Source organism: Primulina eburnea, chromosome 14, assembly GCF_022965805.1.
Source record: "Primulina eburnea isolate SZY01 chromosome 14, ASM2296580v1, whole genome shotgun sequence".
Lineage (NCBI taxonomy): Eukaryota > Viridiplantae > Streptophyta > Magnoliopsida > Lamiales > Gesneriaceae > Primulina > Primulina eburnea.
This window is the reverse complement of record NC_133114.1, coordinates 14,763,891-14,835,979: the sequence shown is the minus strand read 5'-3', so window position 1 is coordinate 14,835,979 and position 72,089 is coordinate 14,763,891. Positions and strand designations below refer to the sequence as shown.

General features: G+C 39.0%; 1 protein-coding gene across 1 annotated transcript; it reads left to right on the top strand.

Annotated features, from left to right (window-relative positions):
* The first annotated feature begins 45,001 nt into the window (after nt 1-45,001).
* On the top strand, nt 45,002-48,187 carry LOC140811194 (uncharacterized). The gene is made up of 5 exons (XM_073169064.1): nt 45,002-46,271; nt 46,378-46,761; nt 46,915-47,201; nt 47,298-47,753; nt 48,035-48,187. Exons 1-5 carry the CDS (start codon nt 45,002-45,004, stop codon nt 48,185-48,187), a joined length of 2,550 nt encoding a protein of 849 aa, XP_073025165.1.
* Nucleotides 48,188-72,089: the final 23,902 nt, after the last annotated feature.

Below are 72,089 nucleotides of genomic sequence, written 5' to 3'. Positions count from 1 at the left end.
CCACCGGTCTCTATTCCTCGATCTCACCTTGAATGATCGCCTGAAACATGACACTTGAAAAACATTTTAACGTGCATCACATAAACATAAATGATAAGTGCATTTTATGCACTTAAATTATCTTTATAAATCATACAGACTGTTAGTCTTTTTGAGCGGAATTACGCGCTTTTGTTGTTTTTTGGTGTGATTGCAGGAATCTAGGTGCGGATATAACACGTGCGTGAAAACGAGCTAAAATGGGGCCCAGGAGAAGAAGTGGGAGCAATGCGTCGAAGGGTGGAATGCAGTAAGTCCCGCGCACATGCGCGACTTATTCCCGCGCACATGCGCGATAGTGTCAGAAAGATTGGCGCATATGCGCCCCCAAAGACGCGCACATGCGTGACCCATACAGAGAGTTCAGCGCATATGCGCAACTCAAGCCGCGCATATTCGCGAGAGACAACAGGCGACAACCCGAGAGTAGCGCACATATCCGTGCAAGACGAAGAGCACCACCAGAAGCACCCACGCATATGCGCGAGTTTGTGCCGCGCATATGCGCGCTGCGCGATGTTCATAAATAAAAGGGTTTCAGCGTTGATTTTAAGTGGGGGTCCGGAAATATTTTTAGCACAGCCGTCACACCACTCGAGAGAAAGGAGAAAAAGTGAGAGCGCACAAGGCACGGGACGCGAAGAACGGAGATAGAAGACGTTGAATCCGGACACGGAGGAGCACTTTCATCTCTCGCCAACACGTTCTTAATTCGGTTTCTTACTTTTGCGTTTTTAATGATTACAAACAGGTTTTGTGGTGATTTAAATTCGAGCATGAACTAAATTTTATTTTCTAGAGATTGATGTAGTCGTGGTTGAACCTATGTGAATGACGATTTGAATTTTCATTGAATTATTTCATTGTGTTTATTTGTGATTTCTTGTTTTTAATGTTTTTGAATTACTGGACATAATTCGATTGATTACATAATTGAAATCTAACACTCGAAAGAGGGGACTGAAATTAGGACAGAAGAAATCACATCGTTAGATATTTATAACGTGCAAAAGATGTATAACTCTGACGAATTCATAAAAGAACCTTGCTTACATTTATTACGTGTTACGTGAGGATGGGAGAATATGTTAACTTGGGAAGAATAATATATGGATCGATCATGAGAGCCGGCATAGGGTTAGCCCCGGTCGCCCTTCCATGCCCTCACATTGTCACCGAACTATGCAGACAGGCCGGCGTCTCCTGGTCGTCTGATGAGCAAGTGCTTAAGCCGAAGGCTCCCATCGTTGTGCCCTATATGCCTCCGTTGATTCATATGACGAGGACCTGCCACAGGCACAGCCTCCACCACCACCACCACCACCTGAGGGAGCCCGACAGCGCAGGGGAGACAGATTGAGACGACTAGAGATTGAGATACAGGATCAGAGGCAGTTACTCGTCGAGCAGCGCCAGGTGCTAGATTCACTTCAGTACCGCACGGACCACTTTATGGGATTCATGATGGATTTCACTTCCATGCTCGCTCAGCGGTTCCCGCCTTTAGGTCCAGAAGATCCCATGTTTCCCCAGCCGCCTGCTTGGCCACCACAGTATCCACCACCACCTCCACAGTATTCAGAACCTCCTCCACAGTACCCATCCCAGCACATGGATGATGACGACGGTAACGGCGAGCACTGACGCTCGTCGTGGAAGGTATGCTTGTCCCATTTCTTTCTTGTTTACACATTGAGGACAATGCATATTTTAAGTTTGGGGGGGTGTTTTGATTTGTTTTGATGATTTAATTTTGAATTTTGATTGAATCTTGATGCTTTAGTGTTTTTTATTAAAAAAAATAGTTAATTCAGTCTTTATGTTTTTTTTTTCTTAGTCGTTAATTATTTTTTTAGAGTTGTGGAATTAAGGTGATAACTAAACAATGATGAGAGTTGACCCGAAATTCTTGTTGTTCCTTGATTACGAATCCGAACGAATGCAATCTTTACTTAACTGTTTACACATTGACTCACGATTGCTATGATTGTTGATACACCCGATGTCGAGAGAGTGTTCATATGGTTGTGATTTGAAATGAATGAATGGACTCCAAAACCTGTATGTTGATTACTTGTTGTTGAGTTACATGTTCACTAACACAAAAATGATTCAGGCAGTCGTTGATTTATGTTGGGCTTGTTTTTCCTTGAATAAATTGTCAATTGTTGCCCTTTGAGCCTAAATGAAAATGAGATGTGGAATTCTTTCTGTTTGAATACCCGAAAACATGATCTATCTGTGTTTGTTGATTGGCAAATTGAAAGTAGTCTAGTACTTGGTTTGGCACTCTTCGAGGCGAGATACGTGTATTGTGTGACTTAGGGATGATTTAGGTAATTTTTGGAACGTTTGAGCCTTTCAAGCCTACCCATAACATCATATACACCCTAGTGTCCCATGTTTGAGCTTAATGAAAATCGAATGGAGTGTGCCAAGGCACACAAAAGCCCCCATTCATATCAATTCTAAACTCCTACGTCAACTACCAACTTTTGAGCATATACACTAGTGCCTACCGAAAACTGAGAGAAAACGGACATGTGTATCACTACAAAAGTTCCTCTCCCTTGTGTGCATATAAGAATATCATGAAAAGGTGAAAAGAAAGAAAGAAATGTCTATATAAAAAAAAAGTTGAATAAAGAGGAAAAGAGTATGACATGTGATGTAAAAAGGAGGACAAAATGATGAAAATGTTGTGGCAAGGCAAGTGGAAGTGAAACAAAAAGAAGGACACGCGTGTTGAAAAATAAATTTGTTTGTTTTCTCTCACTTTTGACTCCCTACCTTCATTTGAAGCCATTAGCCATAGCCTAACGTTATAAGCTTAAAAAACCTAAACCGAGTCACACGTACCCAATATACTAGTGGAGAAGAGTTGTCAAGGTTAAGCCTATGGACACTTGAAAAATACCGTCGATAGACACAGGATTTAATTGTGTACATGTGCGCATCTCATGATATTGGATTTTATTTGGTTAATTGTTGTCTTCATAATACCACTTTGTTTAGCCAAATGTTACCCTATAAGTCCTGTTGATTTGTGAAAGTAAATGTGTGCTTCAATGATTTTGCTAATTACATGTGTGTCGAGGAGTCCAGAATTTTATGAGATGAACAGCTATGAACTTATCTTGGCATTTGGAGTGGGTAAACGAGAATAGCAGAACACACACGTACGTGAACTTGAGTAATTTGGCATGTGTTCGATTCAACATCATGGAAACTGTAATCTCTTAGGCTAGAGGTTATCCTTTTATTCCACAATTCTTGCTCGTTTAGTTATTTATTTTCTTTAGGATGTGTTTAGTTTAGTTTAGTCTAGTTAATGTTTTATTTATTTTTAGTTTTATTTTGCTCGGAACTAGCAAAAGTTTAAGTTTGGGGGGATTTGATAAGTGCAATTTATGCACTTAAATTATCTTTATAAATCATACAGACTGTTAGTCTTTTTGAGCGGAATTACGCGCTTTTGTTGTTTTTTGGTGTGATTGCAGAAATCTAGGTGCGGATACAACACGTGCGTGAAAACGAGCTAAAATGGCGCCCAGGAGAAGAAGTGGGAGCAATGCGTCGAAGGGTGGAATGCAGTAAGTCCCGCGCACATGCGCGACTTATTCCCGCGCACATGCGCGATAGTGGCAGAAAGATTGGCGCATATGCGCCCCCAAAGACGCGCACATGCGCGACCCATACAGAGTTCAGCGCATATGCGCCACTCAAGCCGCGCATATGCGCGAGAGACAACAGGCGACAACCCGAGAGCAGCGCGCATATGCGCCGCTCATGGCGCGCATATGCGCGCAAGACGAAGAGCAGCACCAGAAGCACCCGCGCATATGCGCGAGTTTGTGCCGCGCATATGCGCGCGGCGCGATGTTCAGAAATAAAAAGGTTTCGGCGTTGATTTTAAGTGGGGGTCTGAAATATTTTTAGCACAGCCGTCACACCACTCGAGATAAAGGAGAAAAAGTGAGAGCGCACGGAGCACGGGACGCGAAGAACGGAGATAGAAGACGTTGAACCCGGACACGGAGGAGCACTTTCATCTCTCGCCAACACGTTCTTAATTCGGTTTCTTACTTTTGCGTTTTTAATGATTACAAACAGGTTTTGTGGTGATTTAAATTCGAGCATGAACTAAATTTTATTTTCTAGAGATTGATGTAGTCGTGGTTGAACCTATGTGAATGACGATTTTAATTTTCATTGAATTATTTCATTGTGTTTATTTGTGATTTCTTGTTTTTAATGCTTTTAAATTACTGGTCATAATTCGATTGATTACATAATTGAAATCTAACACTCGAAAGAGGGGACTGAAATTAGGACAGAAGAAATCACATCGTTAGATATTTCTAACGTACAAAAGACGTATAACTCTGACGAATCCATAAAAGAACCTTGCTTACATTTATTACGTGTTACGTGATCTTGAATAGACATATTAAAATCAGTAATAGGTAGTACATTTCTATTTAACACTCGACAGAGGGAATAGAAAATATTGTGAGTTCTTGGTTAATAAACATGGTGCAAATTTAATTAAATGTTAGTAAATGTTAATTTAGCATAAGGGAGACTCGACGAAATCATATCTCTAGATTTATTTTCTCAGTGAATTTTCTGCTGCGTGCTAGAATTACGGGAATTGTTATTTTATTTGGATTGATTTTAAACCAACTATTTGATTTGTTTAAATAAAGTTGAGCTATGTCAATTATGGTAATTAATATACAGTTTTAAATATTTACTCTTCGTGGGATCGATATCTGTACTCTAACCAGTACTAAAACTTGACACCGTATACTTGCGGTAGTCAAAGCACGCAACAATAAACAATTTAAAATAATTCATTCAAATAAATTATGCCCCACTAAGACTCATTTTAAATTAAATAAATGATTTATTAACTAAATAAATGCGTAGGTTATACGTGTACTGAATTTGGGCTTTACAGTTCCTCTCCCACTTATATAAATTTCGTCCTCAAAATTAAACCTTACCAAACAACTCCGGGTAGCGAGTCCTCATGTCCGCCTCTGACTCCCAAGTGGCTTCCTCCACTGATTGGTTCAGCCACCGCCCTTTGACCAGCTTGGTCACCTTGTTCTGAAGTCTACGCTCCTGTCTCTCTAGAATTTGGACAGGTCTCTCCTCATAAGACAGGTCTGGAGCCAATTGCAGCGGTTCGTAGCTCAAAACATGTGATGGGTTAGCTAGGTACTTCCTCAACATTGAGACGTGGTACACGTTGTGTACCCTGGCCAGATTCGACGGAAGGGCAACACGATAAGCTAGTGTTCCAACTCTGTCAAGAATCTGGAACGGCCCAATAACTCGGACTCAGCTTGCCTCTTTTCCCAAATCTCATAACACCTTTCATAGGTGATATCTTCACGAAAACTTGATCACCTACGGCAAACTTTAGATCCCTTCTTCTCTTGTCAGCATAACTCTTTTGACGACTCTGTGCGGTCTTCATCGTGTCTCGGATCTTGACCACCACATCTGTAGTCTGCTGAACTATTTCGGGACCAAGTTCTGCTCTTTCACCGAATTCATCCCAATGAATTGGCGATCTGCACTTCCTTCCATACAATGCCTCGTAGGGAGCCATACCTATGGATGATTGAAAACTGTTGTTGTAGGTATCTCCACTAGAGGTAGCTTAGATTCCCAAGTCCCATGGAAATCGATCATACACGCTCACAATAAATCCTCCAGAATTTGAATCACTCGCTCAGACTGGCCATCTGTCTGAGGGTGAAAAACCGTACTGAATAGCAACTTCATCCCCATGGTTGCATGCAAGCTCTTCCAAAAGGACGATGTAAACCTCGGGTCCCTGTCGGACACAACAGAAACTGGGATTCCGTGCAATCGGACTATCTCCCTGATTTAGAGTTCCGCATACTACGTCATGGAGAAAATCGTCTTCACGGGTAAGAAATGTGCCGACTTAGTAAGCCGATCCACTATGACCCAAATAGCATTGGATCCCCTGACTGACCTTTGCGATCAAACAACGAAGTCCATGGTGATATTATCCCATTTCTACTCGGAGATATGGATTGGCTTAAGCATCCCTGCTGGCCTCTGAAGCTCTGCCTTCACCTGCTAACAAGTGAGACATTCAGACACAAACCGACAGATGTATCTCTTCATACCTGGCCACCAATACAACTCTGCAAGTATTTGTACATCTTGGTGCCTCCTAGGTGAATGGAATGCGGAGATGCATGTGCCTCTGTCAGAATATCCTATCTGATCGAATCAACACTAGGCACCCACATTCTACCTCTGTATCTCACAATACCATCGGACACTGTATAGAGTACACTGCCCTTGGCCTCATCCTTCAGTCTCCATTTCTGCAACTGCTCATCTGAAGATTGACCTTTACGGATTCGGTCAAACAATGAAGATTTGACTGTCAGATTAGACAGTCTAGGAGCTCTGCCCTTAGGATAAAATTCTAAACCAAACCTTTGAATTTCTGACTGAAGAGATCTTTGCACTGACAACTGTGCTATGACTGCACCTTTCTGCTCAAGGCATCTGCCACAACATTAGCTTTCCCGGATGGTAGCTAATTTCACAATCGTAGTCTTTCACTAACTTTAACCACCGTTTTTGTCTTATATTCAATTCTTTCTGCGTGAAGAAATACTTGAGGCTCTTGTGATCAGTGAATATCTGACATTTCTCGCCTTACAAGTAATGTCTCCATATCTTCAAAGAAAAGACAACGGCGGCTAACTCAAGATCATGAATCGGGTAGTTCTTCTCAAGCACCTTCAACTGCCTGGAAGCATAAGCTATAACCCGACTATGCTGCATTAACACTGTGCCTAACCCGAGCTTAGATGCATCGGTGTATAGTACAAAATTTCCTTGACCTTCTGGCATGGCTAACACTGGTGTTGTAATAAGATCTTGCTTCAAAGTATCAAAGCTCTTTTGACATTCATCACTCCACACGAATTTCGCATTCTTCTTTGTCAGTGAAGTGAGTGGCACTACTATCGAAGAAAATCCCTGAATAAATTTCCTATAGTAGCCTGTTAGGCCTAGGAAACTGCGGATCTCTGACGCTATCTTCGGCTCAAACCATTCATTAACCGCTGCTACCTTAGCTGGATCCACCTCAATGCCACTGCTAGAAATTACATGACCCAAAAATGCTACCTTCCCCAACCAAAATTCACACGTACTGAATTTTGCAAACAACTTGCGACTCTGCAAGACCATGGAAAACTGTAACCAAGTGTTGACGGTGCTCGTCATGGCTCTTCGAGTATATGAGAATGTCGTCAATGAACATTATGACGAAATGATCTAGGTAGGGCTGAAATACTCGGTTCATGAGGTCCATAAAATCGTTGGAGCATTTGTCAGTCCGAACAGCATCACTAAGTCGTAATGCCCATATCTAGTTCTGAAGGCTGTCTTAGTTATACTTTACTATGACCTCGAATTCTGACTTTTCTCACCAATCACAATATTAGAAATGGAGGTTCAAACTTATCGTATCTTACTTTACTTATACTATACCCGTAATGTTCATCGATCAATTACATTAGCATCTATGCAGTTCAACCTAAGAAATCTTAGCACCAAAATTTACTGATCAACTTCTATCCTTGGTACTAAATTCAAAAGTTAAACCTTATCTTAACCCGTAATAATATGGACCTACGATCCTTGAATCGAATCTTTACCTTATGATACCAAACTTACGTAACTTAGCTATTTATAATTATATCCTAAATATAAAATCGTTGCTAACCTTAAATTTCGAGTAACATTAATCCAAAAACCCCAAGTATACGATATCGATCTTCTGCTTAAATAATAAAACCTTCCTAGCATCAAACACATACTTAAACTATTTCCTTCCCAATTACATTATAGTTGAGGCCTAAGATACTTGGACCTTTCTCATTAGAACGAGTGTCACATTTTGACGTATCCTCAATACTTAATTCATTCTAACGAATAAAACTTAATAAGTTTCCCCTTGCTAATGATCGACTAATTCTAATAAATCAACTTCACTTATAACCCATAGAATTCTAGAATCCTCATATAAAGATTTTAGATTTCTTACTCGATAAAAATTTTAATATTCGACTATTGGTAACCTATGTTGAATAAAACTAATTCCCTTTTGTTTTTATTTCATCCAATATCCCCGTATAAACACTTATTTCATAAACTTGAAATTAAAACTTACACAACCCAAGTAGTCTTAGACAACCTAATTCCAGTATTCATATCCACTTAATCCTAAGTTTCTTAATGACTTACAAAGATTCCTCAAGACAAGGTTCCTGATAGGGCCTCTTGCCCTACTTATCACTTTCGATATCCCTTTGGTCCTGCTCTGTTGCCAAGGCTCTAGATACGGCAACGACATAGGTAGTAGGACCAGCAACCATGACATCACGACGCAAGATCGGTCGCAACCCAACCATAAAATGTCTCAGATTCTCCCGTGCATCATTCGCAATCAGAGGTACAAAGTCACAACCCCTCTCGAACTTCCTGACGAAGTCTGTCACGTGTTGTCTCCCTGTCCCAGCGTCATGAACTCTCTAGTCAATCTGGAGCGTACTACATCAGTGAAGTACTTGGAGTAGAAGACTTCCTTGATCCATCCCAAGAGAGGGTCTACAATTTCACCAATACAGAAGCGCTCTCCCACCACAATCTAGCGTCTCCTGTCAGAAGAAAGATGGCGCATCTAACCCTGTCTGCATCCTGCATTTCCATGAAAGCAAAAATCGCCTCGATTGACTTAATCCATCTTTCAGCTATCATCGGGTCAGTATTCCCCGAGAACTCCTTCGGATCCATCCTCCTAAACCTCTCGTAAACTGCCTACGGTCTGGGCCTCGCCCCTGTATCCACTGCAGCCTGGTTCCTCGCAAACTGCGCGAAGAACTGTGTCATCCCTGCAAGCATCTAAGCCTGCATATCTGGGGGTGGACGAGGAGGAGTGACCCTCTTCCCATCCTGAGCTTTCCTATTCACACGCCCGCCTCATGCACAATCCTATGTCTGGAAGGCATATTGTCCCAAAATTTACCCAACACGTAAACCCAACATGCATGAACATAATACCAATATCATAAGATACATGTAATTGGACTCAAACATGCACATGCTGAAATCATGACTGGGTATATATTACATGAAAGAATTTAAAACTTTAAAACTTACAGACTAGAGATGTGACTTTCTGAGCTTCTCGCAACTGGTAGTAGGCATAACCCTTTACAAGAACACCGCTCTGATACCAACTGTAACTTACCGTACTTTTTACTACTTAAAATTTGCGAAAAATAAAATTTTATTAATTATAAAATAACTTTCAATTTCGATTTAAAATAAACTGTAAGTCTCAAGGTGGTTGCAACCAAAGAGCTAAAAATAAAGTTTGCCAAAATTATCTAATTAAAATCTCGTAACCAATAACATGATTCAGAGTATTTTGATCATAACTTAAAACTTAAAACACGGCAGTCCTCGGGTTTAGCCTCCCTCTCAGTCCAAGCCAGCTCCTTGTTCCTCACCCCTAGTCTCCTCAAAATCATCCTCACCTGCATCGATCAAGTCTAGTGAGTCTAAAGACTCAACACGTATAAACTAGAAGTAACGAGTAATACGTAATAAAATCACATGCAGCTTTAAAATAGAACATACATACGGGGACTTGAACTTGCATAAATAAACTTTAACATACATATATACATAGACGTGCCATAACATGATGCTTTTCTCAAACGTGCTTGCATACTTGTATATACTTGAACATACATAAACTTCATCATTTTTTTGCGTAGATGCATGTTTCAAAGCAAGTGACCCATAACATATATCGCCTGATCAGTCTAAACCACAGTACTGGGCTGACAGGGAAGAATTCCACTACCACATACATGAGATCACCGTTTATGCTTTAACGGGTGGATTGGTCCCCGTTCATGCTTTAACACTTTCCAATCCTGATCTAAACCCGTTCATGATTTAACGGGGTGGATTGGTCCACGTTCATGCTTTAACGCTTTCCGATCCCATACATAAATTTGGTCACAAGACATTTAGCATGTAGTGCCCAAATTCAGTACACATATAACCCATGCATTATTTAATTATTAAAGCATTTATTTAATTTTAAAATGAGTCTTAGTGGCGCATGATTTATTTAAACCCATTATTTTAAGTTAATTATGTTTATGTGATGCACGTTAAAATGTTTTCTCGAGTTTCATGTTCAGGCGATTATTTGAGGAGAGATCGAGGAAAGGACCGGTGACGGTTCTTGGCAATTTAAAAATGTGATATTTTATTTTAAGTTGAGAATGGGGCGTTCTAAATAATTTATCTGGTTTTAGAATTTTAAAGGGCCTAATTTATTGTTTAGGTGATTTTTATGATGATAACTTTTAAATATTTAGCACTTGTGCAAATTATTTTAAATTAAGGGATCTTTATTAAAGTTTGAGCAGTGTTAGTATTTTAATTAGTTGTTAATTATGTAATTAAGAAATTTATTTTCCTAATTAACATCCCTAATCCCCTCCCCACTACCCAACTCACGCTACACACACACACACACTGCACACTTTTACACCCACCAAGAGCCGTAGAACACACACACACATTCAGATTTCTATTTATTTTATTTTGTTAAAGAGCAAAACTTAGGGCTCATATCTAGAGAGCAGCCGCCCCTCCCCTTCAGTTTCCAGCAAGGTTTTGTTGTGTTTTCTTCAAAGAAAATCGAGCCACCATCGTCTCGGATCAAGCCTCACTCCGTCTCCGCTTCGATATCGCCGTATCGTGAGTTTTTCACATCAAGGCACATATATTCTATTATTTCTGCATCGATCTCGTCATATTATGCGTTGTGTTGTTATTTATGCGTAAAAATACATGTCTGATGTGTAGAAGTTTGAGCAGTTATGTCTATATCACTTTTGAAACCATTTTTAGATCTAAAATTACATTTTACTGTCTTTTTAAATACTACGATTTTTCAGTCGTGATTCTGAGAAAACTTTCCACACTAAAATTGTATAACTTTTCGATACCTTCGATTTGACAGTAAATTCAAAATCTTTGGATAAAATTGAGTGAGTTATGAGGTTTCTCATGGGACTGCTCAAACTGCATTTTTCAGAAACTATGATATTGATGCGTTCTTGAAGTTTATTTGTAGCAAGCTTCGTTGGGGATCGACGGGAGATCGTTGCTGCATCTAGGTATGCTTAGTATGATGTTGGGTTGACATTTGAATTGTCGGTTGGTGTCGATAGGCAATTGAATACATTAGAAGTCGTAGGAAACAATTTGGTGTCAATTGCCACGTTTTTTAATTGTATGTGTCATAGGGTGGACGTCGTTGCTTTGGGTGTTTGTACAAATTTGAATCGATGTTATGGCATACTAGGATAGGTCTCGGGGTGTCGGCTCATGGTCCGTACAATCGAGTCAAGAATGATAAGCATTGCATGTATTGAATTTTCGTGGGTTTGCAAGTCGCGCAGGTACCCGGACGCGGACGCGGACCTTGGCACGGGGTCCGTGCCTTCGTTTTCTTCTTGGTGTCATTCTTGCGAGCCGACACGGACCCCCACAGTGTGGGGACCCGAACCTAATTCGTTTTCTTAATCATTATTAAGGATCAATATAACAATTAAGAAAATGTGGGACATAAATTTTTTTTTTTAAATAACAACTGCGGAAACGTAATGCACCCGACACGATATACATATCCATACAAAGGTACAAATCTTGTACAACATATGTTCATCTCAACTAGAATTCAGTCACTACATAAAGTACTGAAATCAATCTACTCTAAGTCCGGATCTCCACGCTAACTGTATTCTCTCATCCTCGTCCTGATCCTGATCCTGCCCCACCTGTTATCATTCACACATTCAAACAAGACAACAGCCGGATAACTCCGGTGAGAATATAATCCCAGTATAAACAATGTAAACATGCAGTCATATAAAAGCATATATAAGAGCATGATACACATATCAATAACATGTATCAGAATCGGAAAACATGAAATGATATAAAACTGTAAATCACTCGTGACTCGTCATCTCAAACTCGACTCATCTCTAATCTAGGGATCCCGGTTTCTTGACATTGTCACATATATCGAATCTCAGCGATAGGAATGAATCAACTCCTAAGCGACATCGATATAAACCAAACATGCAGTGTCTTGGCGAATCAGCCGAAGACTTGGCACATCAGCCAATGACTAGGCGCATCAGCCCACGACTCAGTACCTGCTTTGCTATAAATCAATAGACTAAGCATATAAATCTCAGACACAACAACATATCGAGGCAATGGCAATTCAGTGTGTGATTTTGGGAAACTCAAGTTAAATCAAACTCGAGTTGTGCAATCCCGAATCAACATTAATTTATACATTTCTCTATATAAATCTAACTCTGTCGAAGTCTCGGATTCAATGCCTGTCAATACTCAATCTGGCAATGACAATATCGAGGATAACGTATCAATATACAACTCAGATCAATACTGGACTCAATCAAATTCTGTTTCAACGACATAACGGCACAATCTCAATATACCCAACAATACCATATCAATCAGATATCAATCCCAACATCTCATAATCAATAGTAGTACAAATCTGATATCAAACTCTATCAAATCAACTCTGAAATTCATAACAATTTCATACGATAACCGTTCTTCAATCCGGTTTCAATTATACGATGTTTAACATGTGAAGAACATCATATATAAATCCTATCCGATTCTGGCAATACCATAATTTCAAAACATAACAAAACATAATACAACTTACGTCCAGTTGAAGCTCTCGTCAATAGAAACACAGTACTGAAGTCGGATTAAAAATCGGACGGGTGGATTTCTCGTAAATCACAATTCTATATTAAGAACTTGAAGTTTTATCCTTGGCCTCGATTTCTTTCTTCTTCAAATCTGAGGAATGAACTTATTATAAGTATATATATCATGCATGTTACGGACCAAATGGCTTCATCTTTGAGTAACACGTCTCGCGCATATGCGCGACCCTCCTCGGCGCATATGCGCGAGACCTACTGGTCTCGACACCTTTCTCCTCGGTAGCTCGCGCATATGCGCGCCCCATCTCCGTGTATATGCGGGAGGTTCTTTGGACTTGACATTGTCAAGTGCACATGCTCGCGCATATGCGCGAGGTTCTCTGCCCAACCCGGACGCTAATCAGATTCTTAATCATCATTGGGACTAATTAATCAATTATAAAACAGGGTCTAATTTTTTTTTTAAAATGCGAAACGTATTGAAATCAAGCTAATATACAACTCAGTATAAAATAAAGTACAAGTCCTGTACCGTCTACAAATCAGTAAATCTTGAGACATCGTGCAATGTGCCCGTAACGATCCTGCCACTGTCAGGCACTTCCGTCCCAAGATTTCTACAATATCCAGTGACATCGTGCAATGTGCCCGTGGCGATACCACCACTATCAGGCACTTCTGTCACAAGAATTACTCGTTTAATACCTGCTATCTATAATTCAAGAGAACAAGTATATCAGTCAAATCAATGCAAATATCAATGCAATAAAGTAAAGTATGTGATTTAGGGAAACTCAAGTCTAAACCGACTCAAGTCGATCTCCCAATACCACATTGACTTATACCTTTCTTTCGTCGGTTTCTGGCTCAATCAAAGTCCTGAGTTCACAGTCTGTCTGGCAATGACAAGGTCAATAATCTCATGTCAATATACCGTTCGAATCAATAATATTCTGATCAATTTAGATTTAATTCAAATCAACGGTATAACGGTACAATTTCAATATCCCCGTCAATACAACATTGCCAGATCACAGTTACAATCCATAACCCATATCCAATATGATATATAATCCAGTCACAATTCAAATCTATCCGGTATAACTCAATATACCCTAAAAATTCATAACAATTCCATAATCAGTCCGTTTTTCAATCTGACTTCGATTCTATGATGTCTAACATGTCAAGAACATCATATGTGAATCCTATTCAATTCTGACAATAGCATAATTTCAAAGTATGTCAAAACGTAGCAAAACTTACGTCAAGTTGTAGCCTACGTCGATAGGAACACAGTACTGCAGTCGGATTTAAAATCTGACGGACGAATTGAAATATAAAGGCGTAAGGATTTCAGAAGCTTCTCTGGAACCTTTTCTCGATTTCCCTTCTTTATTTTGAAGGATTGCAACGTGATATACATATATATATATCTGACTTGCATGTATAAGAAACGTGGCGTCTTAACATAAATTTCGGTCGGCGCTCGGGCGGTAAGAAAATACCGCTCGAGCGCGGCACTCTCTGTCCAAGCATTTTCCTAATGCACCTTGGCGCTCGGGCGGTCACAAACTACCGCCCGGGCACCACATCTTCTGCCCAAGACATGTTTCTATTGAACTTTGGCGCTCGGGCGGTCATTTCTTACCGCTCGGGCGCCACTAGTTCTGTCCAAAGATTGCACCATTCATATGTAATCTTATTTCGTGTCCCGATTAATCTTTTCATATTCATATCAATTATAAATCAACAATTACCGATTACTAGGATTAAATTTCTGGGCATTACAGCGGGGGTACTGTCCTCGCACATTCAAAACTCACAAGAAACTCAAATCCAGTCCGGTTGATCCTTTTATAATCATATCAAATCATAATCCATAATTACATATTATCAGGATAAAAATATCGAGCATTACACACACGGACTAGGGCACGGGGTCTGTGCCTTTGTTTTCTTACACGGTGTCAAGTTTGCGACCTTACACGGACCCCTACACGGACCCTAGCACGAGGTCCGTGCCCTTCCTTCTTTTCGGTATTTCTTTTGCGCACCTACATGGACCCGTACACGGACCCAAGCACGGGGTCCGTGTACTTCGTGACTTCGGGAAAAAATGATTGTTTGCTTGGGAGTTTCATGTCTGGGTTTAGTACGATGGTTTAAATGAGGTCAATTCACGAGTGTTCTAGAATTTCTTTAAGTTATTTATGGAATTCGGTGGTGAGCTTGTGTACCTACGTCTAAGTTATGCAAATTAAGTATTAAATTCATGTTAGTATGTGCAGCAACGACCCCAAACGAAATCCAACGAATCCCAAAACGTCAAGTAAGTATGTTGACGTGCAAGAAAATATTTTCAAGTTTTTGAGGTATGATAAATGTCTTGTGACCAATTTATGTATGGGGTTGGAAAGCGTTAAATAACGAACGAGGACCAACCCACCCCGTTAAATTATGAACGGTTTTAGATCGAGATTGGAAAGCGTTAAATCATGAACGAGGACCAATCAGCCCGTTAAATTATGAACGGGGATCTCATGTATGTGGCAGTGGATCTTCCCTGTTAGTGCAGTACTGTGGTTTAGTCTGATTAGGCGATTATTTTATGGTTCTCTTGCTTTCAAACATGCTTCTACGCAAAATGATTAAGTTATGTATGTTCCGGTATATTCAAGTATGCAAGCATGTTTAAGAAAAGTTTATCTTGATGGCACGTCTAAGTATGTATGTACGTATGTTCAGGTTTTGATATGCAAGTTCAGGTTTTAAGTATGTATGATCTATTTTAAAGTTGCATGTGGTTTTATTACGTATTACTTGTTACTTCTAGTTTATACGTGTTGAGTCTTTAGACTCACTAGACTTGATTGATGCAGGCGAGGATGTTTATGAGGAGGCTGGATGTGGGGACCAAGCAGCAAGCTTGGACTGAGTGGAAGGCTAAACCCGAGGACCGCCATGTTTTAAGTTTTATGAAAACATTCAATACTTTTGTCAAACTTTAAATTTCAGATCTTTTGTTGCAACAACTTGCGAGATGTACAGTTTATTTCTTTTATCTAATTTTGAATGTTCACATTTTAATTAAGAAATTTTTTAATTTTTCCGCAAATTTTGAGTAGTAAGAGTACGGTACGTTTCAGTTGGTATCAGAGCCGTGTTCTTGTAAAGGGTTATGCCTACTGCCAGTCGCAAGAAACTCACGAAGTCACACCTCAAGTCTGTAAGTTTTAAGGTTTCAAATTTATGTTATGTAGTAAGCATTAAGTTCTGATATCAGCATGTGCATACTTAAAGTTAAATACGTGCATCTTATGTTGTCTATGTCATGTTCATGCATGTGGTGTTTACATGTTGGGTAAATTATTGGAACAGTATGCCTCCTAGACGGGTGATCGAGTGTGAAGCAAGGGACGAGGAGAGAGAGCCTCGAGAGGAGAGAAGAGACGCTCCTCCACCTCCACCTCCAGACATGCAGGCACAGATGCTTGCATGTATGACTCAGTTCTTCGCACAATTTGCGGGGAACCATGCTGCAGTTGATGCAGGAGCGAGGCCCCGACCTGAGGCGGTGTATGAAATATTTAGGAGGATGAATCCGAATGAGTTTTCGGGTACCACTGACCCGATGATAGCTGAGGGATGGATTAAGTCCATCGAGGTAATCTTTGATTTTTTGGAACTGACCGATGCAGATAGAGTCAGGTGTGCCACTTTCCTTCTGACAGGGGACGCCAGACTATGGTGGGAGAGTGCGTCAGTGGCAGTCAACTTGCAAGTATTACCTAGGAATGGTTTCATGTAGGTTTTCTACTTTAAGTACTTCTCTGAAGAAGTACGTTCCCGTCTGACCAGGGAGTTAATCTCGCTGCGGCAGGGAGACAGCAGCGTGGCAGAATTTTTCAAGAAGTTAGAGAGGGGGCGTCACTTTGCACCCATGATAGCTAATGATGCCCAGAGTAAGCTGAGGCATTTCATGGATGGATTGCAGCCGATCTTGCGCCGTGATTTCCGCGTTGCTGGTCCTACTACTTATGTAGTCACCGTATCTAGAGCATTGGCGGCAGAGCAAGATTAGAGGGATATCGAGTTGGACAGGCAGGGCAAGAGGCCCTATCAGGCACCAACGCAACACCAGCAGCAGCATCATCAGAGACCTCAGTTTAAGAAACCGTATCTGGGGCCGCCGGGGAAGAAGCCTTATCAGGGACCGCCAAGAGGCAAGGGTCCGATTCACCAGCAGGGGGCACCTCAGAAGCCCAGAAATTTTCCAGTATGCCCTAAGTGCAACGGCCAGCATTCGGGGCAGTGCTTATATGGGTCAGGCAAGTGTTTTAAATGTGAAGCTACTGACCACATTCTGAAAGAGTGCCCACAGTGGAGGCAGCCAACTCAGGGCAGAGTGTTCGCCATGCATGCACAGGAGGCGAACCCAGACACGACATTACTGACCGGGAAACTTTTCTTTCTAAGCTAAGTATTATTTTGCCTTGCATGTTGGAATTTTATTTGAGATTTTTGGTGTGCTAGTTTTTTTTTCTCGGTGATTTAGGATATTAATTTCTGCTATGCTTGAGGTTAATGATAGTAATTTGGGATATAAGTTGTGTTGTGATAACGTCTTTCAGGAAATATTTTCATTAAGAGAATAGCCACCCAGGCCTTGATAGATTCAGGAGCCACCCATTAATTTATCTCGGAAACGTTCGCTAGTCACTTGGATATCAAGACCATTGGACTCGACGTGAATTATTCAGTGAAAGTCCCTTCAGAGGAAGAATTATCAGCTACTAGTGTGGTCAGAGACATTGATCTGGAATTACACGGCCACCTATTGTATGATGATTTGATCGTCTTACCAATGCCAGAGTTTGATATCATTCTGGGAATAGACTGGCTGACGAGGAACAGAGTCTTGATTGATTTTCAGAAGAGATCCGTTTTGGTTAGGCCGGTGGGCATGGAGCTGTTCTGTTTGAACCAGCCAGATGGAGAAGTTTCCCTCGCATGATATCTTGCATGCAGGCTCGGAGACTTATTTCTAAGGGGTGTCAGGCCTTCTTGGCCAGCGTTATTTCTGCACCTGACGTTCCCACTCATACGGTATCAGATGTGCCAGTAGTCAGAGACTTCCCAGACGTCTTTTCTGAAGACGTCACAGGTCTTCCACCAGAGAGAGAGGTGGAGTTTGTAATTGAGCTCATGCCAGACACAATGCCAATCTCTAAGGCAACGTACCGATTAGCTCCAGCTGAGATGTTAGAACTCAAGCAACAGATTCAGGAGCTTTTCGACAAGGAATTCATCCGCCCCAGTTTCTCACCGTGGGGCGCACCAGTACTTTTTGTAAAGAAGAAGGATGAGAGTATGAGGCTGTGCATCGATTACCGAGAGTTGAACAAGGTAACGATAAAGAACAAGTATCCACTTCCTAGGATCGAAGACTTGTTTGATCAGTTGCAGGGAGTCACGGTGTTCTCTATGGTAGATCTTCAATCAGGGTATCACCAGCTGAAGGTGAAAGATGCAGATATGCACCAGACAGTCTTCAGGACCAGGTATGGGCATTACGAGTTCTTAGTGATGCCATTCGGACTGACGAACGCTCCAGCAATTTTCATGGACTTGATGAACCGAGTATTTCAGCCCTAATTTGACCAATTTGTCAAAGTGTTCATTGACGATATTCTTATTTACTCGAAGAGTCATGAGGAGCACAGTCAGCAATTGAAGACAGTTTTGCAGACCTTGCAGAGTCGCAAGTTAAGCATTCACCCTTTCAATCAAACCTAAGGACCATGAACCAACACATCGAGACTCATCCTAGGATGCTATTACATTGATTCAAACCCGTACAAACATCCCAAACGTCCCCAAGAATCGACAAGTAACTTCAATACAACAATAACCCGTAATTCGGCATCGTTTCGCTTCCTACGACTTCTATTACATCCCAAGCCAATCCCGACCCAAACGAACCACCAAATAACACACATCCCATAACATATCTAAATGCAGTAACACAAGCTCGGCGATGCCCAGCGAAGCCTGCAACAAATAACTTCAAGAACACATCAATACATAATTTTCTGAAAAAAAAATAGTTTGAGCAGTCCCACGAAAAACACCATAACTCACTCAATTTTTATCCAATTATTTCGAATTTACTGTCAAATAGAAGGTATTGAAAAGTTCTACAATTTTCATGTTGAAAGTTTTCTCAGAATCGCGACCAAAAAATCGCTGTTTTAAAAATGACAGCCAAAACGAGTTTTCAGATCAAAAAACCGTTTCAAAAGTGATCCAACCATATTTGCTCAAACCCTTACATAACATACACATGATTTCCATACGATAAACATCAAGATATTTACTATGACAAGATCGATTCAGAAACGAAAGGATATACATGCCTTTTGATGGTTAGAAATACCAATATGAAGATACCGACGCGAGGAAAGATGCGAGGTTGATCCGGGACAAACGTGGCACCGTTTTCTCGCAATAAAAATCACCGAGAGCTTGCTGGAAATTCAAAAGGAGGGCGGCTGCTCAAGAGTGGAGGAACCCTAGGTTTTCTCTTTTAAAAATCTGAAAATAAAATATGTAGGTGTGTGTTGTGTGTTTTGGTGTGCGTAAAAACGTGTAAGTGTGTGTGAGTGTGTGTAACGTGTCTGTGTGTTTTAATTAGGAGTAATTGGTGCTAATTTTTAACTAATTAAAAACACTAACAAAAGCTAACTCACACTAATTTAATCAAACCCCTCAATTAAAAACAAGTACACACTAATTTGAACTTTTAAAATCTTAAAATCACCTAATAATTAAATTAGGCTATAAAATGCTAAACTTAATAAATTATTTAAAATTCCCCAACCTCAACTCAAAATAAAAATACCGCATTTAAAAATTGCCAAACTCGTCACCGGTCTCTATTCTTCGATCCTACCTCGAATGATCGCCTGAAACATGACACTTGAAAAACATTTTAACGTGCATCACATAAACATAAACAATTTAAAATAATGCATTTAAATAAATCATGCCCCACTAAGACTCATTTTAAAATTAAATAAATGCTTTAATAACTAAATAAATGCATGGGTTATACGTGTACTGAATTTGGTCTCTACATCCCCACATGCACTTTCCATAGTGTAAGCGATTGCATTCTTTGTATAATGGTCTCTCCTCAGATTTTGGTGCTCCGGGCTGTGGTGGCTTTGCTGTCTCGACTTCTTCCATTGTCCTGGAGGGTTTGTTGCCCTTGAGCTTTCGGAGGTCTCGTAAATTGCTTCTTGACTAGCTGAGAGCTCTGCTGGTGCTGCTGCCTCTTTAGATTGATGAACATGCTTGTTTCTTTTACTTTCGTTATGAACTAAATATATGTTGTAGAGGAACAACGTAGCTTAGTTTGAAACTATGTTTTGAATTTTACATTTATTTGTATTTTCTTGAATTTAACAATCTCAATTTACTGACAATAAATTGATTGATAAAATAAATGTGATCCATCACTCGGAGAGGATATATAGATTAAGTGTAACGTCTACCGTTTTAAAAGTGCGGAATTATTTTTTTTTAAAGCTCACATTTTCAAAATAACATTTAAATGTTTCTCATGCATGCGCTGTACAGAAAAATATAACATTTAACAATGATCTTGAATATTTGGCAGTAAAAATAGTGCATTTTAAAATCATCAAACTCATTCTAAAATCACACGTAAACATGAACCAGTCAAAATCTTAAAAATCATCAACGTAGGAAAATATTCATCTTCACTCAATCTAATAAATTATAATGCGGAAAATATGTGGTCCTCGGGTCGTGTCGCCGCACCAGATCTGCCTACTCAGAGTTCGGCACCTCCAGTCCCCCACCTGCATCACACACGTCTAGTGAGTCTAAAGACTCCACACCTGCACTGTTAATAGCAAATACATATACATAGCACACAACAGTGAAAAATATCATACTCAACATACATTTCATGAACTTTAAAAAACGTAACATAAACATGTCGTGTCAAAACAGCTCATCAATAATCATCATTCATCATTTATCATTTATCGTTTATCATTCATCATTTGTGAATTCAGTTCATTAGATGTGACTATCGTACAACATCATTTACGTGGATCCATCATACATAAAACCGTGGTACCCGACAGCTGTCGGACATCAGTTACAGGATCACCCATCCACTGTGCCTGGCCTCATCATCAGCATTTACATATACGTCTTAAACATTTACATATACTTCGATAGGCACAACTAATTCCCGTCATTCAAAACATTATCATTTTCATCACTTATAAAAATCATGCATCAATGCAATTTTTCTTAAATCCAAGCATGTGACGTATATCTTCATAAAATCTTAAAATCGTGATCACGATGCATAAACATTTAAAATATCATAAATTTTGTTCTCAGGGCGCTGCCAGGACAAAAATCTCAACCCGGGTGCAAAATGACCATTTTGTCCCTGAAACCCCAAAAATTACATTTTTATCCCCGACCCTCTAAAATTGACTTGAAGCTTACTAAACTCCTTAAAACATCCCAAAACATAATTAAAAGCATTTCTAGACGTAAAATCGAGCCAAAATCAGAACTTAACCGATTCGTTTTAAAACTTGGACCGGGATCCTAGTTTTAACCAGAAATCGAACCGAAACTCAATCAAATTATTCCCAACTTTTCATCATATCTTAAAGACACTATAAAGGTCCTAAAATCTTAATCTCAGCCCTTTAAACCTACGGCTGAGTCCAGAAAAATTCTGAATTCTCGGCCCTTCCAAAAATAACCACCAACCTAATACTCACCCTTCCAAATTTGCGTCCTAGCCTTCCCTCAACGTAATCAGCACTTAACCACTCACACCTAGCCTACCCTAGACTCCCCTGGACCCCAAGAACTCACGCTTACACTCCCATGCTAGGAGCACAGGTCACTCGATCGGTAATCACCCAAACCGCACCCCACCGACACATCTTCTACCCTATGCTCAAACGGCTTCGTGGCTTGCCCCAGATGTGACCGAGCTTTCCTGTGCCGTGGCTCAGACCCACCAGGGTCTGGTCCAGGTCTCATTTCGGCCCCTTCACCGCTGGACCAAGTCACACAACCGATTCTCCCAACTACGAACCAAAAACCCAAGAAAACCTACTCGGCCCTTTCTTTACTCACCAAAGCTTCATCTCCAGCCTACATGTTCTTTCTTTCCTGGTGAAAACGCACACATAAAACACACAACAACATGTATATGACGTAAATGATGCAGAAATAAGGGTACGGGGCGTGTCTGAAGAGCTTATGATGCACAAATGCTCGAAGGAACCGAGGTGTAGGAGATGCTTGAGTTTGAAGAAATGAAGGCACCGAATGTAAGAGTAGATGCCCTGCAAGCCAACGGTTGGCTAGGAATTTTATTGACTCAAGTGAAATAAACAATCTTTATTTTAATATAATTTAACTTTTAATGGTCTTGTAATACTTTATCTGTATACCAATGCAAACAGCATAGATAAAGTCCTTGATTATGCTTTAATACATATGAATCGTAATTCGATGTTGAAACTCATTTGTAAACACTGCATATTCTAAATTCGTTCCTAGTCGATTCAGCTGCCTAAAACATGGATAAAGGTCGCTTGAGCTCGAGATTAGCATCTGTGATGTTGTGTACTGTGTTTCTTGGTAAGGGCATGGAGATGTCGAAACATGCAGATGGGTAGTCATATGATGATTATACCGAACAACCCTCCCTCGGACTTTCCAAGTGGTTATCATTCATCGAGAGGATAAGTCTGTGGTTATGATTGTACACCATTAGTCCTTACGACCCGGGACAACACTGAGGCTCTATATGCTATGGCTGTGCTTTGACTCGTTTACCGGCTCCAAGAGAGTCATCAGGTGGCGAGGTTGGGTACAGTTGCGACACATATAGGAGCCAGTGCATTGTAGTCGGGGATTCACCGCTCACCTACGGGTGTGGATATCCTATGTGATCTAATGTAATAATAGTGCATGGAATCTCTGGCCAGAGTACGAGTTGTACGTTGGAGAAGGAGTTCTCCAAATAGTACACGCGATACCACTATTATAGTTATCACATAGTTATCGAATTAATATGCAACCCTCGATGAACCAATGGTTGCAGATTCGATCGGGATATATGAGATGAAGGGACCGTACTGTACGTTAATCATAATCGACTGGTTCTTGCAGGCACTATCAGTGATACCTAGGGGATCATGGGGCGATGCTACTAGACGCTCTTACCATGATCCGATGGGTGCTATCAGAAATGAGTTCTGACATTCTTGATCAAGGTGTTGATGAAAAGAATGGGGCTAACTAGGGTAAGCCCGAATAAAGGATTACGTCCTGAATCACAAAGAATTGTGAACCCACGGCTAGCTGTATCCCTGAACCATTGAGGGTCACACAAGTACTGGATTGTTTGTTCCCGTTGAGAGAATAAATTCAAGGAGTTGAATTTATATTATGATATAGTAAATTCAAGGAGTTGAATTTATGATAATCACATTTTGAGAAAAATGAATTCAAAGAGTTGAATTTATGATATAGTAAATTCAAGAAGTTGAATTTATGAAATTTGTAGAAAATAAATTCAAGCAGTTGAATTTATAAAATTTGATAATTTAACTTATTAAACTCAAAAGTTGGGTTTATTAAATATTAAATTTTTGAGGTGATGAAAATTCAAGTAGTTGAATTTATAATTTAAATAATAAATTCAAATGTTGAATTTATAATGTATTTAATTTATTAAGCTCAAAATTGAGTTTTTAATTAATAAATTAAATATGGTGGGTAGTATGTTTTATGGGCTTGTAGGAGTACAATTCCAACATAATAAATAATTAAAGTTTTAATGGGCTTTGATTAAATCGATTAAACTAGTTGGACTAGCTTAATTAATTAAATCAAATCCATTAATGTTAATTATGTAATTAAGTTATTATTTAATTATAAATAATACATGCAAATAAAACCCTAGCCCACCACATATATAACTTACGTGAGACCCATCTCCAATTGTAGGAAAAATTCGGCCACCTTGAATTATTTTAGGGTTTGAGCCGTCTCTCAAAATAATTCTCTCATGCGTTAAATATCTTCCAATATTTCGAGTGCAATTTGGAAGAGGATCAATCTATTCAGTCGTGGACCTGATTAGAAGGAAAGAAAGGAATCTCTTGAAGAAAGTTCGTAGGGATTCATCAAGAGTCAGATCTGTTATACCGGATCGGTTGGTGTCCAGTGATTAAATTCACAAAGGTATATAATTCTAACGCCCTATGAATGTTTTTGATAAAATCATACGAGCTTCCAAACATATTTTGATTGTCAAAATAAATAAAAAAATTTAAAACTTCCGCTGCGTTTGGGCGTGTAGAAAACCGGGATCCAACAGTGGTATGAGAGCCAAGGTTTTTCTAAATCGTATGATTTTAAATTATATTGAATAATTTATTTCTAACCACACAAGAAAATTTTTCAGAAAATTTAGCACCACGAAAATTTATTTTTCCGGATTTTCGAAAAAAAAATAAAAAAAATTAAATCTGACCGGAACTGTTCCCGGCAGTCCGTGCGCGTAGGGCCGCGCATGTCAGCGCGCAGCGTGCGCGGCGCCTGCGCGCAGGCACCGGACGCCTGCGCGCCCCGCGCTAGCGCAGGAGTCTGACGCCTGCGCGCGGCGTCGGCGCGCCTGTGCGCGTTCTGCGCGCACAGGGCCGCTGCCCGAAACGTTCGGGGAGCGGGCGGGCAGTGGGCGTGCGGCTGTCCGGGAGCGTCTTGGGAAGCGCGCTGAATAATGGCTTGAATTGTTTGGGCCTAGGTTGCGATTTTCTGATTTTTCAAATTTTTGGGTAAAATTGATATTTTTGAAATTAGTTCAATTTTTATTTTGGAAATTAATTTTTGAAAAATTAATAATTTTCTTGTGAAATAAATAATTAGAATATGATTTTAATTATTCATGGTAAAAATGAGTTTTTACAAGAAACCAATTATTATTGATTTAATTGGAAATTAAATAAATGAGTTTATTTAATTTATTAAATCTTTTAATAATTGTGGTGGTTAGTGATAAAATTATTAGATATATGATTTATCAATTAATTAAATTGATGTTAATATTTGATATTAAATGCATGAAGGATGATCGAGAGCCTTGACCAATGTGTTAGGTGTATGTTAGGATATTTTACTGTTTTATTCGTTTTTAAAATTCGATATTATTAAAGTGGGCCTGGTTAATGGCCCGTTACCACCCCATGAGATGTATCCCTTATGTGCCATGGCTATTTCAATGTAATTAGTAGAAATAGTGGGAGATCAAGACTGGAAGATGGTGGGCCCGATGAACGAGATGAAGACATGTAAAATATTGGAAGCTCTTGTAATAGTTACATTTGCATCTCTGCATTCACCTAGGTTTTGGACCTGGATCCATGTTTGGCTCACATGGATCTAATAGTGTTGGCGATCGATCATCCTTATTTATTGTTGAATGTCATATTATGATATATGTGATATATAGTATTATGCATGTATGTATATTATTATATAATATAGTTGCATGAATCCAGGAAAACATACAAACTCGTGGCACGCGATTTTAAATTAAAATGATGAGACAATTTTAAAATTAAAATCCCTCATTTTGAATATGATTTAAAATTTATATCAAACCGAAAAAGTAAAAATTAAAAGAGTTTAATTTTTCCTTGCCTTCCATCAACCGTGGTTACATGTTGATCGCTACCCGCGGACAGTGTCTGGCTCATATTATTGGGGAGGCCTGTACGCCGGAAAGCTGTGACTTCCTACCGGACATATGATGTGAATTGAGTGGAACTCCCATGACTTCGGCTCATATTATTGGGGGAACTGATGGCGACCATCCACTACAATTCAATATTGATGGGTTGGTTTGACACGCGAAAATAAACGGCGTCATATTATTGGGTCCTTATTAAACGTGAGGCAAAACACGCGGAGGTTGCATAGGGATGGAATTGGATTCTACCTTTTAGAAATTATAATTGGCTGATATTATTCGGGATTATAATTGGCTAATTAGGACTCTACGTGCCTACTAAGGAAATACGATTTCCCTTTTTCATCAGAGGGTGGTGGAAATGTCAAAATAGTAGGAGGGTAATTTATAAAATGAAATCCATATTTGATATCTTAAAATTATTTTAAAATAATCAGCAACAATTATTCTGTTTTCGTATCATTATATTTTCGATTTCGTCACATAATAAGTTTTTATTATTAACAAGCTAACCGAATCTAATTTTCAAGACTGGTTGGGAAAATTGTTCTGAATTCAGAGAAAATGGCATACACACTAATGTCAGTCCTGTTGAACTGACAAAGCATGCAAGATGGTAGGACCATTGTATGCAAGCTAAAATGTAACATGCTCGCTTTTACGTCAAATGAACTGTAGGGACAGTTTGAGGAAATTTTGAATGCTGCTGACATTCGAATGCACGTGCAAGAGTTGCATGGTGCATGAAACTATGCACACCACTTTCAAGGAACTCGTGACTACAGACATGCAAGACAGGGCTTTGGCCCATGAGCGTGGTGTACGTATGACTGGGCTTGCTAAGAATGTGGTGTGCCTGGAATATGTGATTTCTAACGAGTTACTAGATAACATCAATTTGTTGTCTTTCTCTTCCTCATTTGATGGGGTTATGGTGAATTGAATAAGATAGATGATAGCCTTGAAGAGCTAGTCATTACGCTTATAATTTATGAGAAAGTAAGGGAAATAAATGTTCTGCCCCTCACAAGAAAACCAATCCCAATAAGAAGCAAACTCTGAAAGACACTTAAAAGGCCTACAAAGCCCGATAAGTTAGAACATATTTATTTCGCTGCAAGAAGTCCGGACATAAGAAATTATATGTGCCAGAAATGTTCTGGAAATGATAAGTGAATGTCCAAGTAAACATTATTTCAACAACAAACAAAAGAAAGTTAGATGATCCAAATCCCACACAAATATGGCACGCTAGACTATGTCACATTTCCCAAAGAAGGATGCACAAACTAGTGGGAGAAGGCATGTTTGACTTGTCAGACATAAATTCTCTATCTACTTGTAAATCTTGTCTAAAAGGAAATATGACAAAGCCTCCATTCGATGGAAACGTGGAACGTGCGCATGGTCTATTGGATTTGATCCACACAGACATTTGTGTCCTGCTAAGTGTTGGCACAGAATATGGGCAATCCTACTTCATTACCTTTACTGATGACCATTCGAGGTATGGGTATGTTTATGCAACACAAATCTGAAGCGTTTGAAAAGTTCAAAAAATTCAGATCTGAAGTAGAAAATCAGCATGGAAAGAAGTATTAAGACACTTCGATCTGATCAATGTAGAGAATATTTAAGTGCTGAATTTTGGGTTATATAAAAGAGAATGAGATTCTCTCACAGTGTACTCCACCAGCAACACCACAATTGAACGGTGTTTCTTAACATTGTAAGCGAACCTTGTTGGACATGGTTCGATCAATGATGAGATTCACTGAATTGCCTACATTGTTTTGGGGCTTTGCGCTTTAAACTGCGGCAATGTTGTTGAATAATGCCCATACTAAAGCAGTGAATAAAACACCATATGAGATATGGATGAGAAAAACTCCCAAATATTCTTACGAGAGAATATGGAGATATCTTGCTTACGTGAAGCAGACAGTGAGAGACAAATTGGATAGTAGATCCACTTTGTGCTACTTTGTAGGATATCCAAAGAATTATGTTGGATATTATTTCTATTGTCCCAATGAAGCAAAAGTGTTTGTTTCAAGAAATGCCACCTTTTTAGAAAAGGAATTTCTATTAGATAGAAAAAGGCAAGATGATAGAACTTGAAGAAATTCAAGATACTCCCTCAACTATAGTAGTTGAACCTAATCTCCAACAATCAGTAGTTGAAGTACAAGCTCCTAGAAGGTCTGATAGGGTTATTAGACCTCCTGCAAGATATACGCTTCTTCATGAACAAGGCCATGATGAGCGTTGTGTTGGATGTGATCCAATGAATTTCAAAGAAGTAATATCTGATGCTGATTCAACCAAATGTCTTGAAGCCATGCAGTCAGAAATGAACTCTATGTATTCAAACCAAGTCTGGACATTGGTGGATCAACCTGAGGGAATCGTTCTCATAGGGTGCAAATGGATCTACAAAAGAAAGCTTGGGGCGAATGGGAAGGTAATGACCTTCAAAGCAAAATCGGTTACAAAAGTTATACTCAAAGGCAAGGAGTTGTCTATGAGAAAGCTTTTTCACCAGTTGCTATGTTTAAGTCCATTAGATTACTACTAGCCATAGCATCATGGTATGACTATGAGATATGGCAAATGGATGTAAAGACTGCATTCCTCAATGGAGACATCAAAGAGGAAATTTATATGTCTCAACCTGAGGGACACACATCAGTAGGAAGTGAGCATAAGGTATGAAAACTTCAGAGATCAATATATGGTCTCAAGCAGGAGTCAAGGAGTTGGAACCTCAGATTTTATAGCACTATCAAAGATTTTGGTTTTGCTAAGAATCCTGATGAACCATGTGTGTACAAGAAAGTTAGTGGGAGTGCAGTGACATTCCTAGTACTTTATGTTGATGATATTCTGCTCATTGGGAATGATGTAGGATTATTGTAATCAACTAAAGTATGGTTAGCAAGTAAATTCTCCATGAAAGACATGGGTGAAGCATCCTACGTATTGGGAATACAAATCTATAGAGATAGATCAAAGAGGATGCTCGGACTCACCCAAGCCAACTATATCGATACCATTATAAAACGATTCTCTATGGAAGAGGCCAAGAGAAGATACTTACCAATGTGTCATGGTATTACTCTATCAATAGTTATGTGTCCCAAAACTGATGAAGAGATAGAGATGATGACACGTATTCCATATGCGTCAGCTATTGGTAGTTTCATGTATGGTATGATATCGACACGTCCTGATGTTGCTTATGCTTTGAACCCTGGTCCAATGTATTGGAAGGCCGCGAAAGATATTCTCAAGTACTTGAGAAGGACTAAGAACTTGTTCATAGGTCTATGGGGGTAGAGAATTGAAATTGGAAGGCTACACTGATTCTAGCTTCCAATGTGACATAGATGATTCGAAATCGACCTCTGGTTTTGTATTCATGCTATATGGTGTGGTTGTCTCTTGGAAAGGTTCCAAGCAAGACACTGTTGCGGATTCCACCACTGAAGCTGAATACATTGTTGCATCTGATGCAGCCAAAGAGGCAGTTTGGATGAGGAATTTTGTCCAAGAGTTGGGCGTTATTCGTAATGGAGTTGATCCAGTCCCGTTGTACTGGGACAACACTGGTGTCATTGCGCAAGCAAAGGAACCAAGGTCTCATCAGCGATCCAAACATGTACTGAGGAAGTTCCACTTCATACGGGAGATAGTGGGAAGAGGAGACATATCAGTTGAAAGACTCCCCTCTGCAGATAATGTTGCTGATCCACTTACAAAGCCCTTGCCAGGACCATTGTTTGAAAAGCATCGCGAAGCAATGGGATTAAGGGTAGTTGGCTCTAGGGCAAGTGGGAGATTGTAAGAGTAGATGCCCTGCAAGCCAACGGTTGGCTAGGGATTTTATTGACTCAAGTTAAATAAACAATCTTTATTTTAATATAATTTAACTTTTAATGGTCTTGTTATACTTTATTTGTATACCCATGCAAACAGCATAGATAAAGTCCTTGATTATGCTTTAATACAAATGAATCGTAATTCGATGTTGAAACTCATTTGTAAACACTGCATATTCTAAATTCGTTCCTAGTTGATTCAGCCGCCTAAAACATGGATAAAGGTCGCTTGAGCTCGAGACTAGCATATGTGATGTTGTGTACTGTGTTTCTTGGTAAGGGCATGGAGATGTCCAAACATGCAGATGGGTAGTCATATGATGAATATACCGAACAACCCTCCCTCGGACTTTCCAAGTGGTTACCATTCATCGAGAGGATAAGTCTGTGGTTATGATTATACACCATTAGTCCTTACGACCCGGGACAACACTGAGGCTCTATATGCTAGGGCTGTGCTTTGACTCGTTTACCGGCTCCAGGAGAGTTATCAGGTGGCGAGGTTGGGTACAGTTGCGACACATATAGGAGCCAGTGAATTGTAGTCGTGGATTCACCGCTCACCTACGGGTGTGGATATCCTATGTGATCTAATGTAATAATAGTGCATGGAATCTCTGGCCAGAGTATGAGATGTACGTTGGAGAAGGAGTTCTCCAAATAGTACACGCGATACCACTATTATAGTTATCACATAGTTATCGAATTAATATGCAACCCTCGATGAACCAATGGTTGCAGATTCGATCGGGATATATGAGATGAAGGGACCGTACAGTACGTTAATCATAATCGACTGGTTCTTGCAGGCACTATCAGTGATACCTAGGGGATCATGGGGCGATGCTACTAGACGCTCTTACCATGATCCGATGGGTGCTATCAGAAATGAGTTCTGACATTCTTGATCAAAGTGTTGATGAAAAGAATGGGGCTAACTAGGGTAAGCCCGAATAAAGGATTACGTCCTGAATCACAAAGAATTGTGAACCCACGGCTAGCTGTATCCCTGAACCATTGATGGTCACACAAGTACTGGATTGTTTGTTCCCGTTGAGAGAATAAATTCAAGGAGTTGAATTTATATTATGATATAGTAAATTCAAGGAGTTGAATTTATGATAATTAAATTTTGAGAAAAATGAATTCAAAGAGTTGAATTTATGATATAGTAAATTCAAGAAGTTGAATTTATGAAATTTGGAGAAAATAAATTCAAGCAGTTGAATTTATAAAATTTGATAATTTAACTTATTAAACTCAAAAGTTGGGTTTATTAAATATTAAATTTTGGAGATGATGAAAATTCAAGTAGTTGAATTTATAAATTAAATAATAAATTCAAATGTTGAATTTATAATGTATTTAATTTATTAAGCTCAAAAGTTGAGTTTTTAATTAATAAATTAAATATGGTGGGTAGTATGTTTTATGGGCTTGTAGGAGTACACGTCCAACATAATAAATAATTAAAGTTTTAATGGGCTTTGATTAAATCGATTAAACTAGTTGGACTAGTTCAATTAATTAAATCAAACCCATTAATGTTAATTATGTAATTAAGTTATTATTTAGTTATAAATAATACATGCAAATAAAACCCTAGCCCACCACACATATAACTTACGTGAGATCCATCTCTAATTGTAGGAAAAATTCGGCCACCTTGAATTATTTTGGGGTTTGAGCCGTCTCTCAAAATAATTCTCTCATGCGTTAAATATCTTCCAATATTTCGAGTGCAATTAGGAAGAGGATCAATCTATTCAGTCGTGGACCTGATTAGAAGGAAAGAAAGGAATCTCTTGAAGAAAGTTCGTAGGGATTCATCAAGAGCCAGATCTGTTATACCGGATCGGTTGGTGTCCAGTGATTTAATTCACAAAGGTATATAATTCTAACGCCCTATGAATGTTTTTGATAAAATCATACGAGCGTCCAAACATATTTTGATTGTCAAAATAAATAAAAAATTTTAAAACTTCAGCTGCGTTCGGGTGTGTAGAAAACCGGGATCCAACACCGAATTCCTTGGCTGCTGCACTTCACGAAGAGGGTTGCTGATTGGAGGGGTGGGCGGCTGATACACTATTAGGTTTAGGATAAAATGGTGTTTAAGTGCTAATTATATAGATAATACTAAGTTAATGGGACACAATTGTATTTTAATGGTTTTTAAAAGAGTTTAAGTCCAATAAGCATAAAAGTAGACCCATTAAATCCAAACGCACTCTCGAAAAATATTTCTGTGTTGGAAAGATTTTGAAAATATGAGCCGAACTCTTAAAAAGTCCTCCGATTCGATAAAATTTGCAAATCGCCGAAAAATAAAATCTTGCAGGTAAAAATACCCAATAAATCTCATTTTTGAAAAATACACTTAAAATACCTTATATTAATTAATAAAAATTAATCTTGTAATAAAATAATTTTTACTGAAAATTCTCCAGTCTTCGTTCCTCGTTCGAGCGTGAAATGCAAATTAAAAATCCTAATGCTGAACTTTTAAAATTTCATGAACTAAATCTATCATGCATTATTAAAATGCATAAAAATAATTAAGCATTACTTAATGAAATAAACATATATTTAATGCTTTAAAACAATTAAATAAAATAACAAAGAAATTTAATAACTTGCATGGATGTGATTTCTCTGAAAATTTCAAATTTTCGGAACGTTACATTAAGATCATAGGAAAATATATCATGGGTGTTTATAAAGTTCAGAAAACATATAACTTCACTAAAGCCATTGAAAGAACAACTGTATGTATCTATTGTTTGAAATTACAATTTTTTCATAGCAATATCGAAATTAATATGAGACGGTAAATTCTATTTGTCACCTAAATGAAGTAGAAATAATTATTTATTATTGGATAATAAACAAGATGAATTTAGGAATATTAACGTCAATAGGAATTTAATACAGTGGATAACCAAGTGAAATAAAAAATCTACAATCGTTTTCTCATTGAATTCTCAATTCCAAAGCTTGCCTTATTTTAGCTTGATTTTAATTAGTTGATTCAAACACATCTTTGAATTTCAAGATAAATTTAATACTATTTAAATTTGATACTGGGTATACTTTGGATATTTCATTCTTTGTAAGAATAATACTTCACTCATCATATATTAAAATTTGATAAATCACACTTGCGAGTGAAAATCACGCAACACATTTGCTCTATGATATTAATTCATCTTTAAAAACTGATGGGAGAGATCCCTGGTTGGACAAAAAAATGGTTTGGTAATGTTAAGAGAAGTACTTAATATTGAGACCCTTGCTTGCTCGTTTTTGTCACCTTTCGACAATATATTGATGTCATGCAACGACTAGAGTTCATAATCAATTTAACCTTTTAGTATATGGTAAAAAAGAGGGACGGAAAAGATTTTAGGCCCAAGTAATAGGGACTAAAACTAGTTATCAATTGTTTCCAATTCGAGTATGATTCTGAGGAACCTTTAATGAGTTGCCCAAAGCCGTCTCAGCAGTTGCACTTCATATTCTGTTGACACTGTAATTATCTTCTAACATGCATTTATCAACAAGTGGTTGGAGAAGTGCTCCAAAACAGTTTTAATGAATGGTTCACTATTGATAAAAAATTTTCTTCTTGTATCTTTCTTTTTGCGCTCATTTTATAAGTGTTAAATTCCTAGGATTTGGCAGAGGCGAAAGAAAATGAACAGGAACGCACCCGCACACTACACTAGTTCTAATATTGAGGCTAAAAGTAGGATTCGCGATGGGGTCAGGCAGATCTGAACTCGACCTGTGTGACCGATATAAATAATGGATAAACTACAAATATGTTTCTATATGTTTTTTTATTTAGTTTGGTTATTTATATTGTTAAATTTCAATTTTAGTCCACTATTTCACTCTTTTTTTATATAAATAATTTTGGTCTTCTTTCATGTATCGCCAATATAATGTTGGTGTCGCGACGTGTCAAGTACTACTATGTAAGTATAAATATGACAAAATGATTAAAATTAAAAAAAATCACCAAAAAAAATTAAAAATTCAGGGTTAAAACATAATTTTAACTAGCAACCGAAGCACACGCGTTGTGTGTGTCATGAATATATGAGCTTAATATATTAAACATTTATGATATTATAACATCATGCACTGTAATTTGTTGTAGAGATTAATATATATTTAAAATTAAAATTTGAATATTTAAAATATGTATTAGCAAAATAAAAATTACGGTGCATGATGCGCTAAACTTACTAAAAACATGTCAGATCCAATGTAACGTCCCAAAAATTTGAAGGTCAACGTGAACCACGTGCATGCAAGTTATTAAAGTTCTTTGGTATTTTATTAAATTGTTTTAAAGCCTAAAATGCATGTTTCTTTCATTAATTTATGTTTAATTATTTTTATGCATTGTATGCGTAATTCATGCATGATAGAATTTAATTCATGAAATTTTATAAGTTCATGTATTAGGGTTTCTAGGTGTATTTCACGTTCGAATGAGAATCAGGAGACCAGAGAATTTTCAGGAAAATTATTTTATTACACGATTTATTTTTATAAATTAATATAAGGTGTTTTTAAGTGGATTTTTTTTAAATGGGAAGTTTTGGGTATTTTTAACCGCATGATTTTAATTTTTAACGGTACGCTAATTTTATCAAATTGGGAGACTTTTTAAGGTTTCGGCTAATATTTTCAAGGATTTACTAACACGAAATATTTTTCGGGAGCGTATTTGAATTTAACGAGGCAACTTTTGAGCCCATCGGGCTTAAATATTCTTTTAAACCTTTAATTGTCAATATGAGAATCCATTAATCTTTTTAATTATTATATCATTAAACCTAATCACCCTTTGACCTCCCCCCCCCCCCCCCAGCCGACACTCCCCACTTTTCCATTCAAAATCCTCTCGGTTTAATCATATTCTAGCTGAAAGCTTCGGTCATCTCCTTTCTTGCAAGAAGATCATTCGGCGTTGTATTGTTGCTTCATTCTTCAACCGTCTTGCGTTTGCACATCATAAGGCACGCATTGTATCCTTATTTCTGCATCATTCATGCGTATATGTATTCTGATATGTGTGATGTATATGTATTTTCATTCGGTGTGTGTGCAGATCCAAGTTTTTATGGCTTGTGTGTTTCGATGCATTCATGTATCTCCTTCTTGCATATCACGTTTGATTTCCTCGTGTAAGGGGTTGCTGATGAGGGCCCTGAGGGGCCATAAGCGTCGAGGAGGAAGGGTTAGTAGGCTGGAACAGAAGCTTGCTCGTGGTAAGAGGGCCGATCGGAGAGCTGTGAAGAGGGGCCACGTTTTTTAGTGTAGATCGAGCGAAATAGAAGTCGCAGTGGTACATGGTTCGTCCTTGGCGTTGGAGCTGACCCACATGGGTCCGTGACAGGTCCTGGGGTGAGCCGTGAGTTGCTGGTGCTGTGGTGGATCGATGGTAGTGAGGGGCCGTGAGTTTTGGTGTGCAGCGTGGGTTTCAGTGTGCAGCGTGGGAGTTGGGGTTGTGCAGCGGCTTTTGCTTGGCTATGGGCTTAGTTTAGAAGGGTATTTAGGTTCCTAATGGTGTGTTTAATGGTTGGACAGGTGGTTGTAAGAGGGAGGACCGAAAGAGTTATTGTTTGGGGGCCATGTGTCGTGAAGGGATTTTAGGAAACGGGTTGGCCGAGAGTTAGGTGGATTTCTGGAAATATTCAGCCGTGTTTTAGGGGGCTAATGACATGGTTTTAGGAACATTTTTGTGTTTTTAAGATATGGTAAAAGTTGTAGAAGATTTGACTAAAATTTTGGGTCGATTCGGATTAAAACCGGAACTTTGGTCCGAGTTTAAAACGAATTAGATAAGCTACGATTTTGGCTCGAGTTTACGTCTAAGAATGCTTTTAAAAAAAAATTTGGGAAATTTTAAGGAGGTTGGTAAGCTCCGGGTCAATTTTAGAGGTCTAGGGGTGAAATGATAATTTTTGGGTTCCAGGAGCAAAATGGTCATTTTTCACTCGGGTTGAGATTTTGGTCTTGGCAGCGCCCTGAGCACAAATATATGATATTTTAAATGTTTATGCATCATTTTTATGATTTTACGCAATTATGATAAATACGTTGTATGCTTGGTTTAAAGGAAAAGTTATGCATATGCATGTATTTATTAAATGATGATAATGATGATATTTTTGAAGGAAATGATTTGGTTGTGACTGACGATTTATATGTATACGATGACATGAGATATGATGAGCTGAGGCCCGTGCTCAGTGGGCGGGTAATGCTGTCGCTGATGTCCCTCGCCGCCGGGTACCACGGTTTTTATAGATGGATCCATCGATAGAGTTGATACGAAAGTCACAACTAATGAACTGAATTCAATTAAAAGAAATGTTTAAGTTTATGATGACACGATGAGCTGTTTTGACACGTATATGATGATATGAGATGACATGACATGAGAGGACATGATTTGACACGAGATAATTTTACACGACATGTTTATGTTACGTTTTTAAAGTTCATGAAAGATATGTTGAGTATGGTATTTTTCACTGCTGTGTGCTATGTATATGTATTTGCTATTAACGGTACAGGTGTGTTGAGTCTTTAGACTCACTAGGCTTGTGTGATGCAGGTGAGCTTGAAGCTGAGGATACTGGAGGTGCTGAACTCTGAATAGGCAGACCTGGTGAGATGACACGACCCGAGGACCGCATGTTTTCCACACATCATGATTTTATGAGCTTAGAGTAGACACGAGCAGTTTACACGTTTTTATGATACGCTGTTGATTTTAAGGATTTTACTTGTTTATTTTATTTATGCATGATTGTGGGCCGAGTTGGCAATATTTTAAACTGCTATATTTTTATTGTAAAATATTTACGATTATTTTTAAATGACATATTTTTCAGTAGGGTTATATGCATGCAAAATATTAATTTTTTTAAATGCGAGCTTTAAGAAAATAAAAAAATAAAAAAAAATTATTTCTACACTTTTAAAATTAGTAGACATTTCATCAAAAGCTTGCAAGCCATAAAAAAACTCATAAAATAAAAATAAAGAGACCAAAAATTACACGAATTATGCGCTAAACTCATGAAACTAAGTTTATTACAAAGTAAAAATTGTACGTTTAAAACATTGATTAGCAAATCAATGTCATAAAAATTACTAAAAACAAGTCACATCCAAAGCATTCAAGCAAAAAAAAAAAAAAACCCTCCAAAATAAAAATAAAGAGACAGAAAATTACACTAATTATACTTTAAACTCATGAAACCATGTATAGACTAAGGAAAAAATTGTAAATTTAAATATGCATTAGCAAATAAATTTCATAAAAATTACCAAATATATGTCACATACAAAGCCTTCAAGCCATAAAAAACCTATAAAATAAAAATAAAAGGACCCAAAATTACACAAATTATACGTTAAACTCAGGAAACCATGCTAAAATCATACTAATAGTTTTATGATATTTATATCGCAAAACCACCCGGAATCACATCTAAAGACTTGAAGCTAGTAAGAAACTGAAAAAATAAAAATAAAAGGACAGAAAACCATATGTGACGCATAAAACTAATGCCCTTATAGTTTACATATAAAAATTTAGGTGCCAAAGAACTATTACATGTAATTTTTTATTTTTATTTTATATATTATCACGACGACCACCTGTACGTGCACACATTAGAGAAATAGAAAAGTAGTTGAATATGATACCAATTTAATCACTTCACGAATATTTCAAACCAATCCTTAACCAAATCAATTACATATACACTAGGATACTATCACTCTCCCTGAGATGGACATGATGAAGATTCATAATGGTGGCATTGAAGTTGAACATTGCAGTATCAATGCTAGCTCTTACTCTAACGCATGCGCCACAGAAATAAAATAAGCATCGGTACACAAACCAAAAAAAAAATTATTAATTAATGAACTGAAAAGTGAAACCAAAGTTGAGTCTCCGTCACTAAAATTTAAAGGAGAAATTATTTATCAGTAATTGCCAAAAAAAATGCTCACTGACAAAAACAGAAACAAAATACAACAAAGAGAATAACAAAGATCTAAACATTTCATAATCAAAAGAATAAAAGTTTCATTAACAAATGATGGTCAAACACAACCATAACATGAAACATCAAGATTCAATATTTAATAAAGGAATATAAAAAATATGGCAACCCTGTACGTAAACCACCAAAATATATGCTGGGCCAGCCAAAAAAATTTCAGTAAAAGTAGAATTTACTAGTTCAAAATCATTCGTGCATTCGGGCTTTTTGAGAAACAGATCGTTATCATGGACGATGTCACCGGCTGTCACATTGTGTGGGATGCAAAATAGCATCAGTAAAGAAACGCATAAAATCTCTGAAATTCCATGGCTAAGCTTCAGATTTATAGGAGCAATTTCCTCTTTATGTCTTGATTTAACTGCATCACCAATTGTACCCGATTTATAGAGAGCTTTTTGTGAGGCAAACCAACCAACAGCAAATCAAGAACAAATGAAGGCAGTGCCTTCTTATTCTGTATCTAAGATAATACCCTCAACTGCGTGACCGGAAAATGAGAAAAAAGTGTGCGGGGTATTTACTGCATTTGGACTATGTGGGAGTTATAAGTATAACCTTCACATTTATATTAATTTTAGCTATACAAACCAAAGATTTTTTGTACCTATACGTTGTTTAGAATGTAACACGAAAGATTTTTTCACCAACATAAAAAGACAGTATAAAGGCCTAAAACTCCTTACTTTGAAAATTTGCAGGAAATTGTAAATTTAAGGAGTTTTAGGCCTTTATAGATGGTATCAGAGCCATGTTCTGTAAAGGGTTGTACTACTACTGACCGCGAGAAGCTCATGAAGTCACGTCTTCGGTATGTAAGTTTACATTTACGCATTTTCTTTAAAGCATGAGCTATTTTTACGGCATGACTTCATGAAGCATTTTATGTCCAGATTCATTTTATTTGTTCAGTATTTAAATTTAAATAAATTACGGAATTATGCATGCTAGTTACGTATGGGTTATGTATGGAACAGTATGCCCCCTAGACGCATTCTAGAGCGGACTAGAAATGAGGAGCCTCGCCAGGAGGACAGGGAGGAGCAGAGACAGGAGAGAGATTTACCACCTCCACCTCCACCGGACATGAATGCCCAGATGCTGGCTGGGATGACTCAGTTCTTCGCACAGTTTGCGGGGAACAATGTTGTGGCGACCAGGCCGATAGGGCCCAAGGCTGTATTTGAGAGATTCATGAAGATGCGTCCAAAGGAGTTTTCAGGGACGTCGGACCCCATGATTGCCGAGGGCTGGATCAAGTCCCTCGAGGTTATCTTCGAGTTTATGGAACTTGAGGATGCAGATCGAGTTCGTTGTGCCTCTTATCTGTTCGGAGGAGATGCCCGCTTATGGTGGGAAGGAGCTTCAGTAGCCCTTAATTTGGCTACACTGTCTTGGGTGCGCTTCACGGAGGTATTCTACTCCAAATATTTTACTGAGGAAGTACGCACCAGGTTGAATACTGAGTTGAAGAGCCTGAGACAAGGAGATCTGACAGTTACGGAGTTCATCCGTAAGTCTGAGAGGGGTTGTAATTTCGTTCCCCTGATCGCGAATGATGCTAAAGCCAAGTTGATGCATTTCTTGGTAGGTCTACGGCCGATCTTGCGCCGTGATGTTAGGGTGTCTGACCCTACTTCTTATGAGGTCGCTGTCTCCAAAGCTCTAGCCGCAGAGCAGGATCAGCGTGATATACAGAGAGACCGCCAGGGCAAGCGCCCAATTCAGGTACCACACCGCCCTCCTCCTCAGCAGCATCAACATCAGCACAAGAGGCCGTATCATGGTCCGCCCAGAAACAGAGGAGGACCTCAGCAGCAGCAGCAGCAGCAGCAGGGACGTGTCGTCCCGAGGACCTCAGTTTCAGCACTTGCCATTTTTTTATGTTCAAATATTTTATCAGTTGTTGAATACTTTAACTTGTTATTTTGGCAAGTAATAATTTCTTCCGCTGCTATTTTGAACGTTAAGCATTTTATCGATTTTTGGTATGAATGAGGCACTCCATTTATTTTAAAAGAAAAATTTTAAATTTCCCGCAAATTTTCAAAGTAAGGATTTCTAGGCCTTTATAGACAGGCTATAATGATACAAACCATTATGCATTATCATTTTGTAGAACCCGCAATTCAGACTACGTATAAGTCATGCAAAATTTCTAGTATTTAAATTAAAAATGATGTCCTTATTGTTTAAAGCATTTTAAAGTTGTTAGTCATGATTGTTTATTTTAAATCACATAAGTTTAGTTTATCTTTTCAGTTAATTAATTGAGGCCGGACTGGAGATGGAGGTTGAGATAAGTTAATAAAAACTTATTTAAGAAGTGGTAATTTAGCATGTTAGTAATTATAATTTAAAAAGTTGGCATGCATGCAAGTTATTAAACTTCTTTGGTATTTTATTTAATTGTTTTAAAGTATTAAATGCATGTTTATTTCATTAATTTATGTTTAATTATTTTTATGCATTTTAGGCATAATTCATGCATGATAGGATTTGTTTCAGGAAACTTTAAAAGTTCGTGCATTAAGATTTTTAAGTTGCATTCGATCAAGTAACGAAGACCGGAGAATTTTCAGAAAATTATTTTATTATACGATTTGTTTTATAAATTAACTTAAAGCATTTTTAGTGCATTTTTCGGAAATGAGGTTTTATTGGGTATTTTACCCGCAGAACTTTATTTCTTAACGGTACGTGAATTTTTATCAAATCGGGAGACTTTTTAAGTGTTCGGCTAATGTTTTCAAAATATTTTCAACTAGAAATATTTTTCAGGAGTGGTTTGAGCTGAATGGGCCTACTTTTGAGTTTATAGGACTTAATTATCTTTTTAATTTTTAAATTAAACAATTTAGGCCCATAAACTAATTTGTTATCTACTTAATTAACCCTTAAATACCATTTACCCTAAACCTAAAATTTTGTACCAGCCGACACCCATTCATTTCACCAGCTCCCTCTCGTTTTCACCGTTAGCAACTAGAGGTTCCATCGACTTTCTTTTGTCCTGGCAAAGTAGGAATTCTCTCGGGCCCCTTGTCTTGTTCTTGCTCCTCCAATCACTAAGGCACGCCTCTGTATCTTTCTTCATGCATCATACATGATATATATGATGTTTTATGCTTGTGTGCTTCTTAAAACTCTCGATCCATGCATGAGTGGAAAGGATAGTCCATATTTTTGGGTCTCTTGCATTAATACATATGTGGCTTACGATTTCTTAATTTTGTGCAAGGGGATTGCTGTTACGTTGATGCTAAGGGACGGTTAGATCTAGTTAGTGGTGTCACGAAGGAGCCTTGGGATGACAGCAGTTCGGTGTTGCTGTAGGAAGAAGAGATCGAGGGTTGTTCTTGGGTTCTTGTTCGGTGGGGGCGGTAGATCTAGTTATGGGTGGAACGAGCGGTGCATGGGCTCGAACCTAGCCATGTCTCAGCCTTGTTATGTCTGGTAGGATGATAAGAATGTACCTTAGGCGCTTGGACGAGGGACAAGTTCGAATTTTGGAGATGTAGCTCGGTAGAGAGGAGGTGCGATTGTGAGAACCGTAATTTTTCAACTTTTATTTTATTTATTCATGTGTAAGGAAATTAAGATATTAGACCCTTGAAATAATTGAGAAAATAAGGGAAATCCTTGTATTAGAAACCTTATTATTGAGAATCTCAATTACCATGTCAATAAGAGGTATACCAAGGCATGCAAATTTCGAAATTGGGGAAGAAGGATTTACAAGATTGAGGTATCCTACAATATCTGAAGAATTAAGGCATGCTATGGCAATCAAATTTTCGAGATCCTCCTAAGAATATATATGCCTAGATTGTGATGCATGGATGCGTGGAAATTTCAAGGAAAAGTGGAGACAAATCATCAAATTGTGCACAAAATCCTTGACTTAGCTAGCATATATTTTTGAAAATAATCTAGGGCTAGGGACAAAGGAATGAATCTCTCAAATTGGTAGTAAATAAACTCACCATGGAATGATGTCTTGCGCAAGAAAATCGGGAGAATATTGAGTGCAAAATGTGAGATCTTAATGCCATGTTTAGACCCACCATTCCCCACCTATAAATACTCCACCATACCTAGCCTCCCTACCTTATATTTTCGAGAACCCATAGCTGCAATTTTCGAAAATTCAGCAGACCCCCCTAGCCGAAATATTGCACAAAAACCGTCCAAGGAACTAAGCCGAAGCGCTGCCCGAGTGAGGAGCACGAAGCGATCCACTTTTCAAAGCCAAGCACCTACGTTTTCGCACCAATATTTATTGTAAGTGGGCTATTTTTAAAACTTTAAAATCTCGAATCTATGTATGCATGTTTTCGATTTTTACTAGAAAATAAACAGTCGAGTGCAATCTTCTTTCTACTTTTTCTTGTCTTGTCATACGATTTTAAAAGCACTGTGAGGAGTCGACTGTATACGGGAGGGAATCCCAACCACGACGTACCCTTACGCGGTGGGGGACATAACCGCTATACGGCCTCGCCCCCTTAGAAGAGTAAAAATTAGGGACTGACGTCAGTAAACCGTAGAAAGTAGATGAGTCGCAGTGCTGTGTCAATATTATGCATGTTTACGAAGTACGTATGGAACTCATGTTTTATGTTCGAAATTTATGCATGTTGTATTTATCGTACTCGATATTTCCCCCACTTGCTGAGTATTCCCCAAATACTCACCCCCCTTACAACCCTTCCCAGATAAGCCCGAAGAGGAACTCGAGGATGAGGAGTCCGAACAGTTCTGGGGATGGTGAACGCTCAAGGGAATTAGTTTAAGTTATTATTAATTAGATTTACGTTTCCGCATTAAAACTCTGTCGTCTTATTTATTTCGGTGATTGTAAAGACAATTGTTACATTTTGAGATTATGATATATAAACTGGTTTTGGTTTAAACTGTACTACGAAAGGCTTGTTGTTTTCAATTGTGTGATTGTCAACGACACCGGTGTCCATCCCGAGTTTCGGGGCGTGACATTTAAGTGGTATCAGAGCCGCCAGGTTCATAGTCTGGTTGGGAAAAATCGATTTTCAAAAAAAAAAAAAAAAAACCCTAAAAATTTTCGATGGAGAGATAACTCGAGGCCGATTCTATCCCCTCCGAAACGGCCCAACGATCAAGGCTCACCCTAGAATCGCGAAAATCCTCCGTTTAGGCCCCCGAAACGTCGTTTTTGCTGTTTTAGGAAAGTTTTGTAACCCTTATAACTTTTCGTAGGAAACTCCGAATTCGATTCCGTCAATTGTCCCGGAATCCTCTCGACATATGCTTCGAACCCATATGTCTAATTCCAAACTTTCCATTTTTGGAAAAAAATATATATTTATTTAAATTTCGAAAATTTCATATATGTTGCATACTCTCACTTGTTATATACTGTCTATTTCGGATTCTGAGCATTTCCATTTTTGATTTCAGGAAATGGCTCCATCTACTCCCCTGCGACCCCGTACTCGTGTCCAAGCTGCCCTTCGTTTGAAGGAGCTTGCCCTTCACTACCAGTCGCGCCAGATCCGGCGACTTAGAGCCCGATTGAGTGAGAGGAGAAGTGAGGTCGAAGCCTTAACCGCAGAGAAAGAAGAGATCAGGTCCGCCTTATCAGTCTATCTATCAGGGCGAACTAGTTAGGGGAGACAACATCGACTTGAGAGAGGCCATAGAGCACAGTCTTGTATCGAGAGGGAAAGCTAAGAGAAGATAGAGGGTACTGTAGGAATTGGAGAGGAGAAACAACATCGCGGTTCGTTCGGTTCGGTTTTTAGACAAATTATATCAATTCCGAGGCGTCGTAGAAAAGTTCCGGTGGTTATTCGGTTGATACTTATTTATAACGATATTATAAAATATAATATGGATCTTAGTAAAGCTAAAGTAAGATTATAACATATCAACTAGAGATATCCATCACTACCGAAATAATAAAATAACATTATTAATTTAATTAATTGGAACATTAGGAACCGAACCACGGTTTTACATTTATATCCGAAATAAAAATTCGGTTTTCGGTTCGGTTTAGTGTTCGGTTTTTTCGGTTTTATCCGAAGTTTGAACACCCCTAGAGAAACAGCAGAGTGCCAAGGGTAAGAGGAGACTAGAAAATTCCGGTGACGCCGTGAACAGCCTGGCATATGTGAACCAACGTCTGACTCAGCAAGTTGGAGCTCTAAAGGATAAAGTCAAAAAGAAGGAACAATTTCATCTGCAGTATCAGCAGCATTGGAACGATGAGATGGAGGTGGCTGAGGCGGAGATTCAGGGACTTAAGACTCAAGTGACACAGCTCACCGAAGAGAACGCCCAGCTCACCCACATGGTAGAGTTACTGCAAGAGGAAGAGCCGGAGGAAGAGCCGGAAGAGGAGGGGCCGATAGAGATCGATGAGCCCATAGCTGCCATAGGAGATGGAGAGATAGACGATTAGAGTCCCTTAGTTATTTTTCCTTATTACTAGGAGTTTATCCTTCCATTGTTGCTATTTTATTTTCAGTCAGCATGACTTATTTCCATTCAGTACGCTTTGTTCATTCATTTGTTTCTTTAAATTCGAAAATTAATAAAATATGATTATTATTTATCTCAGTCGTGCATCTATATTCAAGTTATGTTTGTTTAATTACTCAGTTGTTCCAGCATAACTTATCTATTCAATCTTGTCGATTTGTACAACAAATTCTTAGAAGCGTTTAACTTGTAGGAAATGGCCGGTAGACCACCGAGACAGAACCGCAACCCCCGTTATACCAACAACAACAACAACAACAACAACAACACTAATGCAGAAGGCAACGCACCTCCACCTCAGTTCAGCCTTAATCAAGCAGATTTGATGGCTATAGCCACGATCGTGGCAACGACACTTCAGGGGTTAGCGAACCCCAATGCTAATCAACAGCACCCACCTCCACCACAGCATGGGGTCAAGTTTCATTACGAGTCTCTGCGCAAGAACAGGTGCCCAACTTTCAGTGACGCTGCCGACCCTGAAGTTAGCCAGAGCTGGCTAAAAAGCGTGGAAACTCAGTTGAGACTGTTGGAAGTCCCGGATGCACTAAAAGTGGACGTGATAGTGCCTTTCCTGGAAGACAAGGCAGCTAAATGGTGGGAAGCAGTCTCGCCAGCCATGACCGCTGCTGGACCAATCACATGGCGAATCTTCCGGAAACATTTCTGAAACAGTACTACCCGGCAGAAGTTAGACTGCAGAAGCTAAGTGAATTTGAGAATTTCAGTCAGGCTCCAGACATGTCAGTGGTGGAATATACTTCTCAATTCAATGCCCTCGGGTCTTATGCTCCAGCAATCATGGCAGACGAAGTTCTGAAATTGCACCGTTTTAAGAAGGGGTTGAACAGCAGGATTCAGTCAGCTCTAGCAGTCTACCAACCTGCAAATTTCTCAGACCTGATGGGTGCGGCTATCCGAGCCGAAACTGATATTCGTCGAAGAGAAGGGGAAAACAAGAACAAACGACCCCTTAACAGCCAGCCTTCTCAACGGAGACCAGTGTTCAAAAGGCCCAATCAGTCGGGTGGACATCCCTCAGGGAAATTCCCCGCCAAAAACTACCAAGGACTCAAGCCATGCTCAACATGTGGCTTCAAGCACTCTGGGGAATGCCGAAGGGCAAGCGTTGAGTGTTTTGGATGTGGGAAAGCGGGGCACCAAATTGCAGAATGTCCTACAGCTGCCAACCGACCAGCAGGGACAAACAGAGGAACTGGGCCAAATACTGGAGCAGGCCCTAGTAAACCAAAGGAGGACAAACCCAACGCTAGGATATTTGCCATGACGCAGGAAGAGGCTGACGACGCAACTGAAGTCGTGTCAGGTACCATTCTAATTCAATCAGTACCTGCCTATGCATTATTTGATTGCGGTGCTACCCATTCCTTTATGTCTAAGAGATTTGCTAAGAAGTTAGGACGTAGGCGTGATAAGCTAACTGAACCTTTCCGAATAGCCACACCTACGAGTAGAGCTATAGAAACTGATGAGATTTTCAGAGACTGTAAAATCAGTATCAATAATCAGACTTTTAGCGCCGACTTGATACGGTTGATCATGGTCGATTTCGACGTAATCTTAGGAATGGATTGGTTGGCAAGAAACAGTGCAATAGTAGATTGTAAAGGGAAGAGAGTTAAACTCCTAACCACAGAGCAGGAGGAAGTTGTGTTTCATGGTAAATCCAAGGAACGGAAGTTGCTACTTTCCGCAGCTCAAGCCTGGAAGGCCATGAAATCCGGAGAAGACATCTACCTAGCAATGGTCAGTGAGGCAAAAGAAGAAGTCGAACTGAATCTGGAGGACATCCCAGTAGTGAGAGATTTCCCAGATGTTTTCCCAGAAGAACTCTCAGGGACGGTCCCGGACCGCGAAGTGGAGTTTGAAATCAACCTGGTTCCCGGTGCGGCACCAATCTCTAAGGCACCGTACAGAATGGCACCAGCCGAACTCAAGGAGTTAAAGGAACAGCTCCAAGAATTGCTAGATAAAAGGCAGATTCGACCAAGTGTGTCCCCGTGGGGAGCTCCTGTACTCTTCGTAAAGAAGAAAGACGGAAGTATGAGATTATGCATCGACTATAGGGAATTGAACAAGATCACAATCAAGAACAGGTACCCCCTTACCTCGGATAGACGATCTGTTCGATCAGCTTAAAGGAGCCGCCGTCTTTTCTAAACTCGATCTCAGGACAGGATATCACCAATTGAAGGTCAGGGCTGAAGACATTCCCAAGACAGCCTTTCGAACCAGATATGGGCACTATGAATTCACAGTGATGCCCTTTGGTCTGACCAACGCACCAGCAGCATTCATGGACCTTATGAACAGAGTGTTCAAGCCATTCCTGGATCAGTTCATAGTGGTATTCATCGATGATATTCTCGTCTATTCTCCTGACGAGGCGAGCCACGAAGAGCACCTTCACCTTGCTCTGCAAATCTTAAGAGAGAATAAGCTCTATGCTAAGTTTAGCAAGTGTGAATTCTGGCTGAGAAGTGTGTCATTTCTAGGACACGTGATCTCGAGAACAGGAGTGTCAGTGGATCCAAGGAAAGTAGATGCGATTACAAAGTGGCCGAGACCGAAGAGTGCCACCGATATCAGAAGCTTCCTTGGATTGGCAGGGTATTACTGAAAATTCGTCGAAGGGTTCTCCTCGATAGCCGTGCCACTGACGAAGCTCACACAGAAAAATTCAAAATTCACCTGGAGTGAGGATTGCGAGAAAAGTTTCCAGACGCTGAAAGAGAAACTCGCATCCACACCAGTGCTGATCTTGCCAGAAGAGAATAAAGATTTCACGATTTACAGTGACGCCTCTAAGGACGGTCTAGGATGCGTACTCATGCAAGAAGGAAGAGTGATCGCCTATGCGTCAAGACTGTTGAAACCGCACGAGCAGAATTATCCTAGTCATGACCTGGAACTAGCAGCGGTTGTCTTCGCCTTAAAGATTTGGAGGCACTATCTCTATGGTGCTAAATGTGAAATCTTCACAGACCATCAGAGCCTCAAGTACTTATTCACCCAGAAGGAACTTAACATGAGGCAAAGGCGATGGATCGAGCTCCTGAAGGACTATGACTTGACCATAAGTTACCATCCGGGTAAAGCAAACAAGGTGGCTGATGCGCTAAGTCGAAAGGGCCCAGGCAAGATAACTCTAGCGTCCCTCTCTTCCCAGCCATGTCTGCAGGAGACCGTCAAGTTAAACCAAGATCGAGACCCGGCACTGACTAAACTTAAGGAGCAAGTCAGAGAAGGGAAGTCTCAGGATCATCAGATTGACGACAAGGGAGTCTTGTGGATGAAGGGACGACTGTGTGTGCCCGACAGTGACAACCTTCGCCAAGAGATAATGGCAGAGGTGCACAAGTCAAAATTCTCAGTCCATCCAGGCAGTACGAAAATGTACAGGGACCTCAAGAACAGTTTCTGGTGGAATGGCATGAAAAGAGATGTAGCTGAATTCATCTCCAGATGTCAGGTCAGTCAGCAGGTCAAGGCAGAACACCAGCGACCTGGAGGATTACTGCAACCTTTGGAAATTCCCGAATGGAAGTGGGAGAATATTTCCATGGACTTCGTGGTAGGATTGCCAAAGTCTAGGCAAAGCCACGACGGTATATGGGTGATAGTAGACAGACTTACGAAGACTGCACAATTCCTACCCGTTCGCATGAACTACAATCTCGATAAGTTGGCTTCTCTGTACATGGACAACATTGTGAGGCTGCATGGAGTGCCAGTCAGCATTCTGTCCGATAGAGATCCGAGGTTCGTCTCGCGTTTTTGGAAGAGCTTTCAAGAGGCCGTGGGAACGAAAGTGACCCTAAGTACGGCCTATCATCCTCAAACCGACGGACAAACAGAGAGGACCATACAAACTTTAGAGGATATGCTGCGGGCATGCGCTCTTGAATTCAGTAGCAACTGGAGCACTCATCTACCCCTAATTGAGTTTGCTTACAACAACAGCTATCACAGCAGCATCGGAATGGCTCCATACGAAGCCCTTTATGGAAGAAAATGTCGATCACCACTTTATTGGGATGAAGTGGGAGAGAAAGCTATAGTGGGACCCGAGCTAGTACAGATGACAGTAGACAAGGTTAAAATTGTCCGAGAGAAACTCAAAGCAGCTCAAGATCGACAGAATAGTTGGGCAGATCTTAAGAGAAGGCCTGTAGAGTTCAATGTGGGCGAGAAGGCTTATGTGAAAGTCTCGCCTATGAGAGGAGTTGTCCGATTCAGCAAGGCCGGGAAGTTGAACCCTCGATATGTTGGACCCTTTGAAATTTTGGAAAAAGTGGGCACGCTAGCATGCAGGTTGGCACTGCCACCAAACATGTCAAGGATCCACAACGTGTTCCATGTGTCCCAACTAAGAAGGTACATTCCAGACCCGAGTCACGTGTTGGAGGTAGAACCACTCGTAATTGAAGGGAACTTGGGGGAAGAACTGAAATACGAGGAAGTCCCCATCAGGATTGTGGACGCTAAAGAGCAAGTTCTTAGGCGACGTATCATCCCCTACGTCAAAGTGCAGTGGTCCAACCACACGGAGCGAGAAGCAACTTGGGAAGTTGAAGAAAAGATGCGGAAAGAATATCCCTACATATTTGGAGACCAAACCAACTCAAGTTTCGAGGACGAAACTTCTCATAAGGAGGGAGGGATGTGAGAACCGTAATTTTTCAACTTTTATTTTATTTATTCGGAACGAACAACGAAACTTTACGACAGCTTTTTCGTACACGTTCACTTGCAGGTGTAAGGAAATTAAGATATTAGACCCTTGAAATAATTGAGAAAATAAGGGAAATCCTTGTATTAGAAACCTTATTATTGAGAATCTCAATTACCATGTCAATAAGAGGTATACCAAGGCATGCAAATTTCGAAATTGGGGAAGAAGGATTTACAAGATTGAGGTATCCTACAATATCTAAAGAATTAAGGCATGCTATGGCAATCAAATTTTTGAGATCCTCCTAAGAATATATATGCCTAGATTGTGATGCATGGATGCGTGGAAATTTCAAGGAAAAGTGGAGACAAATCATCAAATTGTGCACAAAATCCTTGACTTAGATAGCATATATTTTCGAAAATAATCTAGGGCTAGGGACAAAGGAATGAATCTCTCAAATTGGTAGTAAATAAACTCACCATGGAATGATGTCTTGGGCAAGAAAATCGTGAGAATATTGAGTGCAAAATGTGAGATCTTAATGCCATGTTTAGACCCACCATTCCCCACCTATAAATACTCCACCATACCTAGCCTCCCTACCTCATATTTTCGAGAACCCATAGCTGCAATTTTCGAAAATTCAGCAGACCCCCCTAGCCGAAATATTGCACAAAAATCGTCCAAGGAACTAAGCCGAAGCGCTGCCCGAGTGAGGAGCACGAAGCGATCCACTTTTCAAAGCCAAGCACCTACGTTTTCGCACCAATATTTATTTTAAGTGGGCTATTTTTAAAACTTTAAAATCTCGAATCTATGTATGCTTGTTTTCGATTTTTACAAGAAAATAAACAGTCGAGTGCAATCTTCTTTCTACTTTTTCTTGTCTTGTCATACGATTTTAAAAGCACTGTGAGGAGTCAACTGTATACGGGAGGGAATCCCAACCACGACGTACCCTTACGCGGTGGGGGACATAACCGCTATACGGCCTCGCCCCCTTAGAGGAGTAAAAATGAGGGACTGACGTCAGTAAACCGTAGAAAGTAGATGAGTCGCAGTGCTGTGTCAATATTATGCATGTTTACGAAGTACGTATGGAACTCATGTTTTATGTTCGAAATTTATGCATGTTGTATTTATCGTACTCGATATTTCCCCCACTTGCTGAGTATTCCCCAAATACTCACCCCCCTTACAACCCTTCCCAGATAAGCCCGAAGAGGAACTCGAGGATGAGGAGTCCGAACAGTTCTGGGGATGGTTAACGCTCAAGGGAATTAGTTTAAGTTATTATTAATTAGATTTACGTTTCCGCATTAAAACTCTGTCGTCTTATTTATTTCGGTGATTGTAAAGACAATTGTTACATTTTGAGATTATGATATATAAACTGGTTTCGGTTTAAACTGTACTACGAAAGGCTTGTTGTTTTCAATTGTGTGATTGTCAACGACGCCGGTGTCCATCCCAAGTTTCGGGGCGTGACAGCGATAGCTTGCTCGGTTCTCTTTTTCTTTGTGCAGGATTCGTACAGCAGCTTCGTTTCACCTAGTTTAAGTGATCCCTTACGGCTTTAAGAATGGGATTTAAAGGTAGGACAAGGGGTTGTAGAGGAGTGGACCGAGATGTTGGAGAGGAGTTGTAGTGGTGGTGTAGGACATGTGTTTGGTTTTGAAATAATGGGGGAGGCCGAGAGTTGTTGTAGTGGGTAGGTGTTGGCCGATAATTTGAGGACTTAAATAAGGTAGCAAATGGTCTAGGATGAGTAGTTTAAATGATGGTGCAAAAGTTGGAGAAGAATCGAGTGTGTTTCGGGTCGATTCGGGTTAAAACCAGGACCCCGGTCGAAGTTTTAAAACGAATTAGATAAGTTGTGTTATGAGCTCGAGTTTACGTCTAGGAATGCTTATAAAAAGGTTTTGGGACATTTTAAGGAGTTTTGTAAGCTTCGGGCCAATTTTAGATGTCCAGGGTTGAAACGATAATTTTTGGGTTTATAGGGGCAAAATAGTCATTTTGCACCCGGGGTGAGATTTTGGTTCTGAAAGCGCCCTGAGCACAAATCATGATATTTCTTTTAAAATGTTAATGCATCACGATTACGATTTTTACGCTATTATAATAATTGTGGTGCATGCTTGGTTTAAAGGGATTAAGAGAGAAAAAGTGAGAAAGTGAAGAGCACTCCCTCTCCACCGCGCCGCGTCGTTATTTCGTTTGTTTTCTGTCAAAACAAACCAAGGCATGTTTATATCTTCTTTCACTTTCAATCAAGCCATTTAGGTATTTTTAAATATCGCAAGTACATGATTTTTATGCAAGAAGATCGAAATTGGTCATATTTAATGATGTTATTTAATTATATCACGTGCAAAATATTCATTTTGAGATTTATGCGATATTGCTTGTGGCCACTTTACTATCATGAGATTATTACTTCACCCGGTCGCCAGTTACCGGTTATGGGAGCATTACTAAATCCGGTCGCCAGTCACCGGTCAGTTCATTTTAGTTTCACCCAGTATATTGTGGCATTAGTCTGATCAGACAAACATTACTAAACCCGGTCGTCAGTTACCGGTCCGGTCGCCAGTTACCGGTCAGTTCAGCTCAGTTCAGGGGCTACTTGCGTAGACTATAATCTCAACAGAAAATTATTACATGCTTTTTCAGTACAGGGCTCCAAGGAGAAAACATTTTCACTATGATTTTCAGTTATGCACGTATTATAATTGCTCATGATAGGTTATTTTCACATTATGCCTCATGACATGATATTTTTACTCCTATGCAAATTTTACTATATTATTTACTCGTTATTTACGATATATGCATGCTGAGTCTTTAGGCTCACTAGACTTGATTGTTATAGGTACTGATGAAGCCGGGGCCGAGTGCGGGGACCAGTGAGCTAGCTTGGGTCAGCAGTAGTGGAACCCGAGGACCTCATTTACAGCACTTGCCATTTTTATGCTCAAACAATTTTATCAGTTTTTGGATACTTTAACTTGTTATTTTGGCGAGTAATGATTTCTTCTGCTGCTACTTTGAACATTTAAACTTGATTTATCAGTTGATTTTGTGAATGAGGCAATTTTGATTATTTTAAAAAGAAAATTTTTAATTTTTCCGCAAATTTTCAAACATGAATTTTCGGGCCTTTATACATTTAATGGACAAAATTGCAAAAAGAATGAAACGAACATGTCACAGGACGTTACACAAACGAAAGCTCCTGGTAGATAGAGATTTCTTATCCTCTTGAAACCCCCCAACGGATTTTTGAGCTTCTTGCATAATTTGTAAAATCCCTGCATATAATATAATAATATGTGAAGAAGATGAAAAGAATAAAAAAAACAAAGAATAGTAAAAATTACGCAGAGGCCCGAATGAAATAAATCTCATTTTTAGCGATCCAAGATAAATTGATTTTCGAGGGAGAGGATTTTAAATAGGGAAGTGAAGTTTATGAAAGTGAACCAACCATAACTGAGAGAATTGTGCAGAGTTGTGTGGAACGATTTTGTTGAAGATGTGGATTGATTTTTAGAGAGAAAGATATTATCGGGGTGAGGGAAAAGGGCAAAAAGGTAAAAAAAAAAATTGGTGTCCGTTGGAGTAGTTTTTATGAGCACCTCTGATTTAATAAAATAGTAGAGAATAGTATAGATACAAAATAAATAGAACAATAGGCGTTCTTCATAAAATTTAATTGAAATAACAAAATGTATATTACTGAAATTTTTTGCTAAATACATTGCAAATAAAGTTGAAATTGTCAAACCCTTTTATTTGCAAAAAAGTAGCAAAATATTGTAAGTAAGAAACTTGATAAAAATGAAGAATACAATTCTAGCAATAGTTAAGCTATATTAAATCATTTATGGAATACACAAACCTTTTTTTGCTTTAGTTGAAATATAAATCAACAAATTAAGCAGATAGAATAATGAAAATTTTAATTTTGCAAATCTACGTTAAGGTCAAGTTAAATAATGTAGTTCAAATAATTCAAAATCCAGCGGCGTTGGCTATTTATGGATACTATTGGTGTGAAGGCCTCTGATATCCTTATTTTGAAAATTTGCGGAAAATTAAAATTTTTCTTTTTTTTAAGAACTTAAACGGCCTCATTCATAAAATCACTGGTCAATCAAGTTCAATGTTTCAAATTATTGCAGCGGAAGAAAAATAAAGTTGCCAACAATAACAATTTAAAATTTGTCCAACGGCTGATAAAATTGTTTGCGGAAAAATAACAACTGCTGCGCTGAGGTCCTCGGGTGCCACTACTGCCGACCCAAGCTAGCTCACTGGTCCCTGTCCTCGGCCCTGACCTCATCAGTACCTACAACAATCAAGTCTAGTGAGCCTAAAGACTCAGCATGCATATATCGCCAGTAACGAGTAAAATCTGAAGTAAAATATGCATGGGATAAAATATCATGTCATGAAGCATGCTGTAAATAATCTGTACTCATGCTGATAATCTGTACTGAGCAATTATAATACGTGCATAACTGAACTGATAATCACAGTAAAAATGTTTGCTCCTTGGAGCCCTGTACTGAAATAACTGGTAAGATTTTCTGTTGAGATTATGTTTTACGCCTGTGCCCACTGAACTAAGCTGAACTGATCGGTAACTGGCTACCGGGGAGTCTGAAACTGAACTGAGCTGGCCGGTCACTGGCGACCAGGTGGTACCAAACTGAACTGAGCGGTCACTGGCGACCGTATAAAATAATACTCCCACATAGTGAATGAACCACAAGCCATATCGCATAAATCTCAAAAATAATCATTTTCTGTTTTTCATGCACGTAATATAATTAACTGGCATAATGAAAAATCCTGTAATTTTTCCGACTGGATTGGATTGGATCATCCCCCAGGCTCGCTCCAACCTAACTGTGCCATGAAAAATATGCAATAGCTCAAACTTGACCAACTATGCAATTTAGTTCAAAAGATGCGACTACGACGCCTAATGACTTCGTATTTAATCATGACTCCGAACCAACCCAAACCAACACTGAACCGACGTATAATCATGATTAAAATACGCTGAAAATAATGAAATAATGCTCCTAAAATTATGAGGGTCGAAATCTAGGTGGAATGGAGGCCAAAACAAGAAACGCTCTTTCGAGAGTCAATTTGGCACATCGCACCGTAAATTCTCGTACGACTTCAAAAATGATCCGAATGACAAACGGGAAAAAACATGACATTCATAACTCAATGAGGCACTGTCCAGTCCAAGGCCATGGGCTAAAAGCCAACCAAGGACTCAAACGAGCCTTCTAAACGACACATCAACTTGCTGTAAATTTCCAGCAGCTGCGCACCCGTGCGTCTTGTGTTGGTTTCGAGTATATCGGCCATTGGGGCGTGAACCACCGACCAGAGACCCTTACCAACATCCCAAGAAATGATTTGAACCATGGCTAAGGGCACAAAACAAGCCACAATTCGCACCACACTAAAAACGAGACTACACACCTAGCCGAGAAGGAAATCCTGCGCGTGTAGGGAGTTTGGCTTCGCTTGTTGTCTCGTGTCGTTCCAGTGGCCATTTCATTGACCATGGCACGATCTAGACATCTAGGGGCAAGGTGTAAACCGTGGCTAAGGGCCCTAGGCCAACCAAGATTCACCCCACGCCACAACAAAACGAACACACTTGCTGTCAAAAACTGAAGGCCGAGAGGGGAGGGGGTTGTTCTTGCTTTGTTGGTTGTCTAGCGTCGTTCCAGTGGCCATTTGATTTACCATGGCACGATATATACATATAGAGGCATGGTATGAACCGTGGCTAAGGGCCATAGGCCAACCAAGATCCATAGCAAGCAACGACAGAAACGAACCACAAGCTGTCCAACTGAAGTAGCCGAAGGGGTATAGGGGTTGTTCTTGTTGTTTATTTAAAAAACGATGAGCCATGGACCAAGCCACCAAAAGGGTGACTTAGTCACGTCTTAGACATGCTAGGGGAGTGATCCAACCATGGCTAAGAGCCCTTAGGGCAGCCAAGATCAGATCCAACCCCTTGACATAAAAACTGAAATTTTGAAACACATTTCTGCACCTATGGGGAGGTTGCTGTAATTTCGATTTTCCAGCAAGCATGGGGCTTGTTTTAATGGACCAACATGGTCCTAATGCATCCTATTACATGTCTAGGAACAGCCTTGGGAGCCTGGAGTCGAACCAATACCTGAAATCCACAACACGAAGCAAACCATGAAGCTGCACAAGAAAACCGAAAAATCTGCATGTGATGATTTCTGAAAATTTCTTGAAACATTTCGGTTTTAGCATGAAAGTAATGATCATGAAATGTAAAAATAATGATATTATGACTTGATTGAGGTTTAGAAAAAGTATATACATGCCTTGGATTCGTTTCGAAAGAAAACGAAAAGAACGAAGCGATACGGCGCGGAGGAGGTGGAGCGCTTTCTTTCCTTGCTACCTTGCTCGATTTTTCTCTCTTGCTCTAGCTATGAGGATCACGAAATTTCTCCTCTAAAACTCACTGAATTTCAGTCATGGGGGAGGAGAATGATGGTTGGAATGGTGAGGGGCAAGATCCACAAATAAAGGATTCCAACTCAATGACCAAGTCCCACCCTCATTAAATTTGAATTGGTTGTTTGATATCAACTATTGTTGGGGTGCTTCTAGAATGGTATGGCCGATGGACTGCATCCTAATCTAGACTAGGATCATGCTAATTAATTAATAAATGGAGGTTGATAGATAATTGGAATTATTAGCATGCTAAAAGATGGCAAAGAATTGGTCAAAGTTGATGAGTTGGAAATGCATTGCCTAGCACTATGGGGTGGCCGAAAATTCACTTCTAAAAATGGATGGGGAGTGTTGTATATCTAGTCAACTAATAATACTTAAAAGCCTTAATAATCCTTTAACTAATTTAGTGAGTTAACCCCTTAATTATGCAACTGAAATGGGCTTATTTCTTAATCACCTCAAGCAACTTAAATAATTCCTTAAACTTCTTTTTAACTTAAATTAACTTACTTGCTAGCTAAATAAAATCCAGTGAAATATTTCTCAAATCTTAAATTCTATCTCAAAACTCCAACTCCAGTCCGGCTTCACTGAAATAACTGAAATGCTAAAAATCAACTACTAAGCTGAAATAATAAAATAATAACTTCAAAGAAATGCATTTAAAATGATCATGCAATGAAGTCAATTAAATTTAAAAATCTAGAATTATGCATGGCTTATACGTAGACTGATTTACGGGTTCTACAATTGGTCGGACTTCTGCCTCCATAATCTCTGTTCACCATGTATGAATCTTCATATTTAAATAGTATAGATGCAACAAAGATTCAAATATGTCATATCAGTAAAGATGCAAATGTGTCGGAAAAAAGTTCAGATTTTTAGATTGTAACTCTGCTAACAGTAATCTCTACATATTGTACTGCAAATTATCTAAGCAATTTTTAAGAAACTAATTATACCACTCCAAATACAGCTGAAAAAGGTTCGATTTTAGCAGCAAATAATTAAAATTACTCACAAATGTAATCCAAGGGGTCTGCTAAAAAAAATAAGAATTTAGCGAATTAAAAGACTAAAAATTCCATAAAATACGAAAGAAAACATACCCAGATCAAATACACGCCTGTAGTCTCTGATAAACCCAATGACCCGTAACCAAAAATCCAAAACTCCATCTTCGTTGCTTGAACAAAATTACCTGCCCATGCAAAGAAGCAAAATCAACAATCCACCACAAAAAATACTCGACACCCAAAAAAAACTTACAAAAGAATCAAACACAACGAATCAATTGTGAATTAACTGAGAATGGAATCGAGTAACATGGATCCTGCAAACAATCGAAAAGATGAAATGGGGATGGATTTTCTTTCAAGCTCTGCGAGAAGGAGAGAGGGAGAGAGATGAGTTGGAGATGTGGGCGAATAGATCAAAACGAACAAAACTAATTTGATATGATCACTAATTTAAATCAACATAATATTTCATAGACTATAAAATTATTCATTTTTAAAAACGAACCAGATGAAGATGTGGACGAATAGGTATGATCCATTGAATTGAGTATGTCATTTATACAAATACTTTGTTTGCAACATGTTTCTTTTAGCTTTTGAGAAAAAAACACAATGAACATTCGAAAACAGCAAAGAAATTCGAATTATACTAAAAACCAAAACACAAATAATATGTCTATCAATTAGGCAATAACAAAGTACTGTTCAAATTTGCATCAAAAAATATAGAAAGTGTAAAACCCATGAAAAAAATGGTTATTCGGGAGGCGTGATAAGATAGAGGATGAGCAAAGTTAGAACCCCGTATAGAATACAGGGTGTCACATATAGCATGTATTTAACGATTAATGTAACTACTTGTTCATAATGCATTTTTTAAGATTTACAATAAAGTGAGTAGATTTACTTATACTTTATCAATCTCTATTAGGTAGCAAGACGTCTTTGAAACCACGTTTTTTGTGAATACACCAGATCGACGATGTAAATTCCCGTCTTTCACGAAATTTTTTGTAGAATTTTGTGAGACTCTTCTTGAAAGTGCCACATATAGCTGACTGTGGCTGAACACATGGTTACGCAAAAATATGCCTATATTTTGGATTGTTTGACATTGTGCTTTGTTTATTGTCAAAGCAAAACTAAGTCTTTTGAGAAACTGTCGACGTGTCCACTCAAATGGTAATCCAGAGTTATCTTTATTTTTCAAGGGCACTCTATGTAGGAAGAATCTGGTGCCCTTATGAGGACCTGTGATGATCTCGGTATCTATGAAATTTCTACCAAGACCACGACATATTAATCTTGTTCCATTGCATAGACCAAGTTCGGGCACAACATTTCTCAAGAGCATGAACGGACTTCCTACTTTCAATATGATTCTATGCCGTGGAAAACCACTTGGACTAAGGAAATTCAAAAATTCTTCTTGAAAAAGGTTGTGATTGTCGTCTTCTACACTATCCCAAGATGTATACTCTTTTTTCTCTCCAGGAAACTTGAGAATGAGCATTTGATTAATTGTCAAAATCAAAATTTTTCGGTGTGATGATGGCTCTATGGACCATATAGTTTTCATCGTTAACGTGATTTATCATATTAGGGAAAATAGCATCAATCAACATCTGAATTGATTGTTCACCATCCCAAGGTATGATCATTGAATCTGGTAATTTAATGAAATCGTGATTAACAGTATGTTGCAATCCATCACCTATGCAAGAGAAATTGCGAGAACTCAATATCTTGAGCAGATCTCATATTTTGTTGAAGCTGTACTATCTTCACGCGATGCCAAAATGTTGACCTTGAAATACTTGCAGCAATTTTTTCTGCCTTTGACCCTCCTTTAACAACTGGTAACACTTACCATTGTCTTCCCTCCGAATGCTATTTGATTTTCCATAATATCTTGGAAACTCTTAGTGACTGATTCAAAAGCGTAGCAATTTGCCATTGGAGCCTCGTCTCATACTATAGCTGATGCACGCCTTATTAGTTCCGCAAGTTCAGTCTGTTTTTTTTTATTTTGCAAAGCGTTGATGCAGTTGGTCTTAGTGGAATCTGAAAACGTGAATGTGCGGTTCTTCCACCTTGCATCAATGTCGCAGCTATCCCAGATGTTGTTGCTGCAATTATAAGTTTACCCATTTTTCTTAGATGTGACAACATTGTGCGGTATAAAAAAGTCTTACCAGTACCTCCAGGACAATCAATGAAGAAATTTTTTTATTGGTTATGCATAATATTTTCTATGATGTTGTCAAATGCAATCCTCTGTTGAGCATTCAAACGTTCAATAGATCTCAAATCATCATCACAAGTCTGATAAGAAAGTTCATCATCAATTATTCTTGGTAGCTGTGTGTCTTATAAAAACTCAGCACTTACTTATGGCAAATCAAAATCATCAAGTTTTTTTTGTACTGATGCAACAACCTTCGTATCTCAAGCAATAACTTATTGATGATTAAGTCACTTGAAGAAATTTCTTTACCATAATCTTCACACATGTAAGGATGGAACTCATCCCAGAGTTCTCGAACTATTGTTGGTTGACAGGACACCAGTATGGATACAAATAACCTTCTCAATGAAGTTGACATTCTAACAGAGCATGCTTCTTGTAGACATTATTTTACATAATCATCCTGTTGGATAAGCCCTCTCATTTGAGCAGACTCCTTAAATGTTGAATATGTTATCCCATTCACAGTCATCAGATTTTCAAAAGATGTTGGGCTCCTAACATGATTTAAAAGGATACGAAGATAAAACCTCTCACCTTCAGATGGCGACACAACATATACTCTTCCAACCACTTTATTGTTGCTTCTTCGAGGAATCCATTTTTTTCTAGATTTTATCCATTTGTAATATTGTGGAAATTCTCGATAGAAATACTTTCCAGTCAAGTCAGAATCACAATTTATTTTGAAAAATTCTATAAGCATACTCTTCGAGTTGTCATCATCTGCAAGTATATCATTTACATGTTGTGGGTCGAAATAATTCAAATGTTGGTTTGGTGTATGTATTTGTAACCTAATGACTGAAGGATATATCCTAATGAACTCAAATGAGAAAATTCGCCATAATGCTTCTGGCGCACAAATCCACCTTCCATCCACATATTGTTGGATTTCTTCACAATTTTTCCTATTTTGTAACTCTAGTGCGACTCGATCGGGACCTTTATGGATGTACTTGTATATGTATTTGACACATTTAATCCCTCCACATATTTCAACATTAATATGACGATCATATTTCTACAAAAGCCATGGATTGTACGGTACAACCCAACCATTATCAATTAAAACATTGTCATTGTTGGGAATTGATACTTGGACACCTCCACGTCTTCGATACAAAGGGTATGAATCATTTCCTAGAGATGTGTAGTCCACAAATGGCTTTGGAAAGTTCTTCTTACGTTTACCACTAACCATGCATGGAAAGTTAGGATTGATTGATCCACATGGCCCATGTATCATATGGCGGACAACTGTTTTATGTAGATTGGGTTCTTTTGTTTGTAAAGGTATTTCAGCACGCAAGATTGAGTCAAAGTGATCGGGAGTACACAACTTGTCATTATTTTCAAATATGACTAACATATGAACATGAGGAAGCCCTCTTTTTTGATATTCAATGACGTACGAATAAGAGCTGACCTTACCTAAAACCCCTTTATCCACAATGTCTTTTTTAAACTCCTCAAATTTTGACCGAAATATTCTTGTAATCAAATCTAGACGGTCTTGAGGTGATTGCCCAGGAATTAGTTGATATTTTATTTCATTCCAATTCGGATTGCGTGTCATTGTAAGTATTATATCTGGTTTTCCATATGTTTGTACCAAAGTCATTGCATCTTGATACCTTTGGTACATATCACGTGGGATTCCATCGAAAGATGAAGGCAAAACAATTCTGGTACCAACATTTCCTGTATGATGTATTCAGTAGAGATGTATAAGATGTGAGATGTAATAAGATTCCAAAAGAGTGCGTGTGTGAATAATGTTAGATTTTTTATTAATGAATAGTTATTCAGATTGTCTTTGTTTGGTCAACATTAATGTCAAAATATAAGGTCAAAATCTTTAAATTTTAAATTTGAAAATTGTGGTTATTATGTGTGAATTTAATCATAATAATATTTTTTCTATGATAAAAAAATATATCATATAAATTTAATTTTAATTTTTTCCATAGGAGATGTTATTACGGATTCAAAATAATATTATTGTTATGATAAAAAAAAACTGTATCATGTAAGGTAACAAATCGAGGTTGTCAAATTTATTTAAGGTTGGAAATCCATTGTATGTCATGAATATATTCATTATACAAAATATTTTTGTGTAATAATGTGGTAATATAATGAATGTTTAATATATTAGGTACACATATTCATGAAACTAAAATTTATTGAATATAAAAACCTAAAATTTGTCTTCTACATTCACCTAATAAATGGTAAAAAACATTCAAGTTGTAGATATTTTATAGCATTTTGTGCATAAGCTAAATCATCTCTGGTCACGGGTAATAAGAAAAAATTCATTTTATCGAATCATACCATAATTCAACCAAAACATACAAAATAAATATAACAATCTATTAAAGTGTGATATAAAAAATTGATATGACATAACAAAATGTAAACTACTGCAATGATTTCACAAAATACATGACAAATAAAGTAGAAATTGGCAAACTCTGTTTAATTGCCAAAAAAACCGAAATATTATAAGTATATGAACAGACAAAGAGGAAGAATACAAATTGTAGCAATAGTGGCAGAATGTAAAGTTAAAACAAAAATTATAAAATTAACTTTGCTACAATTAAATCATGGTCAAATACATATAATGTGCTTTGTTTAAGTTGAAATATAAATCAACAAATTAAGTAGATAGAACAATCAAAGTAATAAATTTGTTTTTCCATGCTAAGGTAGAGCCTATTAATGTAACACAAAGAATTTTAAAACCCGCGGCTTTGGCTATTTATGGACATTATTTGTCGGATTCCTGCCTCCATCATATGCGTTCTTTATGTATGAATATTCAAATTTAAATACATATGCATCAAAGATTCAAATGTGTTAAATAAGTAAAGATACAAATGTGATATATAAAAGTTTAGATTTTTATTAGCCTTATGGTAATCCACATTCCATCCACGTATGGTTTGCATGATATATAAATAAGATCAATGGGCCAGAAAGAGAAATTGTAACTACAAATAGCGTATGCAAAGGTAAATTACCAATGCCTTATCATTGATCTGTTGGCTCCTATTTTGGACTGAAAAATGATTGGCATATAATTTCATGAGTACATAAAATCAACAAAACATAATATGGTAAAACCCACATTTGCAACAAATGAAGTCTACACCAATTCAAGAGCCTTAATGACGTAGAAGGTATCAAAATGAGAAGTAGCTGTAGAACCCGAAGATCAGACTGCGTATAAACCATGAATAATTGCTACTATTTAAATTAAAAATGAATATTGTATATATATATATATGAAGTGTTTGATTTATTTTAATAATTTTAAGTCATGATTATTTATTTTAAAGGTAGATGTTTAGTTTTATCTTTTCAGAATAACTATGCGAGGCCGGACCGGAGTTTGGGGATTAGAGATAAGATTAATAATAAGAAAAATATTCCTAAATTTAAATTAAGTCAAAGAATAATTTAATTTAAAGAAAAAGAATGTCTTTGGGATTTAATAAGTTAATTGGAGCTTTAGTAATTAAATAAGTTCTCTTAGATTCAATATTTAATTAAAGTTTAAATTAAAATATGTAAGCAAGTCGGGATAAATCAATGTGTAGATGTGGTAAGGAATGAGGAATAAGCCAACGACAGCAAGGAATGAGAAGCCATTCAAATCCATTCAACTTCTTGACTTGTAACCTCCCAACTTAATGTATATTATGGCACCTTTAACACCTCATATAACACTCATATTCCGTGTCTAGCAAACCCACACTATTACCTTCAAAAAACATCAGAAAACAACAGCTTAATTCGAGCAAGAACAGCAGAAACAAAGAAGGGAAAACCAACTCTGACTCCGCCGCTCGTCTTCGTCGTATTAATTTGTTTTGTGTCAAAACAAATTCCAGGCATGTATATATTATTTCTTTGCTCTTCAATCAAGACATATTAGATATTTTAATCAGTATATATTCATGAATCTCGAATCAAAACATAAACTTGACAGCAACATGAAGAAAATGGTACAGGCCCTTATCGGTTATGGTTTTTAAAATCTCACGGTTGCTGAGTTTTGTGGATTTCCGGATGTTGCTCGATTCCAGGCAATCAAGGATGCATTTAGACATCATTTAGAGGGTGTAAGGGTGTTTTTGGGTCAGTTTTTTCAGTCCATACACTCAAGAACGGAGCAATGACAGCAACGTTCCTTAGTTGCAGAAATGAGTCACGATTTTTGTCATTTAATGTTTAATGGCTGTGTTCGAATCTTGGTTGTCCTATGGGCTGTAGCCATGGTTAGAACTCTACCTTAACATGTCAATGACGGGACCAAATCATCCCTTGAAGGATTGGTTCACGTATTGATAGGACTCGTTTTTACGTGTTTTTAGTGTTGTTTTCGAGTCGCATTCATGCATCATATTAGTTTGTTTTAGTTTAATTCAGCATTTTTCTATCATTATTTAGCATACGGCTGATCTCGTGTATTTTGTGGTTGTTTTGTAGGAATTGGACCGAAAAGTGGGATTTTATTTGGCACAGCAGCGAAGAGATCTCGCTAGGGCGGTCAAAAGTGACCGCCCCAGCGAGAATTTTAATCCAGCCGAGGAGTATTTGCGCGAACCTCTCGCTAGGGCGGTCAAAAGTGACCGCCCCAGCGAGACCAGAGACATGGCCAAGGATTTTAATTCGAGAACCACTCGCCCCAGCGGTCAAAGGTGGTCGCCCTAGCGAGCGACGAGATCAAAGAAGATTTGTTTCCAAGTTTTGTGGACTCTATTCTACACCTAACCTAATACACGAGATTGGGAGCCGTTTTTTGGGTCTGACACCATATTTTTCCATCACTTTTCTTGGGAGGAAGGCTAGGAGCAAAGAGATTTCGAAGACATCGAGATTTCCAAGCGTCGTGGCCGTCATCCATCGTCAACCTTAGTATTTTAATTATTTAGTTTTTATTTCTTAGATTGTTGTTGATTTCTAGCATGACTTTTAGTGGCTAAACTCTAGATTTGTTGGGATTTGAGGGGATCCTACCCCGTACTCGTTGTTGAACATTATTTAGCGATGTTTTTATGAGTGATTTGTTTATGCTTTTGTGCTTTCTTATTTCAATTGGAGTCTAGCTAACTTCCTTTGATTATTTCATGTTGTTGATGATTTCGATAGAATAATTGACAATAGGATCGAATAGTATAGACCACGGATTTACAATTTTAGTAGATATACGGAATTGGATACGTGTCGATAGTGATAATTCACCCGGATGAAAGCTAGCGGGTTCCATAGAACATAATGCAATCGTGAACTGTTAAATAATTGAGGATACTTGATTACTGCATGTTTATGATTAGTATTAATATAGCTCGACAGAGTATATTAATTAGTCTAGGGAATTCCGTCGAATGCACGAGTAAAAGTCGAGTATAATTGTTTAAACACGAGTGGTAGGTGAACTGATAATTCCCAACAAATTCGTCTCTCATTTGATTTTCATCCAATTTAATCATTGATTTCTTGATTATTTTTTCTTGCACTTTAATTATTTTAGTTATTAAATTCACTTTAGTTTAATCACCAACTCAATCTATCGTTGCTAAAGAAATTTACTTGGAAATAAAGATATTGTAACGCAGTCCTCGTGGATCGATACTCGTATTCACTTACGTTTATTATAACTTGACTATCGTGCACTTGCGATATTTTAAATCGAGCTTTCATTTATAAACAAATTTTGGGACTATTCATTGTGCAAGTTTTGCTCGATCAAGTTTTTGGCGCCGTTGCCGGGGACTGTTGATTCACAATTTTTTATTTTTCATTTAAATTCTTTAGTATTATTTATTTCATTATTATTTGATACTCTCATTGTGTTGCAGATTTTTCTTGTGGTGCATGCCAAGATCACTTGACGTGGAGCTTGAATTTGACCCTGAAATCGAAAGAACTTTCCGCAGGCGAAGACAGCAACAAAGACTCAAAGAACAGATGGAAAGACACGAGCAAGAACGTAGAGAGGAACAGCGTGACAATAGACAAGTTGAGATACCACGTCGCATTCCAATGTTGGATTATGCACAATCGTCTCTTGATGGAGCACGTCCAAGCATCGTAAGACCAGTCATCCGAGCTAATCAGTTTGAGATCAAGCCCGCTATCATCCAGATGATTCAGAACACTGTTCAATTTGGGGGAAGTGCACTTGACGATCCTAATTCTCATATAGCTGACTTTCTTGAAATTTGTGATACTTTTAAGTTTAATGGCGTGTCTGATGATGTTGTTCGTTTGCGTTTATTTCCATTTTCACTAAGAGATAAAGCTAAGGCGTGGTTAAACTGTTTGCCTGTAGGGTCTATCACTACATGGGAGGATATGGCGAAGGCATTCCTGATCAAGTACTTTCCTCCGTCGAAGACTATGAAGCTGAGAGCCGACATTACTACTTTTGCTCAATATGAGCTAGAGTCACTTTACGAGGCATGGGAGCGCTATAAGGACTTGTTGAGGAGATGTCCCCACCACGAGCTACCTCTTGGGTTAGTTGTTCAAACTTTCTACTACGGTCTGCTTACTTCTAACCGTACTATGATAGATGCTGCTGCCTGTGGTAACTTACTGAGAAAGACGGCTGAGGAAGGATATGAGTTATTAGAGGAGATGGCTGCTAGTAGCTATCAGCCTCAGTCTGATAGGCAGAGACGAGGTGCTGGAGTTAATCAAGTTACTGATTTGTCTGCGGTGTCAGCACAGTTAGAGGCTTTGAACAGAAAGATTGATGGGATGAGTGCGAGTGGATCGGCTATGCGTCTGCAAGAAATTTTCTGTGATAAGTGTGGAGGTGAGCATGACGTGCAGGATTGCCAAGATGGAAATCCATTCTATGTGCCTGAGGAGCACCGGTAAAACAAGTGGTATTCCAGAACCGTCCAAGAAATGACCCGTATTCAAACACATATAATCCGGGATGGAGGAATCACCCAAACTTTTCATGGGGAGGTCAAAACAACCAGAATCGCCAGCAAAGAGGTCCACCATATGGGATACACCAAGGGTTCAAGCAAGAACCGCCTCGGGAGGAGAAATCTAATTTAGAGCAAATGATGACTAAATTCATTTCTGCGACGGAGACGAGATTTCAGAACCAGGATGCATCCATAAAGGGGTTAGAGACTCAAATTGGGCAATTGGCTAAGTTGATTGCTAACAGGGAGCAAGGAGCTTTGCCAAGCAACACGGAAACTAACCCGAAGGAACATGTGAAGGCGGTGGAATTGCGCAGTGGAAAAGCACTTGAGTCTAATGAAAAAAAAAACAAGCAAGGTGAGGATGAGGTGGAACATCAAGGAGGTAAGTCTTCTAACTCTACATTTACACCTATTGCACCGAATAAAATTGTTATTCCCCCACCTTTTCTTGCAGCAATGAAAAAAGCTAAGATAGATGCACAATTTGGTAAATTTCTTGAGATATTCAAAAAACTGCATATTAACATTCCTTTTGCTGATGCTTTATTGAATATGCCAAGTTATGCAAAATTCTTGAAAGATATCTTGGCGAATAAGCGGAAGCTAGAAGATCATATGACTGTGAACTTGACTGAAAATTGCTCCGCTTTAGTTCAAAACAAGATGCCTCCAAAGCAAAAAGATCCAGGGAGTTTCTCTATACCTTGCATTATTGGTGATATTAATTTTCATAAAGCTCTATGTGATCTTGGTGCGAGTATTAATTTGATGCCCTATTCTGTGTTTAGGAGACTGGGATTGGGTGAACCCAAGCCAACTAGGATGTCATTGCAGCTGGCTGACAGATCTGTCAAGTATCCACGTGGGATTATCGAAGATGTCTTGGTGAAAGTGGATAAGTTTATTTTTCCTGCAGATTTTGTAGTACTTGACATGGAGGAAGATTTAGAGATGCCTTTAATCCTAGGGAGACCATTTCTGGCTACAGGGAAAGCACTGATTGATGTTGACGAGGGAAAATTGAGACTGAGAGTTGGAGAAGAAGAAATTATTTTTGATGTCTTTAATACTCTCAAGCACACAATGCACAATGATAGTTGTTTTCGTGTTGATGTCTTAGATTCTCTCGTTTGTGATTTTGTGCAGGATGGATTGCAAGAGCCATTGGAGGCCACTCTCACTACGGAAAAGTAGGAGGACGAGTTAGACGAGGAAAAGATGGAGATGGTAGCTCACTTGAATGCCATTCCACCTTGGAGAAAGCAAGTGAGGCTTCGACTAGAGGAATTGGGAGACAGAAAAGATTTAATGCCTCAAAAGTCGAGCCTAGAGGAGCCACCTACTTTGGAGCTCAAACCACTACCTCCACATCTCAAGTACGTATAACTAGGAGAAAATAATAAACTGCCTGTTATTATTTCCTCTTCTTTGACAGATGATATGGAGAGTAAGCTCTTAGGAGTCCTTAAGGAGCATAGAGGAGCATTCGCTTGGAAAGTTGCGGACATCAAGGGGATAAGTCCTTCGATCTGCATGCACAAAATTCTGATGGAGGATAAATACTCACCCCTAGCACAACCTCAAAGGAGACTCAATCCAAAGATGCAAGAGGTAGTAAAAGCTGAAACGATCAAACTTCTGGATGCAGGTATTATCTATCCTATCTCTGATAGTGCGTGGGTAAGTCCTGTACAATGTGTGCCGAAAAAGGGTGGGATTACTGTTATTACCAATGAAAAAAATGAGTTGATTCCCACTAGAACTGTTACGGGTTGGCGTGTGTGCATGGATTATAGGAAATTAAATGATGCAACCCGTAAAGATCACTTTCCCTTGCCATTTATTGATCAAATGATTGAACGATTAGCCGGTCATGAATTTTACTGTTTTTTGGATGGATATTCGGGATACAATCAAATCACAATTGCACCTGAGGACCAAGAGAAAACTACTTTCACTTGCCCTTGTGGTACTTTTGCGTTTAGACGTATGCCCTTTGGTCTATGCAATGCACCTGCTACATTTCAAAGATGCATGACCGCTATCTTTCATGACATGATTGAGAATTTTCTTGAAGTTTTTATGGATGATTTCTCCATTTTTGGCTCTTCATTTAATGAATGTTTAGAGAATTTAAACTTGGTGCTTATTAGATGTGAAGAAAGCAATTTGGTGTTAAATTGGGAGAAGTGTCATTTCATGGTGCAAGAGGGGATTGTGTTAGGACACAAGGTGTCGGAGAATGGAATCGAGGTAGACAAGGCCAAGGTGGAAGTAATCAAAAATCTACCACCACCTGCATCGATAAAGGGAGTCAGAAGTTTCCTAGGCCATGCGGGTTTTTATAGGCGTTTTATTAAGGATTTTTCTAAAATTGCTAAGCCTTTATCTTCTTTGTTGATGAAAGATGTTGAGTTTAAGTTTGATTCTACTTGTCTGCAGGCATTCGAAATACTCAAGGAGAGCTTGGTGACAGCACCTGTTCTGACTGTCCCTGATTGGGAGTTACCGTTTGAGGTGATGTGCGATGCTAGTGATACAGCTGTTGGTGCGGTGCTAGGTCAAAGGAAGAACAAGGTATTTCATGCCATCTACTATGCAAGTAAGACCTTAAATGATGCTCAATTGAATTACGCTACTACTGAAAAGGAATTACTTGCTATAGTATTTGCTTTTGAGAAATTTCATTCATACCTTGTTCTGTCTAAAGTGATTGTGTATACAGATCATTCTGCCCTAAAATACTTGCTTGCTAAGAAAGATGTGAAACCTAGGTTAATTAGGTGGATTTTACTATTGCAAGAATTTGATCTCGAGATTCGAGATAAAAAGGGTGTAGAAAATGTGGTTGCTGATCATCTGTCTAGGCTTGAGGATGTTAGAATTAATGGCGTTGATACTGATATAGATGACTGGTTCCCTGATGAGCAATTGTTTGAGGTGAATGCGTGCCCTTGGTATGCCAATGTTGCAAATTTTCTTGTCACTGGCACACCTCCCCCAAATTTATCATTTCACCAAAGAAAGAAATTCTTTTCTGACGTGAAATATTATTTTTGGGAGGAACCATTTTTGTTTAAGATCTGTGCAGATGCCATGATAAGGAGATGTGTAGCGGAGGAGGAAACCAGTCAAATTCTGAACCACTGCCATGACCGTGAAGTAGGTGGTCACTTTGGTCCCATACGGACGGCATCTAAGGTACTTGAATGTGGCTTCTATTGGCCAACTCTTTTTAAGGATGCTCGTTTGTATGTTCTCAATTGTGATAGATGCAACGCACAGGTAATATTTCTAACCGTCATGAGATGCCTTTGAATAATATTATTGAGTGTGAAATATTTGATGTGTGGGGGATTGATTTTATGGGTCCTTTTCCTGCTTCTTTTGCAAAGAAATTTATTTTGGTGGCAGTGGAGTATGTGTCGAAATGGGTGGAGGCAGAGGCTTGTGCCACGAATGATGCACAAGTGGTGTTAAAATTTTTGAAGAAACACATTTTTAATCGATTTGGTACACCACGTGCAATCATAAGTGATGGTGGCACCCACTTTTGCAATAAAATTTTTGATAAACTATTGGGCAAATATGGTGTCACCCACAAAGTTTCCACTCCATACCATCCCCAAACTAGTGGACAAGTTGAAGTGTCCAATCGAGAGATTAAGAGGATTCTAGAGAAGACAGTGAATGTGAATAGAAAAGACTGGTCCATTCGGTTAGATGATGCTTTGTGGGCTTATCGTACTGCTTTTAAATCACCTATAGGCACTACACCATATAGGTTACTTTTTGGTAAAGCATGTCATCTACCCGTAGAATTAGAGCATAGAGCATACTGGGCGACCAAGGCACTAAACTTTGATTTTGCTCTTGCAGGTGAAAAACGGTTGCTGCAGTTGAATCAGTTAGACGAGTTTCGAGGAAAAGCGTATGATCTTGCACTATCTTACAAGGAACGCACCAAACGAGCCCATGATAAACACATTGTAAGAAGGGAGTTCAAAGTGGGTGAGGCGGTGCTGTTATACAATTCTCGCTTGCGACTTTTTCCGGGCAAGCTGAAGTCCAGATGGTCAGGACCATTCATCATAGCCGAGGTGTTCCCATCAAGTGCAGTGGTGTTGCATGATGGCAAGGAAGGGACGTTTACTGTGAACGCCCAAATATTAAAGCACTATATTGGTGGCACAATTGAGCCACAAATTGGAGTCACTCGGCTCCATGACAGTCGTTGAGGACACGGGTGAAAAGTCGAGCTCTAGACTATAAATTGAGAACTGCTTCTTCTCCTTTTTATTCTTTTTCCTTTATTCCTTCATCGTATCATTTGCATTTAGGTAGTTGCATGGCATGGCATTCATTGTTTTTATTTATTTTTTCGAGAGTATCTCGCTAGGGCGGTCAAAACCGACCGCCCCAGCGAGACGTCGTTTTTTTCAAAAACATAGCCACCGAGAAAGCCTCGCTCGGGCGGTCACTTTTGACCGCCCCAGCGAGTGAATTTTTTTAAAATTGGTTTTCCTGGCGAACACTCCTCGCTAGGGCGGTCACCTTTGACCGCCCCAGCGAGTGAATTTTTTTTAAATTGGTTTTCCTGGCGAACACTCCTCGCTAGGGCGGTCACTTTTGACCGCCCCAGCGCGCCCTCATATTTTTCAAACAGTCTGTCACCGAAAACCACTCGCTAGGGCGGACACTTTTGACCGCCCTAGCGAGTCGCGCATATTTAAAAAGCTGCGTCGCGTTTTTTTTCTTTCCCACTCGCAAACCCTCGCCTCCCTTCTCGATTTTCGGCGCCTCCTCCGTCTTTGAAGCTCAAATCTTCTTGTTTTGTGATAATTTCAGGAAAAGACTCGATCTTGGTTGCTACACTCCACCGGGACGCGTTTACACTACAATTTCTTCTACTCCGGTCATCTTCCAAGGATTCCGGCGAGCTTCTCCGGCGAACTTCGAAAATTTTCCGGCGACTTCAGACTCTTTGCACTCCCATCTCGACATGGCACCTAAACGGTCTAAGGTAACTCACGGTGCCTCTAGTTCTCGTTCGACTCCGTCTAATTTTGTTAATGAGAAAGCTCGGGAGCGGTTTGAGCATGCTAAACTACATAGAAAACCAATCCCTGAGCGAGGGTTTACTACATCTGTTATTCGTGATTTTCCGGAAGTCTTAGTAGAGGGACGAGGGTGGAGTAATTTTTTAGCACAACCGAATGCCGCGGTGATTCCGGTTGTGCGTGAATTCTATGCCAATGCTCCGGAGCGGAGTGAGCCTAAGGCATCTGTGCGGGGGCGTCTAGTCCCGTATGTTTCGAGAACTATCAATGACTTGCTGGGTTTACCGTCGGTCGATGACTCTGAGTTTCAGGCGTGGGTGCTCAACCCGGACTATGATTTAATTATTCGCACGCTCTGTTATCCGGACACCACGTGGAAACAACCGGGGACGTATACGGTTTTTCTTGAAAAATTTTTGAGAGTGGAGGCGGCAATGTGGTATGCGTTTCTATCTAAGAGATTGATGCCGGTCGGGCATACGAGTGATGTCCAGCGTGAGCGGGCGGTTGTTCTGTATGCCATCCACACTGGGATGGCGATTGATGTGGGCAGACTCATCTTTGGACAGCTCAACATGTGCATAAACAGCAGCAATTTGGCGTTTTATTTTCCGACGATCGTGACTGAGTTATGTGCCCGAGTGGGGGTGATATTTGCTGATGATGATGAGTGGCTACCACCGATGAGAGCTATTGATGACGCTCTTTATCGATCCAAGAGGGAGAAGAGGCAGGCAGAGCTGCCCGAGGATGTATTTTTCGAGTATGGGGGCGAAGCTCAACCACCTCCGGCTTTAGGACATGCACTGCCTCCTCCGCAGCCACGCCGCCGTGCCATGCGAGATCGCATCAATGAATTGGGCGCTTGGGCCACTTACCAGACTGAGTATCAGGCCGTCAATCAAGCTCATATTCAAAACGTCGAGTACTTGGTACAGGGGATCTCCACGCATTTGGGCATCGACACATCCGGCCAGCCACCACCACCCGCATACCCGCCACCCTTCCAGTTCCAGTACCATTATCCTATGCCGCCACCAACTGACGAGGGAGTCCCACCACCTGAGCATGACGAGGATGAGGAGTTCTGATCAGGGGAGTTCACTGTTTCCCCTTTCTTTTTATTTTTATTTTGTTTGTTTTGTCATTACATTTGCATTCATTCGTTTTTATGTTTTTAGTCTTTGTTTCGTTTTGTGCTATGAGGGCATGGCACAACTCTAGTATGAGGGGGTGGGTAGATTGTTTTGGTTGTTTAGTTAATTGGTAATTGTTTTGATTGTTTAGTT

Excerpts from the sequence above, each read along its gene's own strand:
- LOC140811194 (XM_073169064.1), top strand. The coding sequence starts at position 45,002 with ATGTCAGTGGTGGAATATACTTCTCAATTCAATGCCCTCGGGTCTTAT. Across the intron at positions 46,762-46,914 it reads GTGTGAATTCTGGCTGAGAA|GGTTCTCCTCGATAGCCGTG; the intron begins GTGTGTCATTTC and ends AATTCGTCGAAG. Across the intron at positions 47,754-48,034 it reads AATTCATCTCCAGATGTCAG|AGATCCGAGGTTCGTCTCGC; the intron begins GTCAGTCAGCAG and ends TCTGTCCGATAG.